This window comes from Dromiciops gliroides, chromosome 4, assembly GCF_019393635.1.
Source record: "Dromiciops gliroides isolate mDroGli1 chromosome 4, mDroGli1.pri, whole genome shotgun sequence".
Lineage (NCBI taxonomy): Eukaryota > Metazoa > Chordata > Mammalia > Microbiotheria > Microbiotheriidae > Dromiciops > Dromiciops gliroides.
Window position 1 is genome coordinate 338130354 of NC_057864.1, and position 72089 is coordinate 338202442.

A 72089-nucleotide genomic window follows, 5' to 3' on the forward strand; every position below is an offset into this window, starting at 1 on the left:
ATATGGGTTCTTTTTCTTCTTTCTTTGATTTCTTTGGAGTATAAGCCTAGTAGAAATATCTCTAAGTCAAATGGCATGCACACTTTGGTGACTTTTGGAACATAATTCCAAATGGGCAATCACTATTTTAATTTTGTCTTTCCATCTCCAGAGCTGAGTATATAGTATAATAAATACTTGTTGATTGACTAATTGAGCACAAACCATCCCTCATACCCAGAATTTTTTTATCCTCAAGCCCCTTGGAATTCCTAGCTCTTTCTTTTTAAAAAGTAAGTTTTTATTGATATTTTCCATTTTTTAATATCACCATAATTATCCCAAGTGTTCTTCCCTTCTTTCTGCCCCCACACCCCGAGGCTATGACAAATAGTATTTTTTGTTGTTGTTGTTTTTGCAGGGCAATGAGGGTCAAGTGACTTGCCCAGGGTCACACAGCTAGTAAGTGTCAAGTGTCTGAGGCCGGATTTGAACTCAGGTTCTTCTGAATCCAAGGTCAGTGCTTTATCCACTGTGCCACCTAGCTGCCCCTGACAAATAGTATTTTTAAGAGGGGGGGGGGCAGAAATCAGCCTGATTGATGCATAGAAAAAGTCCAAAAACATGTGAATGAATAACATCTGTGGATCTCTTTCCTCTATAAAAGGATAGGTTGGGGATGTCTTGTCATATTTCTTCATTAGAGTAATATTTGTTCTTTATAATTTGTTCCATTTACTTTGGTGTGTAGTTTTCTTTCCATTTACATTGTTATGGTTACTGTGTATCTTGTTTTCTTGGCTCTGCTTACTTCATTCTGTACCAGTTCATACAGATCTTTCCATGCTTTTGTTTTTTATCACATACATCATTTCTTACATCACAGTAATATTCTATTACATTCACATATGACAATTTGTTTAGCCATTCCCAACTGATAGGCATCTACTTTGTTTCTAATACTTAGCTATCACAAAAAGTGCTGCTATAAATATTTTGGAATATATGGGGTCTTTCTTCTTATCAGCGGCTTCCTTGGGGTATAAGTCCAATAATGGATTGTCTGGTTCAAAGAATATGGACATTTCATTCACTTTATTTGCATAATTCCAAGTTGTTTTCCAAAATGGCTGTATCATTTTATAGCTCCACTAACAACGTATTGATGTGCCTATGCTTTCACAATTCTAACATTCAGTGTTGTCATTTTGTGGTCATTTTCCCCCCAATTTTCAAGATATGAGGTAAAACTTCAAGGTCATTTTTATTTGCATTTCTCTTATTATTAGTGAGTTGGAGCATTTTTCATGTGGTTATGAATACTTTGCAGTTATTCTTTTGAGAGCTATTTGTTCACATCCTTTGACCATTTATCTATTGGGGAATGGCTATTAGTCACACACACATGTTATACATGTTTATATATCTTGGATACCAAACCCTTATCAGAGAAATTTGATACAAATAATTTTTTTCACATTCAGTCACTTCCCTTTTTATCTACTCTAGGTCATTAAGTTTGTGCAGAAAATTTTCATTTTCAAGTAATCAAAGCTATCAATTTTGTCTTTGCTAATTGCCTCTCTCTTGTTTGCTTAGGAATACATCTCCTACTCATAGCCATGAGAGGCATATGATCTATTTCTCTTCTAATTTTTTGTAGCATGCTCTTTAGTATTAATGTTAAATATCCATTGAGAATGTGGTGTAAGATGTTGATCTAAATCTAATTTCTACAACATTGCTCTTCAGTTTTCACAGCAGTTTTTTTTTATCAAATAAGAAGGCTTTTCCCAAAAATAATTTATGCTTTCTACTTTATAAAACACTGGGGTATTTAGTTCTGTTGTTTTAGAATCTTCTTTGTCCAATCTGTTCCACGGATTTATATATTCTTTAACCAATATCATATGGTTTTGATGACTGCTGCTTTATAACATAGTCTGAGGTCTGAAATGACTTCTTCATTTCTACTTCTTTTCATCATTTCCCTTTATATTCTGGATTTTTTGTTTTCCAAATGAATTTTGTTATATCAAGTTCTATAAAGTATTTCCTTTATAATAACTCCTAGTTCTTTTAAGTCTTAAATACCACCTCCTACAAGAAACTTTTCCTGATCCCCATGGTTTTTGGTGTTCTCCCCCCCCCATATTATAAATAACATCCCATATTATAAATAACAAGATGCTGCTTTAATTGCAGCAATTTGTATTTTATGCATGTATATAGTATTATTTTTCTCTGTGCACAATGCTCCCCTTACTGCTATAATGAGCAGAATGTAAATTCCTTGGGGTCAGGGACTATTTTCATATTTTTGTCTTTGTATCTCCATGATTTTATAGGTGCCAAATAAATACTCATAAATGCAATGGGATGGGATGGGGTGGGAAGACGCCGTGAAGGAGGCAGGACTAGAAAGCTGGATAGGACCAGAAGAGGAAGGTCTTGTGCTCATTTGCCTTTGTCACCTTGATCCTAAACTAACACCAAATACAAGTGCTAACTGGCAACTGTTTCCCAAAATTCCCCTACCCCCCAAGCTCCTGGTCAGCTTTCCCCTAGTGGCCTTCTATAGAGGAAGGGAGATTCACTCTATCACTGAGAGCAGAAAAGTCTTTCTCACAAAACAGAGTAAGTGGTATATTGGTAAGGCCTCTCAAAGTTATTACTCATGCAAACACTGCCTGACTCCAGCCAGCCATGGGGGAATCCACTGGGGAGACCCATTATTCTAATAAGCCCTTTTTTAAGAATGGAAAAGACTGACCACAATATAATTTAACAGATGAGTCTTCAGAAAGAAGCATAAAGCAGCAATAAAGTTCTCCAACTTTAAGGGCACAATTTAAGTAGGCAATCTTATTTCCATTGAATAGCATGTTCATTTTGGCCAATAATTGGTAATGCATGAAATAACTAAAGAAGAAATCGATATTAAACCAGTTCAGGGCATCATGTTTTGGAGGTTTGGGGTTTGGGTTTATTTGGTGTTTTTAATGTCTGACTTAATTTGGCATTTTTCAAAAGTCACTTCTAATATACACACACACACACACACACTTATCTATATACACACATATATACATATGTACACACACATATATCTATACTGCAACAGAAATTAAGTGGGTGGGACTGATGCCCAGAACATTTACTATGAATAACTTAAAAGTATGTTCATTTTAATTACAGCAATTCTCTGCTGAAAGCAACCTGAAAGAGCAGGTTGAAGGCTAGCCTTGGAGTCAGGATGACCTTGGACAAGTCCCTTATGTTTTCAGTTTTCTCCAGGCAACTCTCCAAAAACCATAAATTAGACATTGTTTCCAGATCTGCACGAGTGGAGGAAGTTCACATACAAAAAAACCACAAATGAAATCACAGGTCTGAGCTACCCAGCTACTCCCCAAATCGGTGATACTCAATAGGACTGGCACCAACCTAGAAATTTAAGCACTTAAATTGGAGGTTGACTCAGTGATTAGTTATCTCTTCTGTTTCTAGCAAATATTTGAACAAACTTTTCACAATTTGTGTTTCTTATAACCAGGGAATAATTCTAAGCTCTTAAATTTGATTTTATTTGGACCAGACACAGACTTTTTTCAACTCAATACAGCATATCATAGCATATCTCAGGATTGTTTCATATTATTACAAAACCATGTGCTTTACCAAAACAAATATTAATCTGCCCCAGAAAACATCTGCAGATGGTTCTTAAGCCTGCACTATGCTAGAAGAGCTGCTGAAAAAAATGAAAGATATGGCCTGGCTCCTAGAGAAGTTCAGCTTATTTTTTAATGCTTATTTAGGTCTCATATGTAAAACAATGAGCAAACTCACTATTGGTGCCCCCCCCCCAAATATGTAGCCCATTGTCTAGGACCAAAGCGTTGGATTTCCATAGACTAGGTCAAAGTTAGGAAGCTTTTAATAAATAATTCTCTTTGGTTCATGTCCCCACCAAGGATACCCTCTGGGAACATGAGAATTTATTTCATGTCTGGGTCTCTGCAACAAAAGAAAATGGAACCTCACTTCCTATGTAAGCACTCAGACTAATAAGACCTTGAATATGTGATAGGCTTTATTTCACTTGACAGACAATGAAAAGAATACACACTCAAGCTCTTAAATAGTTAAGACAACTTTCCTTCTGTGATGATCCCATTCTTTTCTGACACTTACTTTTCTTAGGGGTCTCTACTTCCTTCTCTACCAGAGACTGATATAGTTCTCCAGACTATGTATGGGCCGTAGGCTTGAGTGGTTAGCTAGAGAGTCAATCCCTCTCCCTCTAATGAATCTCAACTTTCCAGGGACCTCTATGGTCATACCCAGTCTTGTCCTATTTCCCTAGCTGGGGACTAAGGCTCTCACCAAGAGCATTCAAGCATCCTACTTGCTAGTGAGCCCCACCTTCTCCAGGTGTCTACATAGTAATTACAAATATATAGCACAATGCTGAATCTAGAACCACCCCCAAGGAGGGAGAGAACTTAAGTATCAATGTTCAACCCCCTTCTGGACCTGCATAGTCCACTTGATTCATGGTACTAATGAGAAATAAGGTTTCAATTTAACTGTAAATGGTACTGAGTAGGGCAAAGGAGTTAGAAGGAATAAGGTTATTAAAATACAGGCTGCTATAGTTTAACCAATGGTCATGGGGGAAGGATAACTGGGGAAAACAGTTACTGTTCCCTTTACTGAAACAAAACTGGAACAGAATTTTTTAAACTATTAATTTTTATTCAGTTTAAATGAGATGACTTAAACACAGTGTCCCTAGCTTCCAGGGCCCAGCTCCAGTGAGATATGCATAGTAGAGACTCCAATTTGAAAACATTTCAGCAAGGGAAGAATTGGCTTTCTATTCATTGGTGAATGGTCCAGCAAGGCTGTGTTTTTGTCAAGACATAGAATAGTGTACACACACGAATGTGTAGCTAAGAGTTTCCTCTGAGTTCATAACGTTTCAGAAAACATGGTTGGCAAAATTTTTATTTTGTTCATTTTTCACCATAAATGTACATTGGAACTCCCTCCACACCCCTCCCCCGCAAATTACAGGATCTGGTTTGTTCCTCAACATTGTGGCCCTGTATCTTATTTCTCAATAACTGGCTGCTGTGTTATCATATGTGCCATTAAGATTAAGAATAGGTCAGGCCAGACTAACTTCATTTCCTTTTTGACATGATTATTCAACTGTAAGATAAGGGTGATTACTGAACTAGTAGATCAGAGATATGCTACAGAAACAGTTTACCTATATATTAGCAAAGCATTTTGTTTGTTTTTTGCAGGGGCAATGAGGGTTAAGTGACTTGCCCAGGGTCACATAGCTAGTAAGTGTTAAGTGTCTCAGGCCAGATTTGAACTCAGGTCCTCCAGAATCCAGGGCTGGTGCTCTATCCACTGCACCACCTAGCTGCCCCCTTAGCAAAGCATTTTTAACAAAGCCTTACTATTCCTTATGCAAAAGATGACCATACCCTGCAGGACTAAAACCTTTCAGATATGGAATTCCTGCCCAAACTCCAATGACTTGATTAGTAAGGACCTCATGTGTGGCCTACTATAAATGGCTAGCCATGTTTCCCTTTACTTCACCAACATCTTCTTACAGACCTTGCTTCCAGGTGTCTACCCTGTCCAACTCCCACTACCCAATTTCACCCCCCTTTCCAATTCTGGAACCATAATTAAATCAATACTGCCACTGCTACTGGTAAAAAGCTGTCATTCCATTTCCCTATGGCTTCACTCAACATCCCTGTCAATTTGCAAACCAAAATAAGCCTCCTTAGGTCATACCCTTATATGTGTTATCTGTACCTATTAGATTGGAAGCTCCTTGAAGTCAAGAACTGTCTTTTTTTTTTTTTGCATTTGTATTTTGTTTTGTATTTCCTTAGCTTCCTCCTTAGCACATAGTAAGAACTTAACAAATGTGTGGGTTTTTTTAATTCATCCATTTATCAAAGGCTTTTGGGGAACATCTATTTATATAACAATCATATGGGACATCAAGTTTTTTAGTTTGTATCTTTTATTATTTTGATAGTCTTTCTAATTTTGAGCTAGCCTGGTTTGCCTGGGATAAACCCTGCTTATTCAGATGAACAATTCTTTCTAGTATTTAATATTCTATTGACTATTATCTTTAGTAGTTTTGCATCTATTAGTCAAATTACTATGGGGGGGGTTGTTTTTGTTTTGTTTTTGCAGGGCAATGAGGGTTAAGTGACTTGCCCAGGGTCACACAGCTAGTAAGTGTCAAGTATCTGAGGCTGGATTTGAACTCAGGTCCTCCTGAATCCAGGGCCAGTGCTTTATCCACTGCTCCATCTAGCTGTCCCCTCAAATTACAATTTTAATGTGATCCTCTTTGACTTTAAAAACCAACATCACTATTTGCCTCATAAAAGGTTTAATATTACTTTTTCTATATTTATGAATAATCTAGGCTATAAAGATGGAAAAGTTTAAAATAAAAGAATTCCATAATAAACCATCTAGACAAAGTGTTTTTGTTTTGTTTGTTTCTTTTGCTTTGGAGGAAAGGAGGGTAATTCTACAATGTTTTATTTTGTCCTTCGGTATTAGTCTCTTTAAATTATTCATTTTCTTTTGCATCAGTGTTGGCAATTTCTAATTGTGTAGATAAGCTATTTCATTCCAATTCTCTGATGTTAGAACATAGCTGTCATATCATTTATTAATACTTTTATTTCTTTTGTGTTGTCCTGATCTCTTTTCCATTTGTAATCTTGCTAATTTGTTTTCTCTCTTTTTAAAAAATATTAAATTTGCTAATGGTTTGTCAAATTAATTGGGCTTTTAAAAACCAACTCCCAGTTTTATCCATTCTTTTCATTTTCTATTCTACTTTTGCTTTTGTTTTTATATTCTAAGAAAAACCTTTCTTAGATCTATTCCTTTGTTCCCTTTCTAGTGCTTGTATATGTAGACTTAATTAGTTGATTTCCTCTTTTATTTAAAGTAAGCACTTAGTGATATAAATTTGCCTCAGGACATCTTTGGCTAGAGGTTTTAGAATACAATCTTGTTATTGTTGTCTCTTAAATACTTTGTAATTGTTTTTTTTTCTCATTTCTTCTCTAGCCCAGTCATTGTTGAACAGATTTTTTCATTTCCAAGTAGTTTTGTAACTTTTGAAGATGTTAATACTATTAAATTAGAATTTTATTACAGAGAAGCAGTAGAGTAGATAGAGCTGTTAATGCTAGGAAGACCCAGCTTTAAGTCTTGCCACACACATAATGGCTAGGTAATATAAGCTGCAAAGCAGGTGCCAAGGAGTTACATAGGTAGAGGTAGTTTCCTCACCTGGAAGTTCCCAATGTAATGAAATCATAGGTTTAGTTACTGTTCCCTATCATCTGATAGTACCATATGTATAATTTCTACCTTCTTGAATTTATGTACTGCTTTTCTATAATTATGCTTGGTAAATTGAATTGAACTAAATTGAATGAGTTCTATCCCAACAAGTCTCAAGGATACCTGGAGTTGAATTTGTGTCCACGTATTGGGACAGCTAGGTGGCACAGTGGATAGAGAGGTGGACTTGGAGCCAGGATTTTTTTTTTTGGTATCACTCTCATTTCTCTTTCCAATTTTTCCTCTACCTCTTACTTGATATTTGAGCTTTCCTTTTTGAACATTTCCATGGCCTGGGGTCAATTCATGGTTTACTTTGAGGCTTTGGATGTAGAAATTTTGACTTTGTTTTCTTCTGAGTTTGTGTTTTGATCTTCCCTGTCACCATTCTATACTTTCTATAGTCAAGATCTTTTTCTGCTGTTTACTCATTTTCCAGCCTATTCCTTGACTTTTAATTCTATACTAAAGTAGGGCTCTACTTCCAGAATGGAGGGGGTACTGCCCCAAGCTTCAGGTTTTTTGGGCAGCTGTTTTCAGAGGTAATTCTGGGGACCTGTAAGTTTTCCACTCTTCTGAGGTGATCCGATCTAAAGAGAGCTGTGCTTACTACTCTCCTGTACTATGTACTGGTCTGTGATGAACCACAAGCACTCTTTTCCACCCTGGAACTGTGACCAGGGCCCCCTGCTCCCCTGCACCACAAGCTCTAGTGTCCTCCTTGCCCTGGGACTGAGAACCAGGACTGTGACCCATATTCAAATAAAGACAATGCAACAGAGTTCTACCCCTAGTGCCAGCAAAGGGACTCCTATAAATGTCCTTCTGTCTAGTTGTTTGACACCTTCCCCACCCCCCTTACTATGGTCTGAGAGTTCCAGAAACTGGCACTGATTCAGTCACCCACCCCACCCCCATCCCCCAAGGCCTGCTGTCAGTTTGCTGGGAGAGCAGGTCTGCACTGATGTGGCCTGTATTCCATCCTCACCCTGTTGCTGCAAACCATTCCTGTTGACCTTCTAAGTTGTCTTGGGATGGGAGAATTGTTTCATTCCCATCTTTCTGTAGGTCCTGCCACTCTAGAATTTGTATATAGTTATTATTTAAAGGTATTTGGAGGGGTTTGTGGGAGAGCTCAGGGAAGTCCCTACCTTTGCCATCTTGGCTCCACCCCTTTCATTTTATTGTGTCACAGAAAAATTAAATAATGACTTTATTGGATTGCTCTGAGAAAACACAGAACTTATTACTGGGCTGGTAACTGAAACCTTTCCAGGTTAGCAGTGTGCGAGAAACCTTATATACCACTGACATGGCCACTGAGAGAACATGAGTCACCTCTTTACCATGAGACAGCATTACTGTAGAGTAATGTGGAAGATACAACACGAAGTGAAGAGGAACCAGATGCCAGATAAAGGCTTTAACAATTTAAATTTTATACAATGGTGGTAGTTAAAAATCTGCACACTGTACAGCTGTCACTTTTCTTTTGATACATTTAATGAGGCTTGGTAGGTCATTTTTCTGATATGCTTCCTCCCCTTCCCCTATTTTGTCATAGGCCTTCTTTTAAGAAAGAAAACTATTTAACATGACAATCTATCAAAGTTTGACACCCAAAGACCTTCTCTTTATTGAAAGAGGTGGTACTCATCTGCTCTCCAGAACCAAAAAATGACCAGGGTTTAGCAGCCTTTTAGTGTTACTTTCATTTACATTAATGTAGCCCTTAGTCCTGGCTTCTTCTGTATTACTTCCCATATTTCTAATCAAATGCTCACATTTATCATTCCTTACAACACAGTAATATTTCATTTTTATAAAACAATACTCATATGGCTTCCTTTTTTTGCTATCAAAAATTATATATATATATATATATTTTTTTTTTCAATGAGGCAAATGGGGTTAAGTGACTTACCCAGGGTCACACAGCTAGTAAATGTTAAGTGTCTGAAGCCGGATTTGAACTCAGGTAATCCTGACTCCAGGGCCGGTGTTCTATCCACTGCGCCACCTAGCTGCCCCCCAAAATAATATTTTGATACATGTGGAACATTTCTTTCCATCACTGATCTCCTTGAAGTATATTTCCAGTAGTGGGATTGTTGGGTCCCAGGATAAGAACAGTTTAATGCTTTGTCTTATATAATTCCAAGTTGTATTGGTTTGGTTTTTTTCCAATTAACAAGCATTTGTTTTCTCCCTTCCTCCATGCTCCCCTCCCCCAACCAAAGTGGTGAAAAATAAAAGAAACAAAACTGTTGCAACAAATATGCATAGTCAAGCAAAATAAATTATCACATTGGCCATGTCCAGAAATGTCAGTCTCCTGCATATTTAGTCCATTTCTGTCAGGAGGTAGGAATCATACTTGCTCAATGCATCAATCAGAGTTCTGAAGTCTTTAAAAATTGTTCACTTTTACAATGTTGTGATTGTAGAACTTGTTCTCTGGGTTCTGCTCGCTTTGCTTTGTATCAGTTCATACAAGTCATTCTAGGTTTCTAGGAGCACAGAAGTGTTCAGTGACATTCACATACCATCGTTTGTTCAGTCATTTCTCAATAGATAGCACTCACCCCACCTTGGCTTCATTTTTCCCCCCACCACAATAAGAATTGCTATAAATGGTTTTGAAATGAGTCCTTTTTCTCTTTCTTTGATCTCTGAGGGGTATAGGCTTAGTAATGATATTGTTGGGTCCAAGTTGTTTTTCAGAATGAATGGACTAATTCACAGCTCCACCAGTAGCAGAATACTCATGTGCCTGTCTTAGAGCACCTCCAACAATAACTGGATCTGGTTTTTGTTTGTTTCTTTGACTATCTTTGCAAATTTGATCAGCCTGCTTTTCCAAGCTTTCCATTTCTTTTTGGTTTTTTTTGCAGGGCAATGAGGGTTAAGTGACTTGCCCAAGGTCACACAGCTAGTAAGTGTCATGTGTCTGAGGCCGGATTTGAACTCAGGTCCTCCTGAATCCAGGGCCGGTGCTTTATCCACTGCGTCACCTAGCTGCCCCACCAAGCTTTTCATTTCAAATTAAAATTCAACAACTATCAAGCACAGTACATGGCACTTGACACACAAAGATAAATTCAGTGCAGAGCTATTTTTAAATCAGTTTACGGTCTAAAAGTGAGGATGATCATTAGACAGTATGGTGTAATGGAAAGGAAGACTATCTGTAGTCAAAAGACTTGAATTAGAATCCTGATTATTTACTATATGAAAAAAGACAACCTCACTAGAACTGTTTTCTCATCTATAAAATTAGCCGAAGTTATGATTCTAAGTATACAAATGACTATGATAATAAGAAAGAATGAAATGTATGAAGAGGTGAGGCAAAGTACTATGAGAAATCTAAGGAGGGACAAAACAGTTTTAAATGGAGACTGTAAAGGGGAAGGTGGAAAGAGTTACAGAAGGTTCCATGGAAGAAATGACTCCTGAATCGGCAATTAGGACCTAGAAATGAATACTAAAAGAGACAAAAGAATTCAGATCAAATACAGTTTTGTTTGTTCCAGATGACTGATGTTAAAGCATATTTCTCTCCCCTCTATTAAGAGTAAAAACACATTTCTTCCCTCTCTAGGAAATAAAGCTAAACTAAATGCAGAATGTTACATGTTTTATTTTTCACAATCACTATATGAGTTTTGCTTAACTTTTTCTAGACAAAGTACTATGTGGGAGGAGGTACTAGAAAGGGAATGTTGTGTCAAAACAAAATATATTCATACATTTTTAAAAAATGAGACATAATGGCTGACCCAAGTTATTTGTCCCACTCCACACCCCAACCTTTTAAATTCTAAGACAACAGAAATTAGTTAAACATATTTATTAAAACTATCATACTAGTTTTGGATAAGTCAGATTTATGATACAGTATAATGTCTTTTCCAATATGTTGTACATAAAATGCATAACAATACTGAAGTTCCTAGATTAATCAACATGCATCTGTTTTTAAAAACATACATATGACTGGCAGTGTGGTATTGTGAGCAATGGACTGTGTGCCCTTAGGCAAGTCTTTCTATCCCTCTGGGCCTAATTTTTTCATCTGTAAAATGAGGGGGTTGGATCAACCGATCTCTAAAATTCATTCCAATTCTTAAATTCTATGACTTGGAACATAATTTTACTTTGCTATCATAGACACTTGTGGTTACCGTATCTTTGCTTTTCTGAGATATTGTTCATCCTGTATGATCCTTGGCATGAAACAGAACCACTAGTTTTAACATTATTCTCCAGGGAAAGTGGATTAAAGGATCATAGAATCAGAAGGCATCTCAGAGGTGATCTAGTCAAACTCTCTTATAGTTTATAGCTAAGAAAACTGAAGCCCCAGAGAAATTAAGTGATTTGTCTAAGGTCACACAGGTAGTATTTGGTATTTGGCAGAACCATACAAATCCAACATTTTTTCATGTAGTTTTAAGAAGGAAGTATGGTGGAAAATGTAAACCACCTATATGCAATTACAAAAATATTGGTCCTATTAGAAATAACAGTTACCAAACAGAGGGTACAAATGATCGGATTCAACTACTAGTATTACATATTGTTGCATAATATTTCACAAGTTGACATATAATTTTTATTTTTAAATTAAAATGTTATCCCCAAATTTAAATGTCTTTTATTTTGAATTGAAATACGAATATCTAATATTCAAAAGAAGTCTCTGAAAACTCAATAAAATGTAATGTGAAATTACAATCTGGAAACAGCAGTATTTTTTTTAATCAAAAGCAGTATGAAATTTCTTTCAGGTAAATTATTTTAAAACCTACCATGTTAATGTAACTTAATATACTTTAGGAGCATATATGTATGCTTCCCAGAATGTAGAACTATGTAATGATTATACAATAATTAAATATTTAAACAGGATTACTTCTAAAGTTTGTTGCAACTGCCATTTCTAAAGTCACATGAGTCAGTCAGAAGAAAAATGAAGGCTGCCCATTCATTTTTAAAGTGCTTATTTACCATATCCAAAAGTAATGACTTTCATGACTACTTAGCTGTGAAGCCACTATTTAGAGTATCAAAGCTGTCATTCTCTAGCTTTGGACATGTAAACTGGTTTTATTAGCATTAATAAAAGATTGCTTTCAACAGCATTCAATCATATGATTTTTCAAATCAAGATAATGCTATTAGGAACAGCATGGAAGGTGGCAGCTGAACAAATCCAGAAAGTTTAGGAATGGAGCCCAGGAAAAGAACAAAAACTTGTTTTCTGTTAAAGAGCCAATAATCAGCCTTCTCTCTCTCATATACCATATATACAACTAAGACATGGAAATGAAATCTCCTACTATTTTACTAAAAATGAATTTTTGCAAAAAAACAATTATTTTCATATTCTCTTAAATCAAATAACAGCAAAATGCAAAAAAAGCATTAATAAAGAGCCATAACTCTAAAAACCTGAGAACAGCTGCCAAATACTGACACTAAGCTATTTTTTAAAGTTAAACTGAACATTAGAAAATAGGATTGACCTTTAAAAGAAAGCTTGTTTAAATTTCTAACTTCATTTCAACCACATCATATACATTTCACAAAATTATGAAAATTAAAGCACTACTTGTTTGAGTCATTTATGTTTGTGCCATTAAGTATTATTAGTTTAATAATAGTAGAGTAAATTAAATATTCCCTCTCAGTCACTTATTTTTCTGTTATGTAAAGTGGTTTATATATCCCTTGTTTTACCACCTCCCCACTCCAAAAATCCCCCACATCTATCCACTAGCCTAACATAAAAATTCAATGTAAAGCTACATTTTTAGAATGGAATAATTATGGTTTAATTTGATTTAATGCTGTAATAAAGCAATAAGGTGCCAACAGTAAAATTTGATTAAAAACACAGCTCCTTTGTTTGCAAAGAACATCTTTTTGCCCTGAATTATTAAAACTTAAGTTACAGTAGTTGAGCAGTACCAATTTGTTCTAAAATAAAGACAAAAACATAATATTAAATAATGTTTTTAAAAGGCATGTAAGAACAAGACAATTACTATAATTTTCCCCTAGATTTACATACTAATTTGTCTTCTTTTACAAATTAATGGAAAAGTTTTAAGTTAAGTAGTTTCAAAAATTACTTTAGTAAAAGTAGAAACTTTAGTTAAATATTGTATGCAGATGTCCGAGATTAGATACATCTTAGTAAATACCGAACAGTACTGCAGTGGAGGGTAATTATAGCTTTTGCTGAATTCCATTTATATCAAATGTGAAATGGCTGGCACACTTATTTCTCTCAGTGATAGGCTTAATGTTGTTTAACTGAAGGAATTCTTACGCCTAACATTAAAAAGGAGTTTATTTCCTTCTCTGAATCTTGGATGTAAATCATTAAGATAAAAAAAAAGGATTTGCTAATTATAAATCAAATATCTAAATTTCAAGATTGCTTGTTTCCCAACTTGAGGTATTTGCCCTATAAAGGGTTAAATAGGATCCACATATCTTTAAACAAAGACCATTCTTACATGTTATTTGTGTTACTATACAGAAACATTGCAAGATAGATAACTATTGCTACACATGGCAAGTATAAAAACCTTAACCCAAAAAGCGGCTCCAAAATAAGTATAAAAAAGCTATGGGAAGAGTTTAGTCTCATTTGAAAATGAGCTTAAAATCCCCACATAACCCCACAGTGAAGAATCTGACATATATTAGGACTTCTCAGTTAGCAGTCAGTAATAGAAGTGTTAGTGAAAACATAGAGCAACAGTTATCTTCTCTCTGCGCAGGTTGCTTCCTCTACCACTTATTCATGGGATAGACTTTCAGTTCACCTTTTTTTGGCTTTAATTTGGATTTTCTTGAATGCCTACGAAACTGGCGCTGGATTTAAGACGTTTAGCTAGATGAATTAAAAAATAAAATTTAAATTAAAGCCTACTCAACTTGATTATTAGGTACTTTTATGAAAATATCTATATTTTAAGTTGGAATGAGTATACTACTGCATATTCAAAAATGCATAATGAGCCTAATTTCCTCATCTTCCTCAACTTCTAAAAGCATTTAGCTGCAAATGGCTTGCTAGAAGAAGCAAAAAACAAAAAGACAAATAAAACCAAAAAAAGTTAATTAAGTAGGCATAATTTCTGTCTTCTTGGATTATACAATGAAAGACAGACATATCAACATCACCAACTACTTCAAAACTTAACAGATCTCCTATTTCATTACATGGGTACTTCCTCAATGCAGACTTCCCATCTTTCCAACCCCTGTTTTCCTTCCCAGACTGTATGACTTCATTTCTTCTCATAAACTTTCCCCAAAGATTTACCAAATGTGCAAAGTGCCTTTTTCTAGATCAAGGTTTCTTAAACTTTTTCCACTTGTGACAAATTTTCACCTGAGAAGTTTTACACAACCCCGGGTATATAGGTATATAAAACAGGTATACATAACCTTTTACTGTGAACAAATTTTTCACAACCCCCATATTCAGTTATGCAACCCCTTATGGGGTTGCAACCCACAGTTTAATAAGCTTTGTTCTAGATCTAACATTACGTATATGCTCATCTATTACATAATCGAAGTATAGTCATCCCAACCTGACTAATCATCTTCTTTTTTGATACATCTCTCTAATGGCATATTTTATATACCTTTTCTACACATTTTTAATTGATAATGCTGCAGCTGGGGGCAGCTAGGTGGCGCAGTGGATAAAGCACCAGGCCTGAATTCAGGAGGACCTGAGTTCAAATCCGGCCTCAGACACTTGACACTAGCTGTGTGATCCTGCGCAAGTCACTTAACCCTCATTGCCCCCCGCCAAAACCCCCCAAACAAACAACCCCCCAGATAATGCTGCAGCCCATTTACCCCTACCATATCTCTCCATTGATCTCTGAGTGATTGGCAATTCTGATTTCTTGAACTTCTTGGGTATGTACCCATATATCACCAGAATAATATTGCTATCAAAAACATTTCTGTTTCAGAAAGAACCTTAAGGTAATTGAAATGCACTAAGCAATTCCCCAAATACAAAACAGCCTCTTCTCTTCCTATTTAATTCTGGGCTCAGCTCCCTGTCCATATGTAGTATTTCACCAAGACAGGTGTATTAATGGACTAACTCTGCATAGTTCATCAAACTTCATGTTATACTCTGGACATAGATAGTCTTCATCCACTTGGTTTTTATAATTGGAGAATTAGGCCAAATTCTTTGTAATAATTATAGGTGTCATTTAGGAAGTTCTGCAATGTTAAGTATTTAATGTTATCAATCCAAATGCCATCTGAAAACAGGAGTATCTCGAAGCCTATTTCATTGGAAGGAATGTGGACTGTGTTGATATCCTCTATAACCTCTGTGATCATAACAAACACCTTTAATGAGCATCTATCTCATTTTATGCCTGGCTTGATATTAATAACAAAATTATTCAAAGTTTTCTCTGGTGTCAGTCACTATGTGCCAGGCACTGTGCTAAGTGAGGGGGACACAGATAAAAGCAAAAGACAGTCCTTACTCTCAAGGAGCTCACTGTCTAATGGGGAATACAACATGCAAACAATTATGTACAAACAAGCTATATACTGGATAAATTGGAAATAATCATAAGAAGAAAGACATTGAAATAAAAGTGAATCAGGAAAGGCTTCCTGTAGAAGGTGAGATTTTTGCTGGTACTTGAAGGAAGCCAAAAGGAAGAGACAAGGAAAAAGAGAATTCCAGGAATGGGGGGAAGCCAACAAAAATGCAGAGTTGAAAGGAGTTTCTTCTTAGAACAGCAAGAAGGCCAGTATTACTGGATTGCAGAGTATGTGGGAGTGTGCAAGGCTTAAGAAGACTGGAAAGGTTGGGGGAAGAAAAGGGTCTTGAAAAATCAAATGAATCTTGTAAGATGCAAATACACAGTGTATATGTATAAATGAGAGACACCTTGTCAAAGGAGTCTATAGCTACATTTTACTCTATTGAACTGAAGGCTTTTTTGTGGTCAACAAACAATAAGCAAAAAAGGATCTTATATTCTCTACATCTTTTAATCAATGGAATGACTATAAAAATATGAGCCATTTGTGAAAGCCTGCTTGTTTTCTTATTCCTTTCTTGTATTTTTATCAAGAATGCCCTTGACTCATATACAAATTACTCAAAAAATATTTTGCAGAGATAAGAAAGTATGTTTTAAGAGTTATTCACATCTCGATTTTCTTGGTAGCAATATGTGATTTTATTTTTCCAAATAAGTATATCCTTCAGATATCTGTAGAATCAATCCCCCAATGCCCACAAAATCCTGTCATTTCCAGCATAGTACTAACTTGTTTATATTTAATCTGGTTCAAGGCTTTTCCCATCTTTGAGGAAATATAACACTAATATCCAGGAAAGGAAATATCTAGCATATTATGTACTATTATGATAGGAGTTTAAATGTAGTAGCACCACTGTAATTGATGAAGAAAATTGTTGTAGAAATTGTGGCAGATATTTTCCATTGATCAGCTACTATTCTTTAAATTTTATCCTTAAATGCTCTTGAGAATGTCTAGATTAATTGGAACTTGTATTAAGCTTTCTGTAAACTCACTGTTTCTCCCAATTTTATAGGGGAATATAATCTTTCTCATCCTTCCCTATATAATTTTGTCAGTAAATTTACGTTTTAAAACAGGTGTGGCCCTTAGTGACCATATCTTTAGGAGACAAGGAGATCAAATGTTTACTGGCTGAGATGATTTCTAGGCCTTTTTTTGGAGGGTGGGGAGGGGTGTGCTCCTCATTATGGTGATTACTGTCATAGGATGACAGATGTAGAACTTGAAGGGAACTCAGAGGTCTATCTCAATATCAGTTAAACTCTCATGGGAAGTAGTGACAGTCTGTGTTGGTGCTCTTTTTCTTTAGGTATTTCCCATTTTTTACATCAATAAATTGTTTAAAGAGCTCATGTCTAAGTTGGTGGGCTTTTTTTCATTTCTTACTTTCACCCAATTTGGTGTTGAATTTGACTTTTTATAATAAGGCAGTGGTCTGATGGTACATGAACAGCTGATTCAGAAATGACTGCTACATTGGTAATCAGTCAATTCAATTCTTTCAAGATATAGTCAGTTTTATTTTTGTGATCTTATTTGGTGATCCTCATGTTCAGCACCTCTCAACAAGTCCATTCTTTTGACATTTTGATTTAATGCCTCTTTTCGAATTAAATGTAGAAAGACTACTCAGGAGTCAGAAAGACGTGGCTTTAAATCCATCTCTGACACTTATTATCTATGGGACTTAGCCCTTCTTATCTTCAGTTTCCTCATTTCCAAAACAGATAATAACTGTGGTACCTTTCTCACTGGATTGTTGCACAGATCAAATGAGAAAAATATATAGAGACTGTTTTGCACATTGTAAAGAATTGTATATCAATGAAATACTCCTAAAGCAAGGGTTATTAACCTTTTCTGTGTGTCATGAACCCTTTGGCAGTCTCTTCTCAGAAAGATTTTAAATAAATAAAATAAAATATAAAATACAAAGGATTACCAAGGAAAACAATATTTAAATAGTTATCAAACTAGTAAAAAAAAGTTCATGGACCTGAATTAAGAACCCGTTTCCCAAAACTGCCAAACCATGCTGCCTGAAACCTCTTCATTGCCACATCTGATGGCCTTTTCTCAACCCTCATCCTTCTAGACCTCTATGCAGCCTCTGATACTGTCAATTATCTTCTTCTCTTGGATAGGTTTTCATGACACTGCTTTCTTCTCGTTCTCCTCCTACTTGTCTGATTGGTTTTTCTCTGTCTCCTTGGCTGGGCCTTCATTGACACCATTCCCATTAACAGTGGGGATTCCCCAAGACTCTGTCCTGTGCCCTCTTCTCTTTTCCTTTTATATTGTTGGTCTCACCAGGTCCCATGGATTCAAATATAATCTCTATGCAGGTGACTGTCAGACCTACTTGTCCAGCTCTAACCTCTCTTCCATCTCCAACTGTCTTTTAGAAATCCAGGACAGGCTATCCCAGACAACTCAACATGCCCAAAACTGAACTCAAGATCTTCCCATAAACATCCCCTTCTTCCTAGTTTCCCTATTACAGATGAAGGCACTGTTACTCTCCTAGTCACCCAAGCTAGGTATCATCCTCAACTCCTCATTTTACTTCACCCTCCCATTTCTGATCAGTTGCCAAGTCCTATTGTTTCCACCTTTGTAACATCTCTAATATATGCCCCCTTCTCTTTTCTGACACTACAAGTACCCTGGTATAGACCTTCCTATATAGGGCCTCCCTCCTGAATAACTTAATGGTTGGTATCCTTGCCTCAAGTCTTTGACCACTCCAATCCTCCAATCAGCTGTCAAACTAATATTCCTAAAATGCAGGTCTGAGCATATTTCCCACCTCCCCTTCCCATTTAATAAACTCCAGTGATTCTCTATCACCTTCAGGATCAAACATAAATTCCTTTTTTTGGCATTTAAATCTCTTAACAACTTGGCTCCTTTCTGCTTTTGTAGTCTTCTTCTACTTTACTCCCTTCCATATACTCTATGATCCAACCACGCTGGTTTACCTGCTCAACAAGCCACTCTATTTCCTCCTCTAGGCATTTTCCCTGGCTGTCTCCCACATCCAGAACATGCTCCCTCATGATCTCTGTCTCCTAGTTTTCCTGGCTTCCTTCATGTCTATGCTAAAACCACACTTGCTATTAGAAGCCTTTCCCAGTCCTCCTTAATCTTAATGCCTTACCTCTGAGTTACCCTCAAAGTATCCTGTATATGTCTTGTTTGCATGTTGTCTCCTCCATTAGACTGTGAGCTCCTTGAGAAGAGGGGCCATTTTTAAAAACTTTCTTTGTATCCTTAGAGCTTAGTACAGTGCCTGGCACTTAGTAGGAACTTAATAATTGCTAGATGGATTGACTGGCTGTACATCCTCATGATCCTCTTCCACTGGAACTCGGGAAGTCTATCCCTAAGACCCTTGGCTCTTATATATTAAATTTTACCTTATCTTACCCCAAACCAAGCCACCACACCACTTCTCAGACATTTTATTTATTTATTTATTTTTTGGCAGGGCAATGAGGGTTAAGTGACTTGCCTAGGGTCACACAGCTAGTTAAGTGTCAAGTGTCTGAGGCTGGATTTGAACTCAGATCCTCCTGAATCCAAGGCCAGTGCTTTATTCACTGCGCCACCTAGCTGCCCCTATCAGACATTTTTAAACCATGCCACCTCAGATGTCCTCCCTTTTTCTCAGGCTCCCTTTTATGTACTTTCTACCATTAAAATATAAGTTCCTGGGGCAGCTAGGTGGCACAGTGGATAAAGTACTGGCCCTGGATTCAAGAGGGCCTGAGTTCAAATCCAGTCTCAAACACTTGACATTTAGTAGTTGTGCAACCCTGGGCAAGTCACTTAACCCTCATTGCCCTGCAAAGAGAGAGAGAGAGAGAGAGAGAGAGAGAGAGAGAGAGAGAGAGAGAGAGAGAGAGAGAGAGAGAGAGAGAAAAGTTCCTTGAGAGCAGGGACAATCTTGCTTGCTTGTATTTGTATTCCCATTGCTTAGCACAGTGCCTAGCATATAGTAAGTACTTAAGAAATGCTTATTCATTCTTTCATTCTTAATACTACTTACGCAGAATGAGTTTTCTTTTCTTTTGCTCTGAGTGAAGAAAGCTACTAAGATAGAAAACTACTGGTAAAAAGAGAATAAATACTGAAACAGCAATTACAGGAACTGTATCACTGCAGGGAACTGAACAGTTGAAAGTTCGACTCCAGAGTTTTCGAGTAATGTTCATCTGAAATTTAAAAAAATAATAATATGAAACCATAGCAAACATTAACATGTCATTCATGCTCTCTTGGAAATTGTTTTTTGTTCTGATCTTAAAATTTTTTGGATTCAGAACACATCTACAACCTAAAATAGAGTGACAGTCAAGTAAAATTTAATCAGAGAATTAAAAGTTGGTTTCCCTTTAAGTTATTTTATTCATATTATCATAAATTTTTCAGTTTCAGCTGATATTCACCATAAATTCTGTCTGAAGTCAAAGCTTCATAGAACCAGCTTTCCACTTTTCCCAGGGCCTAGCAGAGTGGTGAGCACATAGTAGGTATGCAGATATTTGCATTAATTAATTCTAATTAATAAAGTAACCCTTTAGTAGTGCACATGCACCACCTAGTGGCAGAATGTAATCAAGTTTTACCTTTGTAGGAAACAATGTTTTTTGTAAACTAAAGGAAAGGCATTGTGGCAAAAAAAACCAAAAGTGTGTGTTGGGGGGAAGGGAATGGACTTGTCTAACAATTATTCATGTGCTAGAGACTAAAACAAAGCTACATAAAAATGTTACTAACAACCAAAAAGTTCCATTTCTAGGTGACATTGTCATATGATTTCAAAAAAGAAAGAGGGGGCAGCTAGGTGGCGCAGTGGATAGAGCACCGGCCTTGGAGTGAGGAGGACCTGAGTTCAAATGCGACCTCAGACACTTGACACTTACTAGCTGTGTGACCCTGGGAAAGTCACTTAACCCCAATTGCCTCACTAAAAAAAAAAAAAAAAAGAAGAAGAAGAAGAAAGAGGATAGGATTCAGTACAGGTGTAAAACTCATTGCCCACAAAATTCCAGAGAGAAAATTGATTAAAATATAATTGGGAGCCAGAAGAACATTGTACACAGTATCATCAACATTATGTGTTGATCAACTGTAATAGATCAGATTCTTCTCACCAATACAACGGTACAAGAAAGTTCCAAAAGACTCATGATGGAAAAGGCTCTCCAAATCAGGAAAAAAACAAAACAAAACTGTGGAATATGGATGCTGATTGAACCATACTATTTCTTTTGTTTTTGGTGCTGTTGTTTTTCTTTTTTTGAGGTTTTTCCTTTTTTGCTCTGATTCTTCTCTTATAACATGACTAATGCAGAAATATGTTTAATGTTATTATATATATAAACTATATCAGATTACCTGCTGTCTGGGCGGGGGGAGAGTGAAAAATTTGAAATTGGAAATCTTATAAAAACAAATGTTGAAAACTATCTCTACATGTAACTGGAAAATAATAAAATACTTGTATTTTAAAAATATATAATTGGGAAAGGTTTAACAAAATAAATAAAAAATACAATAAAACATGGATATATTAATTTGTCGTTTTCTAACTCAATATGCGTCTCTGCAGAGACCCATTTCTATTTGATTTTGACATCGCTGGTGAAGAGGAAAGAATATTTGGTGCAAGTACAAGACCTGCCACTGTGGAACTAACTGTAGAGAAGACATTGAACTTCTCTGGGCACCTTAGTTTTCTCATCTGTAAAATGTGGACAATAACACTTTAACTACACTCAGGATTATTGTGAGGAAAGCACTTTATAAACTATGAGATGAGGCACTATATAAATGAGGTATTATTGTGGCAGTGAGAATTTAATCAAAATGGAACAGCATCATTTAGACCACAAGTAAAAGAGTAAAGGGATGCCTGATTCTTGAGGGAAGCTAGGTGGCACAGTGGATAAAGCACTGGCCCTGGAGTCAGGAGGACCTGAGTTCAAATCCAGCCTCAGACACTTGACACTTACTAGCTGTGTGACTCTGGGCAAGTCACTTAACCCTCATTGCCCCCCCCCCCCAAAAGGGATGCCAGATTCGATGTCAAAGCCATTTCTTTTATATGACAACACAATCAAAACACTTACTGCGTCTTCCACATCAATGCATAGATGCGTTCCAGGTTCAGCCTTATTCTTGAGTTCATTCAATTTTTGCATCTCACTATACAATGAACTTAGATTTTTGTATATTTCCTGGCAGTTTTTGCACACTTCTGTGTAATTTCTTTGTTGGAGAAAACTGATCAAATCTCCCTAAAGAAAGCAAACATAATATAAATATATATAAAAACATATTTTTAAAACTTAAAGCATTTGTGATTTCACTGGTGTTCTCATCCTTTAAACTGACAAAAATTTTGGCTTTTCTATATATGGTACATGGTGGATTGCTGTGGCTGAAAATTCATCACCTGGCAATCAATGTTCAACCTCTCTAAAATTAGCTATACTGGTTCTTGAACAAAGACATACAGTTTGGAAGTCCTCAAAGTTTGGAGTTTCCCAGTGGAGTTTCCCTTTAAGAATCAAGAGAGAATTCTGTGTCACAATGAGGTGTGAAAATACTATTTTAACAAAAGACATTGTGTGTGTGTGTGTGTGTGTGTGTGTGTGTGTTACAGAAAAGAAATATTACTGCTTTGAAAGACTTGCCTTGTTTCAATAAATTCATTTGGGTTCATTTGTTTATAAAGCATATTTAAAGGTTAAGATATATTTTAAGTTAGCAGATTCCTTTTTTTTTTTTTTGTGAGGCAATTGGGGTTAAGTGACTTGCCCAGGGTCACACAGCTAGTAAGTGTTAAGTGTCTGAGGTCGGATTTGAACTCAGGTACTCCTGACTCCAGGGCTGGTGCTTTATCCACTGCGCCACCTAGCTGCTCCTCAGATTCCTTTTCAATTAGAGAAAAAAGAATGTAGGTAATAAAGAATGTAAGAAATGCTTGTTTTAAGGAACAACCTGAAAACTCTTTCCTTCCTACATCCTTTCCCTTCCCTTTCCTTCCCCTTCTCCACCCCCCCCCACCTACTAATTGACATAGCTCCCCTTCAGGTTCCTAACTACTGCTACTATTACATGATTGAAGAAGATGAGAATGGCTTGTGCCCTCTCCCTCTATCACCCTAGCTACAATACTGGAAAGGACCCTAGTTGGTACTTTGCACTCTGAAAAAGATGTGGAATGGCAGAGTCACCACAGTCCCTGGTAGGTAGGTAGGCAGCAAAACTAGAATAGCTTGTATTTTCCTGTTCCACAGGCACAGTAGCAGTCACACTCAGGAAAAACATGACAAGGAACAAAACAACATAAAAGAAGGATGACTTCCAATCAATGACATCAAATAGAAGTTTCTTATACTGCACATGAAACAGTATTAAAAGACAGTGTTCTACAACATAGAATAATAAGATTGAGCACAAAGAAGTACTATTATCTTGTTCTTACTGATGTGAAACTCTTATTTTAGTTAATGATAACATATGCACCAAATTAAGAGGTTTTTGTTCATTTAAATCTTCAGAAAATTAGCAATCACATAACAATCTAGCCCAGGATCTGATGCTCATCTGCTTCATAACCAACTACTGAGCAGAAGAATAAGTTGAACAATATTGTTCTTAAGAAGTAAAAAATGATGACTAAATTATAGGCAATGTATAATAGGACAAATAATCACACCAGGACACTGAACCTTTCTAAATAACTATGAAAATCAAAGAAAAAGAAATGAAAAGGGAGAAAAACAATTATTTACTAATAATTGTGGCTTTAACAAACTTCCCCTTAAACATATGTGAACTACAAATGACTTATGCTTGCCAAGCCATTAAGTAGTATAGCAACCTCAAAACCATAGGTTGTTATGTATATATGTTCCATATATTCTCTATAATTTCATGTTAACTGAGAAGTGTGTGCTCTCCATAGTTATTTCTAACAGTCTCATATTCCAAAATAAATGGCATTTTCTCAGTCCTTATCTCTTTCTTGACATTTCTATAGAATCTATCACTGTTGACCACCTTCTCCTAGATATTTCCATTCAGCATTTTTTGACACTGCTCTCTTTTGGTTCTCACCCATGTGTCTAACCACTCCTCAGTATTGTTTATTGGACTGTCAAACAAATCCTGCCCCATAACTGGATATACCTAAAAAGTCAGTCCTGGATCTTCTCTCTTTACACTCTCCCTAGGTGACCTCATCAACTTCAATGCATTCAATTATTTTTATGCTGATGACTCTTAGGTCTATACATTAATCGACAGATTCATTTTCTCCTGAGCTACTGTCCTGTATCACCAACGTGTGTGTGTGTGTGTGTGTGTGTGTGTGTGTGTGTGACTAATCTCTTTAGGGAAATTTCCAATTAGGAATCTCATATACATCTCAAACTCAACTTGTCCAAAACAGAACTCTGGCTTTCCCCCAAGTCCAGCCGCCTTCCTTCTTTCTCTATTTCTATTACGGGCACCACTATCCTTCCCATCTGCCAGTTTCACAACCAATGGCTTGACTCCTCAGCCTTCCTGTCCCTAGATAACCAATCATAGAAATGGGAGATAGAATGCAATGTGTAAGTAACAGAGAGCAGGTCAGTATGTCTGGATGGTAGAGTGAAAAGGGGAGTAATATAAATCAAATCCTGGGGTAGTTTATCACATGACTGCTAATATCCTGAAGATTTCTATGGTGTCCTCAACAGAAACAGGAAAGTCTAGTAGAGGGATAGGTTTCAGAAAAGGAGATTATGAGTTATGTTAATTTGAGATATCTCTGGGACACCCAGTTTGAAATGTCAAGTAGGCAGTTATTGATTTGGACTAGGGGAGACAATGTCACTGAGAGAAAGAGAATTCAGATATAAGAGTAGGGGGTAGGACCTAGAGCAAAGAAGAATGAGAACAGTGTAAGGAAATACCAAACAGAAGAAAGAATCAAAGAGGAGTGGGTAGTCAGTCAGTAGAAACAAATGCTGAAGAAAGGTAAAAAAGGATAAGGATTTAGAAAAACCCATCAGATTTATCAATTAAGCAATCACTGGGAACTCTGGGGAAAAACAGCTTCAGGTGAGTGATAAGCTTGGAAGGCAGACTAAAAACAAGGTTGAGGAATAAGTGTGATAGAATAAGTGGAAGTAGTGAGTATGGATCATTTTTTTTTAAGTTTGGCTGAGAAAGGAAAAGACAATAGACAACAGCTTGAGAAGGATAATAGCATCTAGGTTTTTTTGTTTGTTTGGTGTTTGGGTTTTTTTTTTTTTTCAGGGCAATGAGGGTTAAGTAACTTGTCCAGGGTCACACAGCTACTAAGTGTCAAATGTCTGAGGCTGGATTTGAACTCAGGTCCTCCCGAATCCAGGGCCAGTGCTTTATCTACTGTGCCCCCTAGCTGCCCCCTAGCATCTAGTTTTTTAAAGGATGGGAGACAGATACCTGGGGATAGCTGAAGGCAGAAGTGAACATACTAATAGAGATATTAAAGATTAGAGAAGATGATTAGGAGGGCAATCTACTGGAAAAGATGGGAAGGTATAAGAGCAAGGGCACATATAAAGCGGTGGCCCTGGGCCAAAAAAAGGGCTACTTCATTGTTAAAGACTGGGGGAATGGAGGAGAGAGTGGAGGGCAATATCAAAGGGTTATGAAGAGAAGGGAAAAAAGAGGGAGTTAATGGCCTCAATTTTCCTCGTTAAGTAAGAGGTAAGGTTCTCAACTGAAAGGGTATGAGAGTCTCAATGAGTGAAGAAAGGCTTGGAATAGTTTCTGTGGAGAGTGACATAGCAAATCAATTAGGGAGGAATAAAAGTAAAGCCTTATTATGGAAAGGGCCCAGATGATGTTAGGCTATGTAAGTTTGTAGTGTACCCACTGAGAGCTCAGTTATATTTATATTGCATATTTCTCATATGTATCTGCTGTCTTCCCCCATTAGAATGTAAGCCATTGGGGCAGCTAGGTGGCGCAGTGGATAGAGCACCGGCCCTGGAGTCAGGAGTACCTGAGTTCAAATCCAGCCTCAGACACTTAACACTTACTAGCTGTGTGACCCTGGGCAAGTCACTTAACCCCAATTGCCTCACTAAAAAAAAAAATTAAAAAAAAAAAAAGAATGTAAGCCATTTTGTCAGCAAGGATTGTTTCTTCATACTTGTATCCCCAATACCTAGTACAGTACCTGGCACACAGTAGCTACTTAGTTCTTATTGATTATCATGAGAATGAAATATTACAGTACCATGTCAGTTACTGGTGGAATCTCCTCTGTAGGCATATCTTATCCTATTTTGTAAAACAAGCTGTCAATTCCACAAATTAATCATCCCACATCTAAAACTTATTGTAGCCTGTGCTGACTTAACCCAAAATACTCTTGGTCAGAGACAAAGACGACTCAAATGTATCGGTGCTATATCACACATAACCCTTTTCCTCCAAAGTAAGAGATGATATACATCCCAGCATCTCCAACTATTGATACACATATAAAATGGATGCTAAATAATAGAGGTTTAAAAATCCAAAAGGTGAATATTGAATATGAGAATATAAAATGTTATTCCATTAATCCTCTGTCTTTTCTGTTCCCTAGATTGATGGTTTTTCTTCATAAGTTCAATGTTGATGAATCTGGTCTGTTCAACCATCTGATTTCTACTCCTTTAATTCCTTTATTTGACTATAGGATCAGATAGGTTCATAAATTTAGAGACTGAAGGTACCTTAGAGGTCATCTAGTTTAGCCCCTTCACTTTATAGAAGAGAAAACAGAGGACCAAAAAGGTTCGAAGTCACTTAACGTAAGTTAACATAAGCCTAGAAAACTGACATTCACTAAATGAAAGAACATAAAGTTTAGCTCAAATGCCATCTCCATGGAACCTTCCCTGAAGTCCCTGAATTGAATGTGATTCTCTGAATCCCCAAAGGTACATGAGACACCTTAATAACACTCAAAATAGTGACTGTTTCCAAAATCATATCAGGGCAAATTATTAAAGAAGATAATAGATATTAACTAAACAATTTCATTTAACAGATCATTCTACTTCCTTTAATGAATTAACACAAAATTACCTAACACATATAGAATAGAGTTAAATATATGCAATAGGAAATAATACTATGTAGTGGGCTGATTCTTATCCTCAGTAAAAAGTTTTAAATACCTGAATGTTATTCTCAAAGCATGTCAAAGTATTATTGAACAGATCAAGGAACTTAATTGTGCTGTTTGATAGTTCTTCACTGTTATTCGTTAAACAATCTGTTAAAAAAACATAAGGTATATTATTTTCATATTTTATTTTACAAAAATTATTTGGCAAGTTTTCACATGGTTGGTATACTCAATATATTCTGAATTGTTTTATGTTAAAATAACAACTAATTTATCTGATGTCATCAAGGAATAATATATTCTACACAATGAGTTTTCTTGGTAACCTTTCCCTTTGAACATCTAACCATTTTTGATGGAAATCTTTCTAATATATATTACTTCTCTGCCTTCTGAAGCAGAATATTCTAAAGTTTAAACAGTTCTTAAAAACTCAGGATTATTATAAACACCACTTATTCTACTCTACTGCAGTGCTATTCAGGATTATAAAGCTATTTTGCCCTTTTGCAAATGTAAAGTTCTGATTACTACTCGAAACTTTTTTCCTTATAATGTTTCTATTTCTTCCCTATTAACTATCAGTTTTTTGCTACAGTCAGTGTACCTGCTTCTAGTAACAACTCCACTTCCAATTAGCTGGGAAACCAGATTACTTTGCACATGACTTGAATTGAAAAAGCTAGTTAGAAAAATGTCTAAAATAAGAGAAAAAGGGTCTTGATAAGCACCTAAGGGCTCTGCTACTAGTGAAATGTATGACTTTCAGATATGCCAGCCATTTTAGCTACTAAAACACCTTTTTTTTAAACTTATTCTATGGCTTTCATTCGTGTTCTAGGTTAACCAGATAAATGATCTCCAAATAAGTAATGGGTTACTCTGTCTTATATAGAGAGGTATTACATGGAAATCCATACAGTTTTATACAGTTCCCTTCTTTCCTCTCTAACACAAAGAATTTAATTTTGGATCTTTTGAGTTATCAAGCATTTTAAAGCAAATTTAACTCCACTGATTGTTTCTTCTCTTGAAAATTCCTAGAACGAAGCTTTCCTAATCCCTCACTCTCCCATCACCCCACTCTATTTAAAACCCAAATATATTTAAAAGTCTATTTATATAACATTTTAATAATTATATATTTATTTTCTAGTTACATGTAATGCCTTATATTTTACACTGTTTTGAAGCACTTTTACATTTAGTTGTATGCTTGCCTTTGCGCAAATCACTTACACCCTCTTTATGACAATACTCTCATCAACAATCAAGTGACATCAATAAATTAGATGATGGCTAAGGTGCTGTCCAGCTCCAACATGCTGAGATACGATAATTACCCTTACAACTTACCTGCTAAGTAGGTAGAATATGATGACTTACTTCTGACAGATGAGGAAATGGAGGCATAAAGATTTACCTAAGATTATTTAACTAGTTTGTGGCATAGCTAGGACTTGAGCCCAGGTCTCCTGACCCTCCTAACCTGTGATCTTTGCATTGAGCTATGTTGACAATTGTTTAGTACTTATAAGGAGAACAGGTCAATTAAGTAGTTTCAAATAGTTAACTAAAACCTGTTATCTGTAATTCAGAATCATGATAACGATATTAAATGAAATAATTACTTACTTGCACAATTTGCTTCCTGCCATGTGGTATTAAAAAACTGAGATAGAATCACTACAATTTGCATCCTGTCTGACATCAAGAGACTTTTGGCACAATTATGGCTCTCTGACATATTCTAGAACAAAGAAGAGAAGAGGAAATGGGACAATATATTCCTTTAAAAAACCATACACACACAATTTTTTTTAGCTTATCCAAATAGGCAATTGTGCAGCATGTCTTATATAAATGCTAAACAATTATCATCATTTAATAAAACAGCCAACATTTGCATGGTATTTTTCAGTTTAAAAAGTGCTTTCCTCAAAACCATCCTGTAAGATAGAGTAGCAGAATGAGAGTATTTCAAACAGCATTATAGAGATGAAAAAATTGGCTCAGAGAAGTTAGATGATTTATTCAGGTACAATTCAAGTTTTTACCCACTGTCAGACTTATATAACCAACAATACATAAGTAGCTATTCAGTGGGAGAAAGGGCAATAGATGTAATAACCAATAGTTTAAGTAAACAGAGAAGGAAAGGGAAAAAAGCATTAAACAATGCATAGGTAACCAAGTAATCTGATTTCATTCAAAGAATGGAAATAAAATACATTAATTCTTTAATCACAGAATTTCAACAAACATATTACAAAAGGATATTAAATTTTATCATAAGAGACTATAAAATTTGAAAGATGAGCCCAAGCACCACAAAATTAAACAAATCTCAGACAGCAGAGAAATATAAGCCTATCCTGTGGTAACTCAAAATAATGCTCTATGGCAATGTTTTCTTAAAATGTTTGAAAAACCATAATGACAACCCCACTCACCTACCTTTTACATTTTTATAAGTTTCTCTCCTTTTTAGTATGGAATGGCCTATACAAAAAAAGGCATTAATTAAATTTACAGGGCATTAAAAGAAAGCTATTTTTTTTCTTAAATTTTTGCAGGGCCATCTGGCCCTGGAGTCAGGAGAACCTGAGTTCAAATCCGACCTCAGACACTTAACACCTACCCTGTGGGACCCTGGGCAAGTCACTTAATTCCAACTGCCTCACCCCCCCCCCCAAAAATATGGTGGCTGAGTTATCACAAAAATGGATCCCCAGAAAAGGCATTTGTTTTCATCTTCAGCACCAAGATCCGCTTTTTGTTCTGTCACATGAATCAGAAGAAAACATGATGCACAATTTTACCTAAATAGAACAATTTTCAAAGTTTTCCACAGATCATTTTAATAATAATGGAAACAGGGGCAGCTAGGTGGCTCAGTGGATAGAGCACTGGCCCTGGAGTCAGGAGGACCTGGGTTCAAATCCGGCCTCAGACACTTGACACACTTACTAGCTGTGTGACCCTGGGCAAGTCACTTAACCCCAATTGCCTCACAAAAACAAAACAAAACAAAAAAATAATAATGGAAACAAATTATATGGACTGTTATTATGTAATTCCCTAAATTAATTCATACTTGAGTCTATCGTCATCTTAACTCCTGTGTCACTAATTCCTTAACATTGCTCCTTGGTAAAACCTCTTATAGGTATGCCTTCCTTTCTACTCCACCACTATGATCCAAAGGCCTTTGCTACTCCGGACTTGGAATTATGTCATTAGTCTCTAACTGGTCTCCCAGCCCTAATCCATTCTACTCAGTTTAGTCTTCCTAAAATATTATTTTACATAAGACCCCCTGCTCAAAAATTTTTGGTATACATATTAGGGAGCCAAGTAAAGTCTATACTCCTTAGTCTTGTACTCAAAGTGCCCCAACCCAGTGTAATGGAAATACAGAATTTGGAATCAAAGAACCTGGGTCCAATCCTGAATACTACCTGTATGACCTTGCCATCATACCTCTATAACCTTTCCGAGTTTCAGTTTCTAAATCTTTAAAATACAGCAGTAGTATAGGAATAGATTATTGCTAAGGTCTCTTTCTGGTTCAAAATTTTATATTCTACTACACTTTCCCACATGTTGACAGATGACATGGTACAGTAAGTAGTAAGAGCACTGGACTGGTAATCATAAGATACCTGTGTTCAAATCTTTCCCTCCCAAATTAGCTAGAGGATCCTGGGTAAGTCAGTTAGTAACCTTTTATAAGAATAGGTTTCTTCATACGTAAAAGGAGATAATAATACTTGAAATACCACTTCATAGGGGTCTTGTAAAGATCAAATGATATCAGGTATGTAAAGTATGACTACTAAAACTCTAGATGTTAGCTAATATTATGAATCATCTTCAACCCTAGTCAAATGAGTCAAATCATGTGCCCCAAACATAGCATTTTTATTTCCCTAACTTCACACTTACCATTTTCCCCTGCCTGCAATGCCATTCCTTTAACCCCTTTACCCCTTATCTAAATCCATATTTCCTTTAAGGTAAGTTCTGTTTTCTGTGAGAAGCCTCCCTTAACTGTCTCAGTCCACAGTTCTTTCTCTTATGTTATTCGCCCTTGTATGAAATTATTTTTATGGGGAAATCAGATTTGACTCATATGACCTTTATAAGACTGAATAATAATAGCAATCAACATTTATGCAATGCTTTAAGGTTGGTAATTCACTTTATACATATTTTCTAATTTGATCTTCAAATTCACTCTGAGGTAGGTATTACAGGTATTATTATTCCCATTTCTTGCTGCTCCTCTCACATGACATTCCATCTGTTATCTCCAATCCTTGAACAGATTATTCCCTATCAATGGAATGCACTCTGTCCTCACCTCTGCCTCTTAAAATCCCTAGGTTCTTTCAAAGCTCAGTTCAAGTGCCATTTCCTAAATAAGAATTTTCTTGATACCCTCAGTTATCAAAATACTTCTCTAAAATTTAAACTTACATTTATTTCTATATACTTCAATGGGAACAAGTTGTACACATTCTATCCCTGGTAGAATATAAACTTCCCAAAGGCAGGAACTGTTTCATTTTTCTCTATATATTCCCACTGCCCAGTACAGTATGTGGTATGCAGTAGGAGTTTAATAAATGTTTGTCTATTGATTTGATAGATGAAGGAATTAAGGCCCAGAAAGGTAAAATTAGTCATGATCATATGGCTAGTAAGGGTGGCTAGTAAGGCTAGACCCAAGTCTCTACAGACTCCAAGACTAGCACTCCTTCCATTAGACAACACTTGGATCATAATAAAAATCCACTGTAAGAGCCAGAAGCACCTGTAGAGACACAGGTGATATGACTTCATGGTTTAGGTAAAGGGCTGAAGCAAATTAGACACTAGGGCTAGAATGGTGTGAGATGAAAGAAAGTAGTAGAATGGGAAAGGTGAGTACATGTGTAGAATGGAATTAATTCACTGGGGAAATAGGAACGGGCAGAATTTGTTCCCCCTCCTTCACCTTCTAAGGTATGGGAAGCTTTCTCTGGGATTGAGGGTGGTAAAGAATATAGATGAAACAAGAGGATACAGGGAAGGAGAGAAGGGGGGAAAAAAGGTTTTTACTCTAAAACCCACTAACCCAGAAATCAGAAATGGGGTAAGGCAAGAATCTGGGGACTCCAACTGAGGGAGGGTAGACCAAAGCTAACTATTGGAAAGAGAACAGAAAGGAAAAGTATACACAAACTGCCTAGAAACTGACATTTTTTGTGTCAATTGAATCACTTTCCCTGCATTGGTTTTGCTTGCACATATTTTTAAAAATTTACATAGTGGGAATTTTTTACTTTCTTTTTCATAATCTCCACTATTCTTTGTTTAAGAATTCTCCCAGGGGGGCGGTGCAGTGGATAAAGCACCAGCCCTGGATTCAGGAGTACCTGAGTTCAAATCCGGCCTCAGTCACTTGACATGTACTAGCTGTGTGACCCTGGGCAAGTCACTTAACCCCCATTGGCCCGCCAAAAAAAAAAAAAAAAAAGAATTCTCCCAGCAGGGGCAGCTAGGTGACACAGTGGATAAAATACCAGCCCTGGATTCAGGAGGACCTGAATTCAAATCCAGCCTCAGACACTTGACACTTACTAGCTGTGTGACCCAGGGCAAATCACTTAACCTTTATTGCCCTGCCCAAAAGAAAAGAAAAAGAATTCTCCCAGCTGTAGTTGTGAATTACTTCCATCTATTCTCCTCTAATTTATTTATGATGTAGCCTTTTAGAATGTATTTGGAACTTAGCATTATGTTATGCCATAAGGTGTTGGTCTAAACTTATTTTGTGACAAACTACTTTATAGTTTTACCAGTTCTATTCAAATAGAGTGTTCTTCCTAAAGTAGATTATACTCTTGGGTTTATGAGTTCAGTTGTTTCTGATTCTTGCTGTTCCTTACACATGACATTCCATCTGTCATCTCTGTGCCTTTGCACAGACTGTCCCCTGTAAATGGAATTCACTCTGTTCTTTACCGCTGCCTCTTAGAATTTCTAGATTCCTTCGAAGATCAGTTCAAATGACATTTCCTACATAAAAGCAGTACCATATAATTGTTGTAATCACTGCTTCATAAAATTTCGAAGTATAGAAGTGATTTCTTCCTCGAAAAAATTATTTCTCTTGTGATCACAGACATTTTGTTTCTCCAAATGAATTTTTTTTTCCAGTTTTATTAAGTCACCCTTGCATAGACTGGTAAGTCTATCTACCAGTAGAACCACTTTAATAAACTAAAAGAGTTTGCTCTTAAAAATAATTTTACAGTGACTCTTTTGGTAAAGCCAATAACCTTCAAGCAAATAATTTGTCTTTACTATAGTCACATGTGCCCTTTTTACTTAAATCACTATACACAAATTTATTACCAAGCAATTCAATGATTCAGGTTTGTCCCTTGGTGTGACCTTAGAGGCAACTAAATGTCATAGTGGATAGGAAGCTGGGATTGGAAAGGGGAAGACTTGAGTTCAAACTCTGCCTCAGACACTTACTATGTGACCCTTTGCAGGTCACTTCTGCCTGTCTCCTATTTCTCATCTGCAAAATGGGGATAGTAGGTTATTGCATATTTAATATGAGATAATAATACATAAAGTATTTTGTAAAATGCTTTGTAAAAAATGTTTTGCCAAAAAAAAGCAGTATATAAATGTCAACTATTATTAAGCAAGTCACTTACCCTCTTTAAGTCTAAATTCCTCATCTGTAAAATGAGAAGTTTGAACTAGATAGGTTCTAAGGTCCCTTCGATTTCTAAATCAATGATCCTATGATCTAAGGGGAAGGAACTGTAATGACTCTTTTGTACCAAGTACAGGCAACAAATTTACTGGTCCACATTGGGATTCAGGGCCTGCTTTCCTAGACACTGGGGGTTAGGAGGATGGTAGCCCAGAAAACTTAATCGTTAATTGCTCTCATCCTTGAACTCCACCCATAAAGGCCAACTTCCTGTTCTGTACACAAAATGTTGTAACTCTCCTCTCTATGCCTTAGCACTAGCTGCCCCCTCAAGTCTGGGACACACTCCCCCCTTCACTTCTGCCTCTTAGAATCCCTCCAAGAGGCCTTTCTAGGTTCTTATTTCCCATCCCTTCCTTCTGAAATTACTTTCCACCTACTCACTCTCATTCTGTGTGCCTATGCTTGTGTATATACACGCAAAAGATATTTGTGTGTGTGTGTGTGTGTGTTTCTCTGGGTATGTTGTGTCTGTATGTATATATACACATATACAGAGACAGAAGTGGAAGGAGAGAGTCTATATATGTGTGTATACGTCTACACACACACACACACACACCTTGCATAAGAACAATTGTTTGCATGTTGTCTCCCCCATCAGAATGTGAGCTCCTGGAAGACTGGGACCGTACTTTTTGCCTTTCTTTGTATCTCTAGCCGCTTTGGACGGCTTGAACACAGTAAGGGCTTAATGTTTGTTGCCTAAGTCAAGCACCACTTTCTAAATGAAGCCTTTACTAATATCGCCCCCTCCCCCCCCCAGGTGATAGTGCCCTCCTACCTAAAGTTACCTCATATTAACCTTATGTATATTACGTGGTTATACATGTCCTATTCCCCCATTAGAATGTTAAGTTCTTTAAAGGCAGGGGGGTTTTCATTTCGGTCTCTGTATCGCACAGTGTCTGGGACGCGGCAAGTTCTTAGTAAATGCTTGTGGACTGACGGACGGACTGAGCGGGGAGCGGGCGAAGAGCGGGGCCCCTGAGTTTGGCCGGTGAGGCTGTGTCCTTTCTGAGAGCCCTAGACCCCGGCCCACCCCAGCACACCCCGCCCCCGGACCGCTCCTCTACCCACCCCGACCGCTCGGCTGATGTTGTCCATCTTGCCGGTGACCTGCTGGAAGAGCTGGAAGCAGTTCTGGCAGAGGCGGACGGGCCGGGCGCTGCGCACCAGGCATCCCGTCAGTTCCGCGCTGCTGTTGGCGAAGTCCAGCAGCAGCTCCCGGCACTCGGGCTCCAGCTCGGGCAGGTCAGGGGGCAGCGGCAGCGTCAGCGGGCCCAGCCCCTGGCCCCGCAGCAGCGACAGGGACAAGTCCTGCGCCTCCAGCACCTGCTGCTCGGACAGCACGACCGGGCGGCGGACGACTTCCAGGGCCGGCGCCGGTGAGCCCGGGCCGCCCCCGCCGGCAGCGGCGAAGAAGAAGTGGTCCTGGCCCAGGCAAAGCCCCGGCAGGAGCGCGAGCAGCAGCTGCCTCCACAGCAGGGCTCCTCTCGAGCCCATCGCCGGGGAGCCAGAACACGCGTAGGAGTGGCTGCGGCGGGCCCTCAAGTCAGTCTTAGGTCCTCACGGCTAGAGACCACTGACAAGGACTGCCACTTCCGGTCCCAGCGAGAGTCACGAGGGCGTAGCGTCAGAGCCAAGCCCCGCCCCCTGCGCCTCTGCTCCGGCCGCCGAACCTAGCGAGGGGCTTCTGGAGTCCTGTGCTTGGGTGTGCGCATGCGCGAGCAAAGGGGCGGGCTCCAGGCCACAAACGAAGAGGAGAGGAGGCTTGTGGAGGGCGGGGCTGTGTTGACCCGGGGCTAGAACCTACATCTAGTCTAGGGGTGAAACCTAACAATTTCAGTAAATGATTTCAGTTTCAGGAGGTAATTCTCCTTGACACTTCCAACGGGCCTCTAAACACCCAGGAACCCGAGAAAGCTCTCCTTGACAGTCCTTATTTTTGGAGCATGGGAATGTAGGAGGAAATTACTTCATAGGCAGCAGCGAGAAGGCAAAACAGTAACAGTAACAGGAATAATAATAACAATATCTGTCATTTATATAGCATTTTACATATCCATTTTCACATTGTTGTGAGGTAGGTGCGACTATTCTGATTTTTGCAAATGAGGAAACTGAGGGTCATAAAGATAAATCTAATTGCCCAGACACATGCTCCAGACTTGCCTGTGGGCAAGAGTCTGAATTAGAATTGGAACCTAGGCCAGTGCCCTAACTATGCAGACTCCCCAAAGTAGCTCTCCCACGGGGAGCACAAATAAAGGTTGCTCCCCCAATAACAAAGTCAACTCTCCACCTTTGCAGGCATACCTTAGAGATATTGCAGGTTTCGGTACCAGACAGATGACCTAAATACACTAACCTAGATATCGAAATTGAGTGAGTTGCACATCTTTTTTGTTGTTGTTTTCCAGTGCATATAAAAATTATGTTTATATTATGTTATGGCCTATTAAGTGTACAATAGTACAATAACAATGTAGATATCTTAATTTTAAACTATTGCTAAGAAAAATGCTAATCATCATGTGAGCCTTCATCGAATTCATCTTTTTGCTGGTGGAAAGTCTTGCCTTAAAGTAGATAGATGGTGGTGGTTGCTGAAGGTTGGGGTGGCTGTGGCAGTTTCTTCTGAGTCTTTTTTTGGCAGGGCAATGAAGGTTAAGTGACTTGCCCAGGGTCACACAGCTAGTAAGTGTCAAGTGTCTGAGGCTGGATTTTTTTTCATGAGGCTGGATTTGAACTCAGGTCCTCCTGAAATCAAAGGCCAGTGCTTTATCCATTGTGACACCTAGCTGCCCAGGCAATTTCTTAAAATAAGACAACAGTGAAATTTGTCACATTGAGTCTTCCTTTCCCTTGAAACTTAGAGGCCACTGTTGGGTTACTAATTGACCTAATTCCAACATTGTTGTGGCTCAGGGAATAGGGAGGCCTGAGGAGAGGGAGAGAGAAGGTGAGGGCAGGTTGGTAGAGCACTGAAAATAAACACAACATTTATAAATTAAATTTGCCATCTTATATGGACTCAGTCCATAGTGTCCCAAAACAATTACAGTAGTAACATCAAAGATCACTGATCATAGATCACCATAGCAGATATAATAATAATGAACAAGGTTGAAAAATTGTGAGAATTACCAAAAAGGTGACACAAAGACATGCTGTTGGAAAAATGGCTCTGATAGACTTGCTCCAGGCAGGGTTGTCTCAAATCTTTCAATTTGTAAAAACACATTATCTTTAAAGGGCAATAAAGTGAAATGATGTCTTTATCTCCTGTATGCTTGGTTTCCTCATTCATCTCAATTCAACAAGCATTAAATGTTTACTATGTGCCTTGCATCACAATAAGTGCTGGACTTAGAAGTACTATTACATTTTTTCCCTCCTGGGCAATGAGGGTTAAGTGACTTGCCCAGGGTCACACAGCTAGTAAGTGTCTAATAAGTGTCAAGTGTCAAGTGTCAAGTGTCTGAGGCTGGATTTGAAGTCAGGTTCTCCTGAATCCAGGGCCTGTGCTTTATCCTGGATTTAGAAGTACAAAAATAAAAAGTCTCTGCCTTCAAGAATCTTATATTCTACATTCATCTATAAAATGAAAGGTTTGTACAAAATAATCCCTGAAATTCTTTCCAGATAAAGAATTGTATGATTTCTTACAAATTTGGGTGTGTGTGTTTTAGAGACAAGGGAATTAATTCAAGGATTAAGCAACTACTACATTTCAGGAAATGTGCTAAACCCTTGGAGATATATATATATATATATATATATATATATATATGTATATATATTTAAGTTCCTTGAATAGTCTACCTAGAGGAGATATATGCATAGATAAGGATTGGAAACTCCTTGGTAAAATTTCCTGTACCAATTCAGGTCTGCACCTTTTCTGCAACTTGATCAAAGAGAATTGCCTAAAGCACAGAGGTTAAGTGATTTGCCCCCCTGGGTCACTGGACAGTACTTAGTCAGAGGTGGGAATTAAACACAGGTCTTCCTGGCTCCAAGGCCAGCTCTCCACTACACCACAGCACTTCTCATACATATACAAATACATATATAGGCAAATACAAACTAGATATAAGGTGATTTTAATGAGAAGTTACTAATGTTTGGGAGGGAAATGTCAAGAAAGACCTACTGAGGGAGACTTGAGCTTAGCCTTGAAGGGACCCAGGGATTCTGAGATACTGAAATGAGGAAGGAATCAACTCTAGTCAGGACACAGAATTTCATGTTGGAAGAACAGCAAGAAGGCCAGTTTCAGACCATAGTGTGTGTCAAGGGGAATAATGCATAGTAAGAGAAGGAAAAGTAGGTTGGGGCCAGATTATGAAGGAATTTACATGTCAAAATTTTTTTTCTGTTTAGAATTTTATTTTCCAAATTACATGTAAAAGCAAATTTTTACATCAATTTTTTTAAAACTTTGTGTTCCAACTTCTCTTCCTCCCTCCCTTCCCCACCCCCACCCCAAGAACTCAAGCAATTCAATATAAGTTATACATGAGTAGTTATGGAAAACATCCCTATATTAGCTAGGTTGTGAGAGAGAAAACAGATAAAAACAAAACTTCAGATTAAGGAATTGTCTTTTTTTTTTTTTTTTGCGGCAATGGGGATTAAATGACTTGCCTAGGGTCACACAGCTAGTAAGTGTTAAGTGTCTGAGGCTAGATTTGAACTCAGGTCCTCCTGACTCCAGGGGCTGGTGCTTTATCCACTGCTCCACCTAGCTGCCCCCAGATTAAGGAACTGTCAAAAAAAAATGTGTTTCAATCTGTTTTCAGAACCATCAGTTCTTTCTCTGTAGATGGATTGCAATTTTCATAAGTCCTTCAGAGTTATATCGGACCATTGCCTTGCTGAAAATAACCATGTGCTTCCCAGCAGATCATCTTACACTATTGCTGTTATTTTGTATACAGTACATTTCTCTCTGCTTCAGTTCATGTGGGTCTTTCCAGGTTTTTCTGATAGCATCCTGTTCATCATAACTTTTATATAGTATCTTAAACTTGACAAAGAATTTTCTTCACAATAGCCCAGCAGAGTAGGTACCATACGTTTTGCCATTGTAGTCAATCATCATAACTATTTCCCTCCATCCTATTCCCTTCCAATGATATTTACTCTATTTTCTACCTTATTTTGCCCTATTCCTCTTCAAAAGTGTTTTGCTACTGACTGCCCCCTCCCCCGCTCTACCCTCCCTTCATTCACCCTGCCCTCCTTATCCTCTTCCCCTCCTACTTTCCTGTAGGGTTAAATAGATTACTCCTCCAGATTGGCTATGTATGTTGTCCCTGAGCCCACTCTGTTGAGGTTAAGGTCTTTGAGCTAATTCTGTGTTCTAAATTTTTCTTCCTCCCTCTCTCCTCAACTCTCCCTATGAAATCAAGCAATTCAATATATGTCATACATGTGCTGTTATGCAGAACATCTTCACCTTCCTCGAAAGTGTTTTGCTTTTTTACAGCTCCTTCCTCCAAACTTCCCTTCCCTCCTTCTTCTCTTCTCCCCCCCTCCCCATCTCCTTCCCCTCCCATTTTTCCTCAGGGCAAAAATATATTACTATACCCACTTGAGTATGTATGTTATTCCCTCTTTGAGCCACTTCTGATGATAGTAAGGTTCACCCACTCCTTCCCCCTCTTCCCCTCCCCTCCATAAGCTTTTTTCTTGTTTCCTTCATGTGAGCTATCTCTCCCCATTCCACCTCTCTCCTTCCCCCTTCCCCAGTCTATTCCTCCTACCCCTCAACCCTATTTTAAAGATGTCATCATGGGTTAGCTAGGCAGCACAATGGACAAAGCACCAGCCCTGGACCCAGGAGGCCCAGAGCCCAAATCTGGCCCCAGACATAAGATACCCCACCCTGCCTGATCCACAAAGAACAAGGATAAACAAAAAATAAATGCTTTACAGATACCATCCCTTCATATTCAGTTCAGACCTGTGTCTTCTGTATATTCCTTACTGAGAAAGTTCTTATGAGTTGGAAGTATTATTTTCTCATGTATGAGTATAAACAGTTTAACCTTTTAATGTCCCTCATGAGTTCTTTTTCCTGTTTACCTTTTTATGATTCTCTAGGGTCTTGTATTTGAAAACCAAATTTTCTACTCAGTTCAGGTCTTTTCATCACAAATGCCTGAAAGTCCTCTTTTTTATCGAAGTCCCATTTTTTCCTCTGAAAGATTTTACAAAGTTTTTCTGGGTACATGATTCTTAGCTGTAGTCCCAGTTCCTTTGCCCTCTGGAATATCATATTCCATGCCCTCCAGTCCTTTAATGTAGATGCTGCTAGATCTTGTTTTATCCTTATTGGAGCTCCACAGTATTTGAATTCCTTTTTTTCTAGCTGTTTGCAATATTTTCTCCTTGACCTGGGAGTTCTGAAATTTGGCTATAAAATTCCTGGAGATTTTCCTTTTGGGATCTCTTTTAGGAGGTGATTGGTGGATTCTTTAAATTTCTATTTTAGCTTCTGCTTCTAGAATGTCAGGGCAATTTTCTCTGACAATCTCTTGAAAGATGTTATCTAAATTCTTATTTTGGTTCAGGTAGTCCATTGTTTTTCAAATTATCTCCCCTGGATTTATTTTCCAGGTCAGTTATTTTTCCAAGGAGATATTTCACATTGCCCTCTATTTTTTCATTCAGTTGGATTTTCTTTACTGTGTCTTGGCTTCTCATAAAGTCACTGGCTTCCATTTGTTCAATCCTAATTCTTAGGCAATTATTTTCATCAGACAGCTTTTTAAATCTCCTTTCCATTTGGCTTTTCAAGCTGTTGACTTTTTTCTCATGACTCTCCTGCAGCACTCTCATTTCTCTTTCCATTCTTTCCTCCACCTCTCTAAATCTTCCTTCTATCTCTCCTAATTTCTCTTCAAAGTCCCTTTTGAGAGCTTCCATGGCCTAAGATCAATTCATATTTTTCTTGGAAGCTTTGGATGGAGGCGCTGAGGTTGTTATCCTCTTCTGAAGGTGCACCTTGATCTTCCTTGTTGCTGAAGAAACTTTCTATAATTCTCAATTTTTTTTGCTTGCTCATCTTGCCATCTTTTACTTGACTTTTAACTCCCCACTGAGGGGCCCTACTTCTAGGCTACACTACTCTCCCAAGCTTCAGAGGGTCCCAGGTGTTTTGGTTTGAGGAAGGGCAGAATTTTCTCTCACCTGGCCTGTTCTCTAGTCCGAAGATAACCTCAAGCCAACTTACTAATTAACCAAACAGCAAAGCTTTCTGTGGTGTGATTCTTAGCATTGACGAGCCTGTGCCCCTCCCCCACTTGGGTCTCCAGCCACTCAGGATTTCTTCCTGGTTCCCTTCTGGGGTGGGACAGCTGAATTCCTCCCTAGGTCCCACTGACACCCCTGCACTTTCCCCCTGGTCAGCCATTCAGCCCTCTCACCCGACCACAAGCTCAGTTCCAGAAGACACTGGTGCTGCAGCTGATTGAGAGGCTTGGGGGTAATTTTCTCTGGTATGACATGCCTGGGGTCTCTGTCAGTGCTATCGAGGGGTTAGATTTTTCTTGCAGCCCAGAACAGCCCCCTTTAATCTGTCTATGGCTGGAAAACAATCTCAGCCCATATTTTTGTGGGTTTTTCTGCTCCAGGAATTCTTTTATTGCTGTTTTTGGGGTAATTGTATCAGGAGCTCTGTGCATTTAATGTCTTTCCTCTGCCATCTTGGCTCTACCAGTGTCAAATCTTGAAATGTTTAATAGGGAGCCACTGGAACTGCCTGAATAGGGGAGTAATATAGTCAGAGACAGCAGGTGATATGGTAGATAGAGTGCCAGGCCTGAAGTCAGGAAGACCCATCTTCCTGAGTTCAAATCTGGCCTCAGACACTTCCTAGCTGTGTGACCCTGGACAAGTCATTTAACCCTGTTTACCTCAGTTTCCTGATCTGTAAAATGATCTGGAAAAGGAAATAGCAAACCACTCTAGTATCTTTGCAAGAAAACCCCAAATGGGGGGTCACAAAAAGTTGAACATGACTGAAACAACTGATCAACAACAAATGGCCAGAGATGTACTTTAGGAAATTCAGTTTGGCATCTGTGTAAAAAATGGTCTGGAGAGGAGAAGGATTAGGCAGGCAGACCAATGAGAAGGCTATGGATAAGGTATGAGGTGATAAGCATGAATTAGGGTGATGGCTGTGTGAGCAGATAAAAGGGAATAGATGCAAGAGATGTTGTAAAGGCAGAAATTACAAGATTGATCAGGCAACTGTTTGAATGTGTGGATAAAAGGAGACAGAAGAGTTGAAGATGACACTGAGATTTCAAACCTAAGTGAATATTAGGATGGTGGTAGCCTTGACAGAAATAAGGAAGTTTGGTAGAGGGGTGAGTTTAGGAGGGATAATGAGTTCTTTTCTTTTATTTTGATGAGTTCTGTTTTGAACGTGTTGAGTCATGATATATCTATGGGAAACACAGTTTGAAGGAATAAAGATCTGTGAGTCATCGGTATACAGATGATCATTATTTATATGAGTTGATGATGTCATCAAGAGTGGAGAGACCATGACCCAGGACAGATTCTTTTTTTTAGTGAGGCAAGTGGGGTTAAGTGACTTGGCCAGGGTCGCACAGCTAGTAAGTGTTAAGTGTCTGAGGCTGGATTTGAACTCAGGTACTCCTGACTCCAGGGACAGTGCTCTATCCACTGTGTCACCTAGCTGCCCCCCAGGACAGATTCTCATTGGTCTGCCTGCCTAATCCTTCTCCTCTCCAGACCATTTTTTACACAGATGCCAAACTGAATTTCCTAAAGCACATCTCTGGCCATTTGTTGTTGATCAGTTGTTTCAGTCATGTTCAGGAAGAGTGGTGATGGTCCAGGGTCCAGTGGATGATTGTCTTCTCCAAGCTTAATGTTCCCAATTCCTTAGCATGGTCTCAAGGTACTTTATTATCCTGGGGGTTATAAAGATCAAAAATACAACTAGGACATTGCCTAGCAATGTCCTCTTCCTGACTTTTGTCTTGCCACTGGACTTCAATGACTGGAAGAGAGAGTGAGGCTGACAACTTTGTGAAACTCTGCCTCATTTAAATCCAATTCACAAGCAAGTCAAAACATCAACTCATGATGTTATTGGTCTTCTGGTCCTCTTTGAAACCAACGACGAACAACAGTTGGGAGATAGATTAGATAGATAGAAGGATGGATAGATAGGGAGATAGGCAGGTAGGTAGGTAGATAGAACATTTATTAAGAGCTTACTATGTACCAGATACTGTCCTAAGTACTGAGAATACAAATACAAGCATGTAATAATTCCTGCTCTCAAGGAGTTTGTATTTTAATGGAGGAGAAAGATCAAAGAAAGAGGAAAAGATCTCATATATACCAAAATATAACGGCTCTTTTTTATGTGTTGGCAAAAGGCCAGAAACTTAAAGGGGTGCTCACCAACTAGGGAAAGACTGAACAAATTATAGTAATGAATGTAATGGAAAACTATTGTGCTATAAGAAATAACAAAGGGAATGGTTTCCAAGAAACCTAGGAAGACTGAGCAAAACCAGAAGGACAAATTATACTATAACAGCATGGTAAAAAATAACTTTCAAAGACTTAAGAATTCTGATCAATACAATGATCAGCCATGATTCGAGAAGACCAGTGTTGATGCATGTTACCAACTCCTGATAGAGAAGTGATGGAATAAATATATAGAATTAGATACAGATCATTGGATATTATTAAATGTGAGAATTTATTTTACTTGACTATATTTGTTACAAGGTTTGGGTTTTTTTTTTCTTTTCTTTTCCCTTTGGGCAGGGGGGAGATGGAAGGGAGAGAAAACAAATGCTTGTTAATTGCCAAAATAAGTAAGAAAATAAAGAAAGAAAATTTTAAAAGAAATTAATGGGGCAGCTAGGTGGCTCAGTGGATAAAGCACCGGCCCTGGATTCAAGGAGGACCTGAGTTCAAATTCAGCCTCAGACACTTGACACTTACTAGCTGTGTGACCCTGGGCAAGTCACTTAATCCCCATTGCCCTGCCCCCCCAAAAAAGGAAGGAAAAAAGAAATTAATAAGGGAAGACAAGATCTAAAGGTGAAGCTAGAAAGCAAGAGATTGTAGCCTTGAGGTAACCTGGATCTTGTCAAGATAAATGGAAAGTTTACTTAACACAGAAAGGATGGTTCCCAGAGCAGAACCCAGTGTTTTATTTGGGTAGGAAGTAAAGGTGATTACCTGAGTGAAAAATATATGACATGATAGCTTTCTTCAGATAACTGAATGACTACCTATGGAAGAGGGATTACATTTTTCTGCTTGTCCACAGAAGATAGAACTAGGAATAATGTAAAAGAAGTAGAATAGAGTTCTGATCTATATAGTCAGAGAACCTAAATTCAAATCCGATCTCCACCACTTCTTAGACCTGGGACAAGTCATTTAACCTCTCAGGGTCTTAATTTCTTCATCTCTAAAATGAATGAGTTGAACTAGATGATTACAGAGAGGTCTGCCAGCTCTGAACTTATGATCTAAAGTTAGAAGCAGATTTAGGCTTGCTATAAGGAAAAAATTCCTAGAAAATTAATAGTTATTCAACAATGTGATACTTCATTAATGATCCAATTTAACTAAACTACTGTATATGTGAAGTGTCATAATTTGTAATAAAGTTGGAAAGGTATGTCAGGGCCAAGTTGCAAAGGGTTTTAAATGCCAAATGGAAGAGTTCATATTTGATTATAGAGTATTTAATAGCCACTAAAGTTTATTGTTTAGGGGATCGACATGTTCAGATCTGTGTTCTAGAAAAATCAGTTTGGCAATTGTGTGAAGGATGGATTGGAGAAGGAAGAGATTTTTCAGAGAGACCAATGAGATTATTGCAATACTCCAGGAAAAACGTGTTAGGCCTTGAATTATCATGGTGGCTAAGAGAGGTCTGTAAGCAAAAAACTGGATGACCACTTGGGGATGTTGCTGAAAATATTCCCTGTGAGGTTTAAGATTGGAGCTCAAGGGTCCCTTTTACCTTTGGGATTTTGTGAACAGTGAACTGAGGTAGGAAATCTGAATTCTGATCTGAATCCTGCCAATTACTTAGGGTAGGTCATTCCATCTCTTTGGATCTCAATTTTCTCATCTGTAAATTAATGGAATTGAATTTCATAGTTCTTTCTTAGCTCTAGCAGTCTATGCATACAACTAAATTCATGGGTCATAAATCAGTTATTTTTATGTAACCTTGGGCTGTTCTGTTAACTCCAGCCTAATGATTTTATGGATCTGTGAACTCAGTAGTGTGGGTATTCTCTGGATCAATACTGAGTTCATTATCTTCATACCTCATCCTGTATGATTCTTTCTCATTCTTTTAATATCATGGGTAGCAGGATAGCACCATACTTAGACATATCTAATTATTGATATATTACTGTTATATTCACATTTCTGATCATATACATCCTGAATAATAACTTATCCAATGTTTGTAAAATGTATACTGTTGTCTCCAGGAATACCCAATTATTGTGATAAAAATCTGAGATGAAGAGAAACTGAGGCACAAAAGTCCAAGCAGAATCTCTTTATTGGCAAGGCTAGCAATTACCAATAATAGAGGTCAGTGATCCCTCAGTAATTAAAGACACATTACAATCAGAGCAGCTTTTTATACAGTTTGGTTACTTAAATTCATTATATCAGGTCCACTGGTACCAACTAAACAAAGACTGTGATTGATCTATAATTTACTGCAAAGTGTTTTTTTTGGGGGGTGGTGCGGTCAGGGGCGGGGGGAGAATCCTCCAGAACCCATAGTAACAAGGAAAGCACAGAGTTGAATATCATCTGTAAAGTCCCCAATCCAATACCGCCCCTCTCCCATACCAGAGAAACCCAGTGCTAGGAAAAATATCTGACCAGCAGGGTAAATCATCCTCTGTCGATCTTCATTATCTCCCTCAAAAGGCAGGTCCAATCTCAGTTGTATGCATAGTCTCCTACAAAGTCTCTTACAAACTTTTTTGCTAAGGGCTATACAAAATAAATAAAAATCTAAACCTCAGAAATTGGTTATAGTGATTACTAATACTCTTAATAATTAATCAATAATCAATTTCATATAGCAGAGTAAAACAATCACTACCATTGAAAAAGCAATTAATGCTCAAAATGTCCTACTGTCAAATAGCAGTTGGCACTGATCCCTACAGGCAGCCTCTTGATTTAGTTTTGAATGTAATGTTATCTCTGTTTTGTTGGATTTTTTTTTTATTTTTGAAAATATTTCCCAGTTACTTTTTTTTTTTTTTTGCGGGGCAATGGGGGTTAAGTGACTTGCCCAGGGTCACACAGCTAGTAAGTGTCAAGTGTCTGAGGCTGGATTTGAACTCAGGTCCTCCTGAATCCAGGGCCGGTGCTTTATCCACTGCGCCACCTAGCTGCCCCCACCTATAGTTCTTGACTGAGATAGCACCAACCACTTTCATGGCCTCCTGCACTTTCTATGGTATAGCACCTCACCTTCCTCTCACCCCTACCTATATCCCTTCTGCTTTCTGCCCTCTATCACCTTCCCTGGGGCAGGCAAAGTATTATTACTTCCTGACAGGATATGATACCTCTTCCTGCCCCTGCCTGCTGTGAGATGCCCCCCAACAAAGTCTCATAGGATATAACATCACCATTTTCCACTAGGTTGGTACTTGAGGGAGGACATTGAACAGTTATGCCTTCCTTAAAAAACCTCTCTTCAACAACTGATGCTCTTCTAGGAGGGCAGCTAGGTGGCTCAGTGGATAGAGCAATGTTCCTGAAGTTGGGAGGACCTAAGTTAAAATCTCATCTCAGACACTTACTAGATGTGTGACCCTGGACAAGTCACTTAACCCCAATTGCCTTAAAAACATCTGGGGCCCTCTCCAGTCATCCTGATCTATATCTTGCCACTGGACTCAGATGGCTCTGGAAAAGAGAGGGAAGTTGGTGACTTTGCACAGCCCTCTCTCACTTAAATCAAGTTCACTGCAAGTGATAGCATGGTCTTCTTCGAGAATGAAGAACAAACAAAAACAATTCTGCCAGAAATAAGTCTTCAATGGTTAACAGATTCCCACACCTTTATAATAACTTTACCCCAGTGATTTACCCCAGTGCAGTAGATGCACGAACCTTGTTCCCCATCCTTAATTGCCCACTACCTTACTCCCATCCATCTCAGCACTACCCTAAAAGTGCCTTCCTGCAGATCTGTTCATCTCTTTCACTTCTGAAATGCCCAGAACAAACTTTCTTTCATCTTCTTACTTTCCTGCTTCTTCTGTCTTCTAGCACTTACTGAGACCTGGCTTCTTTTTTTTTTTTTTTTTGGATTTTTTTTCTTTTTTTGCAGGGCAATGGGGGTTAAGTGACTTGCTCAGGGTCACACAGCTAGTATCAAGTGTCTGAGGTCGGATTTGAACTCAGGTACTCCTGAATCCAGGGCCGGTGCTTTATCCACTGCACCACCTAGCTGCCCCCTGGCTTCTTTTTAATGGTGCAGCTTCCCTTGAAACCTTTTCTAGTACTGGTTCTACTTTTTCTAATATCTTCCAATTGAGGTGTCACCATGGAGGAATCAGAATACTCCTTGCTCCCCATTGCCATTTCCAGACACCCCTCTACCACTCTTGTCCTGAACCATCCTTTTTTGAAGTTCACACTATCCAAATTTATCACCTAATCCATATTCTAGTGGCCATTATCTGTCAGTCTTTAAGACATTTTCTTTCCTTTCTCAATGAGTTCAGTGCCTGGCTCAGACTTTCCTTCATAATTCTTGGCCTGATACTAGCAGATTTCAACATAGATCGATAGATAGAAAGGAAGGAAGAAAGAAAGACAGAGATACTCTCTCCAATACTCTAATTTCCTAGTTCCTCAAACTACACAGTTTCCAAGACCTGCTCCTCCATTTCACCTCAACTACATACAGAAATGGTTATACCTTTGATCTTGCCATCATAATTCTCTGTTCATGATCTCTGAAATTCCTTTATCTACTAATAATAATTTATCATTCCATCTTTTCCTCTGCCTTACAATCTATAACTGTGTTGTTTGTGTTAACCATAAACTTCAGTCTGTTTACTCATGCACTAGTTACACTCTTCTTTCCCTTTCTCTACTCCCTGGTGAGCCAATTCAGCTCTGTACATCTTCTACACTTGAGTTCCTTACTGATCATGGCTTGCCAACTCCCAGACCTGGATTACTTCCACCATCTGTCTTTACTCCTATTCACGTGTTATTGAATAGAGTTGAAAAAAATCATGAAATCAATTGTTCTGAGAGGGACAATTCTTTTATACTTCCCTAATCTATCTAACCACAGCAGCTGTTTCAAATCTTTTCAATCTTCCTCAATCTCAATCCTCCCACGGCACCTCTCCCCCTACCATCTCAGGTCAGGATCTTGTCTCATACTACACACACACACACACACACACACACACAAATTAAGGCCATTCTCTGAGCTCTCCCTTTTAGCCCTCCTCCTCAGTCAGATGTCTTCTCATACTGTCTTCTCCCTTACCCTTTAAAAAATTTTTTTCTTCTTTGGGGGACAATTAGGGTTAAGTGACTTGCCCAGGGTCACACAGCTAGTAAGTGTTAAGTGTCTGAGGCCAGATTTGAACTCAGGTACTCCTGACTCCAGGGCCGATGCTTTATCCACTGCACCACCTAGCTGCCCCCCTCCCTTACCCTTTTCTTCCATGAAGAATTGGCCCTTCTCTCCTTCCTAAGGTGAACACATTTACCCTATGTCCCCATCCCATCTTATCTTCTGCAGAAGACTGGTCTTTTCTATTATCTCCATACTCTCAATCTTCTATTTCTCTTTATCTACTCACTGGTTTCCTGTTGCCTACAAACATGCTTATGTCTCTCCCATTAAAAAAAACTTCTGGGGCGGCTAGGTGGTGCAGTGGATAGAGCACTGGCCCTGGAGTCAGGAGTACCTGAGTTCAAATCTGGCCTCAGACACTTAACACTTACTAGCTGTGTGACCCTGGGCAAGTCACTTAACCCCAGTTGCCTCACTAAAAAAAAAAAAAACACGAAAAAACCTTCCACTTGATCTAACCAGCCCTTCTACCTATTATCCTATATCCTTTTTCCTTTCATGAGAAAGTTATCTATATTAGATGCCTCTGCTTTCTTTCCTCTCACTGAATTCTAAACTGTAGTCTGACCTCATCATTCAACTAAAACTTTCTCCAAAGTTATCAATGATCTCTTAATTTCCCAAATCTAATGGTCTTTTCTCAATCTTCATCTTTCTTGACCTCTCTGCAAGTTTTTCCTGTCCCACAGCTAAGTCTCCCTCCTACTAGTCATTTCCTTTAGAGGCAGCGAACTCTATTACTAGCTAGTTTCATATACTTGCTGTTCCCCATATGGGACATTCCATCTCCATCTCCATTCCCTTGTATAAACCATCCCCCCCCCCCATGCCTATAATGGCTTAGTTCCCTTCAAGCCTTAGTTAAGTGTCCCTTCCTAAATGAGGCCCAGTTGTTAGTGCTCCCCTGCCCAATTTTGTATATCAACTGTATTTATTTACTTAGGTATATAAGGTGACCACATGAAATATAAGTTCCTTTAGAGAAAGGGTTGTTTCTGTTTTTGTCCTTTTATTCCCAGTACCTTGCACATTGCACAGCACATAGTAGGTTCTTTATAAATGCTTGATAAACTGAAATGTACTTCTTGACTGAAGAGGAGAATGGGCTCTAGCCAAGGAGATCTTTTTTTTTTTTTAGTGGGGCAATTGGAGTTAAGTGACTTGCCCAGGGTCACACAGTTAGTAAGTGTTAAGTGTCTGAGGCCGGATTTGAACTCAGGTACTCCTGACTCCAGAGCCCGTGCTCTATCCACTGCACCACCTAGCTGCCCCGGAGATCATCTTTTACACAATATCTTCTTGATATGAAAGTTTATAAAAGTTGACATTAAAAACTAGAGATCTCACTAGTAATCTTTGGGCAGAGGCTGAATGATTCCTGTTTATAGCTGGGTTGGATCAGCGGGCTTTTGAGGTTCCTTCCAGTTCTGGGGTGTGATTCCCAGGGTAAGCCAGGATTGGAGTACACACCCTGAGGAATGCAACATGAAAAAGACAAGTCACAAGGCCAATAACAGATCATCAGGACTGGATATGGGTAGAATACTAAAGGGCCTTGGGTTCAGGGTAGATTGAAAATAACAGGGGGACAGCTAGGTGGTGCAGTGGATAGAGCACCGGCCCTGGATTCAGGAGGACCTGAGTTAAAATATGACCCCAGACACTTGACACTTACTAGCTGTGCTACCCTGGGCAAGTCACTTAACCCTCATTGCCCTGCCCCCCCCCCCCAGATGCTGAACCATCAATCAATATAAAAGACAAGAAAGTAACATAAGGATGCCAATTAAGGAGGGCAAGCTCTGGGTAAGGAGTAAAATAGCAAGTGAGTTCTGACATAGTTCTCACCTCCCACCTTGTTGAGATTTGCAAAATAGAGAAAAGGGACATGTAGTTATTCTAATTTAATTTATTAATAAAAATAATAAAAGATATATAGGTATTCTAGATTAATTTATGGGATGGAAGTAATTATATATGTATATGTATACACACATATATATATATGCATATATATATGTATAAACACACATAAAATAAAATCAAACAAAATTAACTTTCTGGTCCACCTCAGTAATGAAAATTTTCATTTAAAACAGGAGTTTTTTTCAAAGATAAACATAAAATCTCAAATATTGCTCTGCTTCCTATCTTGAAAGACAGAGAAGGAAGGGGTTGGGTTGGGTAAGGAGTAGATCAGAATGAAATAAGAGTTGAAAGGAAAGAGCAGGAGGATAATGAAAATGAAAGGACCAGTAAGAGGAAAAAGAAAGGAAAGGAGATAAAACAGAGGGATGAAAGAGATAGAAAGATGGAAAAGGAGAAGAAAGGAAAAGAATAGAGAAGAATAGGAAAGGTGAAAAAGGAATCATACTATAAGATTTCTTCTAGCATATTGAAATAGGAAAATACAACTGTAAATCTTTTTTTTAAAGGTTCTTTTTCTTTGTAACTCTTGTTTCCACCCAAGCCTAGGTGGTTTTAAGGAGGGACAGACCTATCTTCTATTCCCCTGTTTATGGATGAAAAAGATAACTCTTGAATGGCTGAGAGAATGCTGATCATACAGTTGTTTACCTGCCATAAGTGATTTACTTGAGTTGTAAGATACACATGAACAGAGGACTTCCTGGGAGAGGGGGAGATGTTAAATTGCAGATTGGAGCCCTCAGAGCCATAGACATGTATAGGAACCCATCCCCATAATGCTCCTTGACTTCTAGAACTTTGCAATTCTAGAGACTAGCGAGAGATAATCTCTAAGTGAGATCAATCTCTCCTGGTTAATGTCGAGATCTCTCTGTCACAGATTAAAAGCTCATTTACTCTTGGGTATTTTTTACATATTCTAATATATAGCACTGATTTCTGTTTGCTCCTTTGCTTGAATAAATGGGCTCATTCATTATTTATTATTTGTGATGATCTTTTGTGTAACTTCCTTTTGTTGTGGAGTTGCTAAGTTGGCAAGTATAAGCTAAGGGCTCCCTTAAAAGATCAAGGAAGCAGTTCTTGTTCTGAACTTATCATATTTCTTTTCCCGAGGTAATTAAGGGGTTCCACATAGATATAATTCTTGCCTGGTACTCCTCTTGGAGACTGAAGGAGAAATTGGCTGGCTTTGATGGTCTAGGACATTGCCTGCCCCTCATCCCAGTTTAACATCCTGGAGGTACAGGTATGGTCCTTTTCCTACACTGTGCAAAGGTGGGCCAGTCCTCAGATTATATCTAGCCATGTAACTCATGAGCCACATCAGTATATTTAGATCATCTACACATGCCCATAAAATCCTATATCATAAAATAGAGATGGCTGAGTATGGTAAGGAGCCATTGAGGAAAAGCAAAGAGTTGGGCAAAGATGTCCAAAAACAAACTGCCATTTTGTGGAAGACCAGCTGTGATTGCAAAGGGTACTAAAAACTGTCCAATTCCATCCCATAAATGGCACCCACATACACACATGCACACATACATAACTTTTATTTTTTTAAAAACAGCCTTTTATTTACAAGAACTAAGAGTCTGCTTAGGAAAATTAGATTTACTCAACCTTGACTCTTTTTCTGTTCTCATCAATTTGCTTCTCAGAGGAACGCCCTTCTCTTTTCTTGTTACATTGAGGTCTGGAAACTTGTGGATAATTATTGTATTTATATGCCTGATGAGTAGAAGCAGGCATCTGACCAGAGCCACTTCACCTGTAACAAGATTGTAGAGCATAAGTCCTCGTCTCATTGAAATGGGCTCACTCACTTTTATTTGTTCTTCTGGTTGATTTCAGACTTGCTTCTAGGTCCTACATATATTTTAGCTTAAGTTAGTTGGAATGAAACAGATCAAATGATAATGTCTGTGTATTTTGGTGTGCAGTGTACTGTATTTGAAACAAAACCCCAAACCTATAAATATGTAATTGTTTAACAAAAAAACTACCTTCTGCATCCACAAATAACTATCACTGTGTTCCAGAAGTACCTGTAATTACTTTTGATATCAGTTCCCTATGTGTATTGAGGGGGGGGGGAATCAATGGACCACATTTTCTGAGGAAGAACTGTGGGCTCCCAAAGAGTCACAAATATAGTATCTCATAGTATTACAAGAGAAAGAAGGTAACAAAGGTGTACAAGTGGGCAGGTATAAAGCTACGCATCTATTTTGTATCTGTAAATCTGAGCTTTTGATGGCATACTAATTGTACCTTCCCCTGTAATTTGTACCCTGTATAAAAATAATGAAAGACTCCAGTGTTTCTCAACATACAACAAAATAAAATGGCACTTATCTACTCTCTTTCATTGAAAATTATCCATTTAATTCTTAAAACAATGATAAACTAGCATAATATTGTAATCCATATAACTAGATCCAGAATGGTATGCCTATAAGAAAAACCAGACATTTAACATATCCTGTTACCTACCCACCAGTTCCCATGATTTTGCAACTTAGAAGGAAGGCTATTAGATTATACTGACTTTAGTTGTGGCACCTCCTAATGTAGAAACAGTTCATATTCTAAAATCTTATTCAGTGGTATATAGGTTCTGTAAAGGCAGGGACTTTTCCCCCACATTTGTTCCTTTATATCCCCAGTGAGTTCTTAATAAAAGTTAATTTAATTGTCAAGTCAGTTGCTTAGAACTCCAATGAAAACACATGAAATAGCTGAATGGGATGATATAGGTTTGAGTTAGAACCTTAAAATACTATACTAATGTTAAGTTATTATTAAACAATGTTATAAATGGTAGTTAGGTTCCTATGCTTGCTCTTCTACTTAACCCATATTACAGCTGAATATACTAGTCCAAATTCTGTATCCTAGGAACAGGAAGCCAATTGATGAAGGAAGAGTTTCCTCTTCCTTTCCAAGTCTCAGAGCCAACCCAAGATAAAATTTTGAAATTGGTCAAGTTCACTCCTCCTCCTTGCTCCCTTTTTTAAACCCCTATTCCACCTCCAAGTGCCCCCTTTTCCACAGCACATTGGTACTCAGTGCCTTAAATGCTGCCCTAAGCACCCAGCACAGCAACCAGACTTGACCTGCCCCATGGTTATCTACTTTGAGGCAAAGTTCCCATTCCTTCAGTGTATAGATCTCAGATACTTATTCTAACACCACCTCCTAGGATAACAGTCTGGCTGAATATTTATATTAATATGTGAATGATTGATAGCTTCTTACCCTCTCAGGACCATCTGAATTTTCAAATGCCAGTTAATTCAAATCATGCTAGTTAACTCAAATTAATCTATAACCGGTTTAAATGTAAGACAGAGATAGATCGAGGTCATGTCCATTAACAGTGGGTAGAGCTCACAAGGCTTTCTCTTCTATACTTTTTCTATTGGTAATCTCATCAGCTTCCATGATTTCTGTTATCATCTCTATAAGATGATTCTCAGATCTATTTGTTCAACCCTAACTCTCTCCTAACTCCTAGTATGGTATCTCTAACTGCCTATTGGACATCTAGAACTGAACGTCCCATAAATTTCTTAAACTCAGCATGTCCAAAACTGAACTCATCTTTTCCCCCCAAAATTTCTTCTTTTCCTAACTTCCCCATTAGTATTGAGGGCACTAGGCTAATTGGAATGTATCAAGATTTTTTTTTAACGGGGCAATGAGGGTTAAGTGACTTGCCCAAGGTTACACAAGCTAGTAAGTGTCAAGTGTTTGAGGCTGGATTGACTCAGGTCCTCCTGATCCAGGGCCAGTGCTTTATCTACTAAGCCACCTAGCTGCCCCAAGGTTTGTTTGTTTTTTAATTGGAAAACAAAGTAGCTATATTGATGAGATCTACATGGAGCAGTATTCATTATAATGATTTTCTTTTGGAGGCAATCTGGGTTAAGTGACTTGCCCAGGATCACACAGCAGCAAGATTTGAACTCAGGTCCTCCTGACTCCAGGGCCAGTACTCTATCCATTGTGACACCTAGCTGCCACTCATAATTATTTTACAGTTTTAGGCAACACCTTGGAAAACAGGACAGCTTTCGTTTTACAACAAAAGAAAGAAAATACATCTAAACACAAATGTTGACAGAGCTTAATAGTAAAAGTAGACTATTCATTATTTTTGTTTGTTTATTTAGCATTTTATTTCCCCCAATTACATGTGTCACAAGTCTTTTCCTGTACCAGTCCATCCTCCACTTGGCTGTCAAATTGATCTTCCCCTCTATTCAGTAAATTGCAGTGGCTCCCTATTACTTTCAAGATCAAATATAAAATCATCTGTTGATTTTAAAGTACTTCATAACCTAGCCCCTTCCTGACTTTCCTGTCTTCTTATACCTTTCTCCCCTCTGTGATAGGGGAGACCTTGAAAAGGACCAACAAAACAAGATTAAACCACAAATCCATTTCTTGAGGCCATAAAGCCTACAGGGAAGGCCTTTAGGACCTTCACGTTATGATGCCACTCAGTGAATAAATGAGTTCTTCAACCCTGGATAAAAGAGGAAACTACTATCCTAGGCTGGTAGTTTTAAAGATACAATAAATGGAAAGAGGCTAGTCCCAACCAAATCCCATGCAGAATATCCACACTTGTGCTGGTCCTCCCAAAAGTTAATCCCTGGCATTTCCCACATGGGTGCTTCCATCTTAGGTGATCTGAGTGCCTGCCAAAGTTCCAGTACACAAGCAAAACATCAAAGTAATCACTTCACGATTCTCCATATTATTTGACTCTCTTATTCCTGCTGATATCATAGTTCTTATGGGATGCTTACATTAGCCCCTTGACCTGTTCCCAATAGAATGAAAATACTTCATCCTTATAAAATGTTTTCTAATAGCTTACTTGTATATTTTACCTTTTTATGTTTCTTTGAACTCCTGTGTTTGTATTTCAAAATTTCTACCAAGTTCTGGTCTTTTCATCACTAATGCTTGAAAGACTTTGATTTCATTAAATATTCATTTTCCCCCTGTAGGATTATCCTCATTTTTGCATGGTAAGTTATTCTTGGTTGTAAACATATATCTTTGTCTTTTGTGATATCCTATTCAATACTCTCTACTCCTTTCAGCTAAATCTTTTGTGTTACTAACTATGGTTCCGTAGTAAGTAAACTTATTCTAGTTGCCTCCAGTTTGTTTTGTTTTGTTTCTTCTCTCACCTGAAGCTCTGACTTTAGCTATGATGATGCTAGCAGTTTTCATTCTGGGATTTCTTTCAGGAAGTAACCAGTGAATCTTTCTATTTTATTTTGCCTTCTGTTCTTTTTTTTTTTTTTTTAGTGAGGCAATTGGGGTTAAGTGACTTGCCCAGGGTCACACAGCTAGTAAGTGTTAAGTGTCTGAGGCCAGATTTGAACTCAAGTACTCCTAACTCCAGGGCTGGTGCTCTATGCACTGTGCTACCTAGCTGCCCCAATTGCCTTTTGGTTCTAAAAGATCTGAATCAAAAATCCTTTCATGATTTCTTGAATTATTATATCCAAGATCTTTTTATTTTTTATCATGGCCTTCTTCATGGTCCAGTGTTAAATTAGCTCTCCTTAATCTGTTTTCCAGAAATTAAAAAAATATATATGGAATACCTTAAATATTTCTTCTATTTTTCAGTCTTTGGACTTTGTTTTAATGTTTCTTGTCTCATGGAGTCATTAACTTCTGTTTGCTCTATTCTAGTTTTCAGGGAGTTTGTTACTTGGATAAGGTTTTGTACCTCTTGTGTAAATTAGTGTCAGGACCCAGGTCTCATGATTCCCAATCCAGAAGTCCAGCACTATACTATTTTTCTTCTTTAAAATATTTTCCCCAGTAAAAGATCAGAGGACTCTTTTCATCATTTTTAAAGAAATAAGACATACAGCAAGTAGAATCCTAGTTGAGAGTATATGAATTAAAGCATTTATAATTAAAGCATTATAAACCTGAATGTTCTATTGTAGCTCTTATCAAAGGGCCATATACTCTCCCCCTGGTGGGAACACTAATTCTTTTTGTGTTCATTTTAAATGTCCCCTTGCCAGCACTAGGCACTCCCTTATTCTCCTGCCGCTCCTCCCCACCATGACCATCTATTTAACAGCCCTTTCTAAATCCAGGTCTTTCTGACTCCAAGGCCTATTTCCACTATACCACACGCCCTCTTGTTCTTCCCCCCCCCCCACAATCAGCAAGCTGCTTTTTCAATAAAATATACTTAAATTTTTTTTTTTGAATGTTCTTTGTAAGTAAAGCATGTTTCTCTGTATACTTGACAATAGAGGACAGAGGGCAGGAAAATGTTATTGGCAAAAAAATATGTTGTATGCAAGTGATTGTATAGCTCAGGAAAGGTGAATGTCCTCCAATTTGCTTAAGGCAACAAAACCTTAGAGCTAACATTCTGAGCAAGTGCCTCTTGTCATCCTTCCCTCTGCACTTACTTGAAGACATAGCCAATCTTAAGACATTTGCTTCTTTTATAGCTCCACATTTCATTTTCGTTCCAATTCTAATTCAGTCCAATTGCTCTATTCAAACAAAGTCATTTAATCTCTCTGTTCTGATTGATATTTTAATTATCTAGTCCTTTCCAGCTGAGTCCACCTCAGTTTTTATGCTATCTGAAGAGAACCATGCTTTTTGTATGTGAATGATGAACTCATGACAGGGACATTTTTCTCTCCAAGACTGAGAAATAAATTATCCACTCCTGAACTATCCTGAAACATGATTTACCGTCAGTTACTTTTATTGGTCTGTTCACATCTTAAAGGAATACAAATGCTAGCCTGAATATAACAAGTGAACCTAACTATTCATTTCTGTAGCTAGGAAAATGTTCTAAAAGCTCGCACTAATATAGAAGCCAATCCTAAATGGTGAGGATCAGAAATATAATTCTAACAGCATCATAATAGGTGACATTTAAAAAGTACCTTTTAGACATCTTATTTGATCTTTAAAATTACAAGTATTATTATGTTTTCAAGTATACTGATGAGGCAAAGGTGCTCAGAGAAGTTGAGGCTTGCCCATAGGTCACATATTAGAGGTGGGATTCAACCCCAAAGTTCTCCTGATTCTAAATACAATGTTCTTTCAGCACAGATGCTGCTTCTCCAGTCCGTTTCGTGCCTGAGGTCATCTTTTTTGCTGTCTAAAGGAATATTTCATTTAAGATTTAACATTGAACATCAATGCAAAAAGCTAAATTTTTCTAGTAATGAATTACATTTAAATTAATTAATTTCTTTTTGGGGGGGTAGGGCAGTGAGGGTTAAGTGACATGCCCAGGGTCACCCATCTAGTACGCTGGTCAAGTATCTGAGGCTGGCTTTGAACTCAGGTCCTCCTGAATCCAGGGCCAGTGCTTTATCCACTGTGCCACCTAGCTGCCACCTTATAAAGCATCTTTTCAGAATTTTGGGGGGGCAGAGCAATGAGGGTTAAGTGACTTGCCCAGGGTCACTAGTGTCAAATATCTGAGGTAAGATTTTAACTCAGGTCCTCCTGAATTCAGGGCTGGTGCTTTATCCACTGTACCACCTAGATGCCCTATATTAAATAATTTAACATAAAATCACTTCCTCTTCAAAAAGAAGGAAGATTTCTTGTCCATTCATCTTCATTGATTTTTCCAATTATATGGTTGTAGTTATGGTATACTCTATTCATCTGCTTCTGATTTTTCTCCCCCTTTGAACAATTTCATAAAAGTCTTTCCAGATTTTTCATACTTTTAAGTTATAATTAAATTACAGCATCATATAACATTAATGTACTAACATTTATTTAACCATTACTTATTATTGACTATTCAGGCTGCTTTATCTCAACTAGCTAAACAGATAGCACTTTTTTTTTTAAGTGAGGCAATTGGGGTTAAGTGACTTGCCCAGGGTCATACAGCTAGTAAGTGTCTGAGGCCGGATTTGAACTCAGGTCCTCCTGAATCCAGGGTCAGTGCTTTATCCACTGCGCCACCTAGCTGCCCCATTAATAAGTGATTTTTGATAAATATTTTCTCATATAAAGTGCCCTGAAGGTAGGAAATAAATGTTGGATGTGGTGCTTCCTTGGGTTGTAGTGTTTTTTTAAATAAAAATTTATTTTTACATGCCTTTATAATCTGTCCTCTCACATGAGCCATGACTGAAAATAGATTTCCCTCTCTGCATTTTGAGTTCCTCACCACTCTGTATAAATTGTTCCCCATTTCTGCTTACTTCTCTCTCCATTAGTCAATAAAGGTCTTCCCAGTTTCCTATTGTCTATTCCCAGTTGTCTATTTTGTCTTCTTATGATACAATAATATTCTTTCACATTCATATGCCATTTGCTAAGCCATTCCTCAAAAGGAAGTCTTCCTCTTAGTTTCTAATTTATGGCTACTAAGAAAAAAATTGTTGTAAATATTTTTATACATTATGGGTCCTCTTCCTAGCTTTGATCTCTTGGACCCCTCCTGAACTCTTTCCAGCATACCTCTCCCCCCACCTTTAAAATTGTTTTTTCCAGATTAAACATTTTTATTAGATTTTTCTGTTCCAATCTCTATCCCTCCTTTCCCTCCATTCCCTCCCCCCCTCCCCAGGGCAGGAAACAATCCAATATGGGTATACATATATGATCATGCAAAATATCATCATATTTGTCACTTAATGAAAGAATGTGAAAAATAGCATGCTCAATCTGTTCCATCAATATCAGTTCTTTCTTTGGAGGTGGATAGTATAGTCCTGCCATTTTGGAAAGTAATTTGGAACTACGCTCCAAAAGTTGCTTCTCTGTGTAAACCAGTTGATCCAGTTATACCACTACTAATTAGAACTATACCTCCAAGAGATCACTTCTCCATGAAGTGTTATACATGTTATAACTGAACTTATGTAGGTTCAAAGACATTCACTATATAACACACTCTTCTCATAGCCTATGGAATTAGTTAAGTTGTCCTTGCGAGCCCAAACTCCCTTTTCCTGTCTAAAACAGATAGCCATGCAATTTTAAAATTCAATTTCTCTTTCTTCCCATCATCCAACTTAATCCTGGCTCAAATAAAATGAATGTTATTCTAGCATCTCCTTTAAACTTACACTTCTCTATCAAAATGGGATCCAAGGAACCTAAAAAACCAAAGGGAAAAAGTTATAAGCTATAATACTTTCCACAGGATACAAGTTCACACATCAACTACTCTATACACAAGTTTTGTTTTCCATTTAAAGTTATCTATTTGTCCAACATTTATCAATATATTATAAAGCCCTTCTAATAGGCCATTTTGCGAAGCTATTTTTAAAAGGCTGTTGCAGGTAGTACACACATTAATGTACCATATGGGCTTTTTCTCACTCATAAATGCTTGTACTTATGTATGTTCTTTGTGAATTAGACCATAGTGAAAATGCTCTCTTTTCTTCCTGATGCATCTGTGTGTGCCTTTCTCCTTCAGATAAAATGGGCCTTTTTAGGTAGAAGCATGGCTAGGAAGAAGTTCATATAATAAGCAATCATCTTATTTTTTAAAAGACTCCTCTCAAATTAAGTTTATATGAGGGGTGTGTTGGAGTATCTTTTAAGTTGAGTTGCATCATGTGAGCAATTTAATAGTATAACATTTTGTTTATAGGTTCAGAGTAGCTTTCAGTTTCTTTACCAGTGTGCTTCTAATTAAATCATAAATTGTACCATTCATTATAGAATGAAAGAAAAGCTGTTATACTGGATATTTTTCATGACAGCAAAACAAGATGACCCTCAAAAAGTAACTAATTCACAAAAGAAGAATACAAGCATATGAAAAGGATACTTAAAAATAAAACATCTAAATTACACTACAACATTTTAAATTACTTAACTATAAAACTGTAATAGTAATAATTTCCTGATGGGCTCAAATTATTAAAATATATTTTCTTATGCTAAATTAATTCAAAAAGCAACAAAGATTGATAAGCAATGTGTAGGTGCAATCTATGTTCAAAATGATATATCTAAGAATTCATATTTTGTCACCTTTAAGGTTATATTTTACATCATATTCCTAGGTTTGTCCTTATGGTGAAATTAACAAATTTTTTCATTATATATATCTTAAAATTAAGAGGGAAAATAAGTAAAATATTTAGTCCTCTCTTTTTTCAAATACCATCTTCTCATTAGCAGAGGAGTTTTGATTGAATGGTTGGAATTATCTCATACTTCCTGTAATGATTGGAATGACGCCACCTACTGGAGACATACTATAGAAAAGCTTCACCATGAAGTGAAGGTCTTTGAGGGCAAGACCAGGAGTCTTTTCTTTGGCATCAGGAAGTGACGTTTGCTTGTGGGAGGAAGAAAGGGGGAGCCGGGCACTCTGCCTCTCTCTCTTTCCTTTGGACTCTGGTGGAGAGCAGAGCTAGAAATGTGCTCTCTCTTTAATAGATAGATGAATGTAGGCCTTTCTCTTGTGGTAAAAAGTTTTAATAGTCGGTTAGATAATGGAGAGACTCCAGTTTTTTTTAGGACCACCCTTTTGGGGAGGAGACCAACAGCATGAGCTACGCACACCAGTCCGCCTGCAACGCAGGCCAGATTGCCTGTTGAGCACTCGACTTCCGGGGTGCGAGCTTAAAAGGCAAGGAGAGAACGGAAGTGGGGCCCTTTTTCCTGCTCCGCTGGTCTCCTGGCTGCGCTGCACAGACAGACGCGGACTGGAGTTTGACTCGGCCCGGCTCTCGGTTAACAGCACGCACTTGACTCGGTCTCTCGCCCCAAAGGTGGCCTTCCGCTTTTGGTGAGTTTTATACGGAATATAGACTAAGCCTAGACTTAAGACGATTTGTATTGTATTTCTACTTTCCTATCCTTCTAATCAACATCACCTTGTGACTACCATACAATAAAAGCTCTATCTAGAAAACCAGAAGCTTCTTCCATTTACTAGTCTGGGAGATAAATTAAGGGAAAGGTTAAGTAGGGTAGATTTATGATCTAATATCCAATTTTAATCTCACACTCTCTCTCTTTACCAAATTCTTATTCTCCTTAATAAATGCTTAAAAGCCTAACTCTTGCTAAATCTTATAATTTATTGGCGACCACTCATTAGATATTTTAGACAGACTAGCTAGAATTTTAGCCTTAACATTCCCCAGAATAAGACTTTTTTTGTTGTTGTTGTTTTTTGGTTTTTTGCAGGGCAATGAGGGTTAAGTGACTTGCCCAGGGTCACACAGCTAGTAAGTGTCAAGTGTCTGAGGCTGGATTTGAATTCAGGTACTCCTGAATCCAGGGCTGGTGCTTTACCACTGCGCCATCTAGCTGCCCCGAGACTTTTTAAAAATAAGTCAATTATCCTCCCTATCACCACCATTTTTAAAATTCCTGCTGATTGTTGATTCAATTTTCCAGAGGTACACAATAGTTTTATTGCTTAAGACATTGAAATGAACTCTTTTACATTATTCCATTCTGCTAGCCCTATATCAATGACTTTTAAGTGACCATTTAAGTAGAACTCCTATCATTTTGTGGAACTAATGTTAGAGAATATGGTGTATTTTATTTACAGCAAGTAAGAAACACACTCAATTCCTTCGAGTTTTTCCATTAGACTTGGTTTAGGAAGATGATGAGGGACGTTGGAAAGAAGACTTGTACATTATTTTTATTATTCTCAGGTCCCAATCCTACAGATTTTATACAAGCTTTCATTCTTTACAAAATAAGATCATAGAACTAGAGTTGAAAGGTCCTCAAAGTCCAACACTTTAATTTTTACACATGAGGAAACTGAGGTCCAGTGAAGTGGCTTGTCTAACTCTTTGCTGTAGGTACTTTTCGTGCCACTTGCCTCAGGGTGCAAAAATTACTAATTACTTTTTTTTTTTTTTGGTGAGGCAATTGGGGTTAAGTGACTTGCCCAGGGTCACACAGCTAGTAAGTGTCTGAGGCCGGATTTGAACTCAGGTACTCCTGAATCCAGGGCTGGTGCTTATCCACTGCGCCATCTAGCTGCCCCTTACTAATTACATTTTAACCATTCTGCCCTGAATGAGTGTTCAAGGAGCTAGATGAGGAAGAAATATATTCTACAAGTGTAGAATAGGTTCTGACCATTGAGCACTGCAAAGGCAGAGTTCCTTAGGTAACAGATCTTGAATGAACTTTCTTGTTCTATTTATGCAGGGACACCACTTAAGCAATAATTCCTCAGAAAAGCTTCAAAGAGTCACAATCACCAGTCCTAAGGAATCCCTAGTATTGGTATGTCAGTCTTGCTGCTCCTGGTGAGGGGGTGGGGAATAACTAATCTTCAGGTCTGGCTAAATCTGTGAAGCTTGGAAGAATGGTGACATGTTTGCTACTGTATCCTGGAGTCTCCTGTCTCCTCTACTACTAATTGGTGGGCATGTTACTATTAGCTGCTGCTGCTCTAGTTATGAGATCCTTAATTTATCTCCTGGTCCCCTCAGCCTCTGAAAACATGGCATCTCTTCATTATTTTCCCCTCTACTCTTAAGCCACCAAGTATGTACCTTGCAATATTTCCTTGTCTGAAGCTGTGAGAGATACTATGACTGCCTAAATCTACTTCCCTTCCTGGAAGATGTAGTGGGCAGGTCAAAGGGGAGTTCCCAATCCTGCTTCCAATGATGACTTCTGGAAGAGATGTCCTCCTGAATCCTGAAATGGAACTTTAAACACATTTTCTTTCTTTCTTTCTTTCTTTTTTTTTTTGGTGAGGCAATAGGGGTTAAGTGACTTGCCCAGGGTCACACAGCTAGTAAGTGTCAAGTCTCTGAGGCTGGATTTGAACTCAGGTTCTCCTGAATCCAGAGCCAGTGCTCTATCCACTGTGCCACCTAGCTGCCCCACAAGTAACTCTTGATGTGATATCAAACATCATGTCACACTGAGCTTGGATGTAATAACTATCTCTCAGGCCACCAAGGTACAGAATAAAGCAGCCAATGTGTGGGTTTGTTTTGCTTGCCAAATTTATTTGTAACAAATGAAGGCTTATCTTTTGGGGGGCAAGAATTATGGCGGTTTAGAGGAGTGGTAGTGATAACAACAAAAGGAAAAAAGATTCAATGAAATATTTTTTAATACCCAGAATCAGAGGAAAGTTTCCTAGAGGAAAATTCAGAAAAGGACACAAGTAGAATTGATGAAATTTAATATATTCTATAACTTTATTAAAATATTTTAAAGGCAAAAATCATTTAATACATACTTTATAAAAGTTGTTTGTTATAGACATTCATGGTTTCTGTTCCCTTTATATTTGCTCATGTTTCTTGATGTTACCAAATTGATAATAAAAAGATTTTTTATAAAGATAGGATCGGGGACAGCTAGGTGGCACAGTGGATAAAGCACCGGCCCTGGATTCAGGAGTACCTGAGTTCAAATCCAGCCTCAGACACCTCACACTTACCAGCTGTGTGACCCTGGGCAAGTCACTTAACCCCCATTGCCCCGCAAAAAAATAAAATAAAATAAAAATAAAAATAGGATCAATTTAATAACTGAGAAGAAGATACTAGAGTTCCTTACTAGTAATTCATGTACCATTCTGAAAGAAACATTTGAGCCAATAATTATGAATTTTATCTATTCCCTCTATTTTCCAGTTTTACAGAGAGTTTTTTCTCATTATTTACCTTGATGTAACTGTTCTGTTGTTCATTGTGTTAGTGGTGCACACAGATTTTTGGCTCCAAGAAACTATAGCATGAGCAGTAGCCACACCCCAGTATGCCATCTTAGCAGATGGGTTAAATCAGTTTGAGGGTAACTAACAGACTCTAAGCCTGTAGGTAAGTTATCACAGGAAGACTTCCCCCGGCAGAATGGGCAGACGATTATCAGTTTATTCCCACAGCCACAAAGGCGTTGTGGAGTACTTAGAGCTTGGTCTGGCATTGAAAATTCCAGAGTCATCCACTGTATCCTGGGCCATCACCAGTGGTCTTGACTTTTGTTTTGCCACTGGATTCCAATGAACATGGCAGAAAAAGCGAGGCTGACAACTTTGTGCAACTCTTCTCATTTAAATCCAATTCACACAAGTCAAAGTATCACCTATGATGTTACTGGTCATCTCCAAAAATGAAGGACAAACAACTCTGGTCCAATTTAAATTTTCATTGTATTTAACTTCTTCCATATTAAAGACTGGAAATTTTTCATGTTCTTATTTAGAGCTCCTTTTATGTGAATGATTTCTTTACTTCTCAAGCATCTATAGTAAAGTCTTTGGTTGATGTTGACTTGTTTATTTGGCCTTTGCATTGATTTTATTTCTTATATGCCTAATCTTTTAACCTTCACCGTCAATTGATGATTACAGGAATCTAGAATTTCTGATATGCTTTTGTTTTAGGGATTCTTTTCCATCATTTCTTTTGCATTGCCTTTAATTGGGCTATATTGCCATAAAATTTCTTCTTGCCTATGCTACCTAGATATTGATAAAAATCTCCAAATATCTTTGATAGCTATTTATTATCTCTTCCAGATTGCCTCTGTCACAGTAGTATTTGATGCCTGTCTTTAGGGATGTTCCTTGATAGTTTGACTTTTCCTTCATTGGTTCTTTCTATGGCAACAACTTCTATGTATGATACTATCTACAGGTCCTTTAAATGTTTTATACTTTCTATCAAATAATGTGGTAGAAAAAATATGTTCATAATGATTATGGCAGATAGCATCTTTTAAAATTTACTCTGTTTTGGTCTCATCAACCTGCCAGTTTATTATATCATTAGACTCAAAAAGGGCTTTTCAGAATTCCAGTCTAAGTATGACAATCTCTTTTCCCAAATAATTTGAGACCAGTACTTTTTTGTCATGTTTTATTATTAGGTATAATTTCCATTTTTTATATTAAATGAAGACTTTTAATTACCTCCATCAGTCATTAATTAATCATTTATTAAGTACCTATTGTTTGCCAAGCACTATACTAAATATTGAAGATATAAAGAATGCCAAAAGGTCTTCAACTTCTTCCTCTTCAAAATTTAGAAACTGTTAGATTTTATCTCATTTCTTTTTTTTTTTTTTTTAGTGAGGCAATTAGGGTTAAGTGACTTGCCCAGGGTCACACAGCTAGTAAGTATTAAGTGTCTGAGGCCGGATTTGAACTCAGGTACTCCCGACTCCAGGGCCAGTGCTCTATCCACTGCCCCACCTAGCTGCCCCTGATTTTATCTCATTTCTAAACTGGTTTATATATTAAATTATTTTATGATTGCCTTACATTAATGAGTAGTATGATGTATGACTTAAAGCTAATGATATCATTTACAAAACACAAAATTTTTTTCACTTATAACAGGTGAGATCTGTTTCCAATTTTATGATGTAGTATTGAAATATAATTGGGAGGGCAGCTAGGTGGCGCAGTGGATAAAGCACTGGTCTTGGATTCTGGAGGACCTGAGTTCAAATCCAACCTCAGACACTTGACACTTACTAGCTGTGTGACCCTGGGCAAGTCACTTAACCCTCATTGCCCCACAAAATAAAAAATAAATAAATATAATTAGGGGCAGCTAGGTGGCACAGTGGATAAAGCACTGGCCCTGGATTCAGGAGGACCTGAGTTCAAATCCAACCTCAGACACTGGACACTAGCTGTTTGATCCTGGGCAAATCACTTAACCCTTGTTGCCCTGCCTCCCCCCAAAGAAATATAATTAAAGTATTCATGTCCAGTCCATTTCAAGGTATACCTTCTTAACTGGCCTGTGCCATCTGCACTGAAGCATTTCAAGCAAATCACGTATTCATATATTGATTTGTTCCAATGTATTTTGCCTTCTTATGGTACCAGAACATTAAAAAGTGCCCCTTTCTCTGTTGCCCTCTGTGTCAAATTGATTACCATTATGGTTTTGAGTAGAGTCAACATAAAGTCTTATGCCTCTTCATATATTTCTTAGATTCATAGAAGTGATATCACACTGGCTGGGGTGCTGGCCCAATCAGATGTATTACCAGAACCCAATTGGCAGTATTTCAGGGTGGTTATTTATCAATTTTCAGGTCTATGGTGGTGATCTCAGGGTCCACAAAGTCTCCATTGTACATCATCTTGGCTGGAATTTTCTTACCTTACTATTGTGCTCTCTCCCCCATAAAAAATTATGAATATGAAGAATTCAAAGAATCATAGGAAGACATATCAACTGATATAAAGTGAAGTAAATAGAACCATGAAAAATATTCATGACTACAACATCAATGGAAAGACCAATACAGTTCACCTCAATGTTGTGCAATTATGATGACTAAGTTTGGACACGAGGAAGAGGTGAGAAATGTACCTGCCTTCACTACAGATTTTAGAAACAATGGTTGTGAAACATTGCCTATGCCATCAGATAGAGTTGGTGCATTGATTGATTTTTCTGAACTTTTAAAAATCTTTTAAAATCTGTCACAAAGGATGGGTTTTTATAGGAGAGAAGGGGATTTATTGACACAAGAATTTGATGTGAGAATGAAAGACATCAATTTTAAAAAGAAAAAAATTAAGTGGGCAAAAAAGTGACAGATTTTTTCCATCACAGAAATATAGAAAAAAAATATTTTTTACACCTCTATACAAATGAGTACAATCTCCTATGCCTCCAAATTCCTCTTTAATCTTTCTGACTCTATAGTAGCAAGAAAAGTATATATTTGCCTCAACATTTACTACTCTAATAGCAAACATTTAGGTTTCAGTGCTATCTGCTTCCTGGAATTTAGAAAAAAAAATCAGGAGTACTTCAGAGCAGGCTCAAGAATAGTTAAAGCTTTGGGGCCAATGGCTAAAGCCTCTTGTATTTGTTCTGGTGTAATCAGGATTCAGTTCCAACAATTGGGGTTTGAGAACACCATGGCCATACCACTCTATATATATTATTTTCATTGTAATCCTCTGACCCTAGTCTTGCTACTTACTTCTCCTATGTCCATTCTCATAACTCCATTAGCCTTACCTTTTAAATCTATTACCTTGTAGATCTTTCCTCACCAATCAGAATCATAACCTAATGATATCATAATACTGAGGAAATTTTCTGAGAAACATAGTCCATAGCACTTTTCCTAAGTATTGTAGGAAATTAAATACTAGGAACTATCTTTTCTGCTATGTACTCTCTATCAACAAGCATCTGCTCAACATTTACTATGTGATCCAAACTTCACTAGGTCCCATAATAACCCAAATGAAATCATTTCTAGTCCTGAATACTACTCTGATTGGATATTAACAAGTATCACAGGATCAAGGAAGTTAGAGTTAGGAGACAGGACCTTCTTCAAGATTTGTTGAAGGAGATAACTTTATTCAGTGACTCTCTGGTGATAAATATGAAGCAAGGTATAAAATAAGGTGACATATGCTCAGCAAAGGTGTCTCCCACTGCCATAGAGAAGATCTAGGGAACAACCTGAATTGAAGAAGGATTCCCTATGGACAGTCCCTCTGTATTGTGCTGTTGTCAGACATCATCTGGAATACTATGTTCAGCTTTGGTCACCATGGTTAAAGAAATACTTTGATATGGTAAATAAGCTTTGATAAGTGGACAGAGGAGGACAACCAAGATGGTGAAGGGCCTTGAGTCCATTATATTGAGGATCAGTGGAAGGAACTGAACATGTTTACCCTGGAGAAATGAAGATTCTTCACCAATAGATAAATGCTCAAAGGATATGAACAAGTAGGTCTCAAAAGAAGAAATTCAAATATTATCAACAGCCATATGAAAAAATGCTTCAAATCACTAAGTAACCAGAGAAATATAGATCAGAACAACTCTAAAGTTCTACCTCAAATCCATTAGACTAAGATAACAAAAAAGAAAAATCTAAATGTTAGAAGGGCTACAGGAAATTGTGAACATTAATTTGTTGGTGGAACTATGAATTGGTCCCACCATTCTAGAAAGCAAGTCAGAATTATGCCACAAAAATCACTAAACTGTGTGTATACTTTGACCCAGAAATACCAACTACTAGGCCTCTATCCCTAAAGATTTTTTTTTAAAGAAAAGCACTCTGTACAAAAATATTTATAGCAAATCTTTCTGTTGGCAAAGAACTAGAAACTAAATGAGTGTCCATTAGTTGGGGAATAGTGGCACAAATTCTACCTATTGAGAAATTATGATATATAAGAAACATATAAATAAATAGTACATATTGCATCATAAAAGATGATAATATGAAGTTTTAAAGAATCCTGGGAACACTTATATAAGTTAATACAGAGTGAGCAGAACTAAGAGAATAATTTATATAATAACATTGTAAAGACAAACAACTTTGAAAGTCTTAAGAAGTCTGATCAATGCTTCCAGAAGACTAATAAAGCATGCTACCTACCTTCTGACAGAGAGAAGATGGAATCAAGATCAGGAACTAAATATACATTTTTAGAAATTTACTGTTGGGATATTTTTTTTTTTTGGTGAGGCAATTGGGGTTAAGTGACTTGCCCAGGGTCACACAGCTAGTAAGTGTCAAGTGTCTGAGGGCAGATTTGAACTCAGGTCTTCCTGAATTCAGGGCTGGTGCTTTATCCACTGTGCCACCTAGCTGCCCCGGGATTTATTTTTATTGAATATGCATATTAGTTTCAGGGGGGTTATGGTGGGTTTTTTTTTTCAATTTGAAAGGAAAAAGATAGGTGAGAGAATGGAAGTTAAGTTCCTCTCCTCCCCTCAAAAAAGAGAACTGAAGGAAGGCCAAAAGGAATCACCACAAACAAAACAGCTTTGAAAGTTACATTTTGAATTTAACACATATATAACAAAAGAAAAGCAAGCTCTAAAAAAAGAAATTATTAATTTGTATACAATCTTCAATTTACATTCCACGAGTATATATAAATGTTTTTATTTAAGTTCAGGTTTTTAACAAAAAAAGAAAGAAAAACCTCAGGTTGACATGACCATGGTTTTTAAGCATTTGAAAGGATATGATGTTAAAGAGATATCAGACTTATACTCTTTGGCCCCAGAGGGCAAAACCAGGACAATTGGATGAAAGTTAAAGAGAAGCAAATTTAACCTTGATGTCATGAAAAACTTCCTAAAGATTTGAGCTGTCCTAAAGTAGAATGGGCTTCCTAGAGAAGTGGTGGGTTCTTCCTCCTTGGAGATCTTCAGGATGTATGATATATCAGAGATTCTTTCAGTGTTTGGGATGGACTTGAAGGCTGCTGGAGTCTCTTGCAGCTCTCAGATTATGGGACTCAGAATGCATTCAGTCATGGGGAATAACCTGTGCAAAGGAGTAGAGATAGGAAATGAACTATACAAAGCTATGAAGAATATCAAATAGGCCGTGTCATAAGGTGCATTAAGAGGAATAATGAGTAATTGGCCTAGTTGGAGCAAGACTGTGAAGGGCCTTAAGTACCAAACAGAGGAGTTTGCCTGTTATCTTAAAGGGAATAGGGAAACTTTTTGAACAGAAAATAGCATGGTTAGACTTGTGCTTTAAGAAAGTCTTCCCAAACACTTTTTTTTCGAGGGGGGGGCAGGGCAATGAGGGTTAAGTGACTTGCCCAGGGTCACACAGCTAGTGTCAAGTGTCTGAGGCCAGATTTGAACTCAGGTCCTCCTGAATCCAAGGCTGGTGCTCTATCTACTGTGCCACCTAGTCCCACCAAACACTTTGAAACATCCATCAGGCATCCTGTGGATATGTGTTTAGAATAGTCTCATAAAGGTTTTGTAGAAATGGGAAGATAAGGACATGGGTCAGAAGTTACTGGCATTTCCTATTTCAACTTTTTTGTCAAAAAAGTTGAATACTTGTTATTTGAAAAAGGTCCAAGATTTTTTCCAGGTATAAAATACATTTGTCTCTTTCATGTATCTTTTTTTTGGAGGGGGGGTGATGCAATTGGGGTTAAGTGACTTGCCCAGGGTCACAGCTGGTAAGTGTTAAGTGTCTGAGGTCAAATTTGAACTCAGGTCTTCCTGACTCCAAGGCTGGTGCTCTATCCACTGTGCCACCTAACTGCCCCCACACTGTGCCACCTAGTTTCCCCCTCTTTCACATATCTTGAAAGTTTAGCCCTCATTCTCCTCCAAATTGTATCACCTCCACTGGGTACTTCCTCTATGTATACCTGGTTTAGTGCAACTGTTCTTGTCTTTGTTTAATTGCTGCTTCTACGTAACACACAGGACTGTGATGTCAGAATACACTTGTGGTGACTACATTGTTATAAGGCACAATTATCTTCATGGTGACCTTTTTGCAAATGCTTACTATCACAGGGAAAATTGGTGGGTATGGGAGTCCTTATGTATTCCTCCTTAAGGAATTATACCCTCTCGCACACAAATCCAATTAGAATAAAATAATCTTTTATTTGGACGCTAGAGAAAACGACTAGGGGAGATGGTTCAGAGACATGATTCTCTGAGATACCTATCTCCTCAAACAGAAGAAAGGCAAAAGCTTTTATAGATGGTAGATGGGGTGACCACTTGACAATGGAAAGTTCCCTTTGGGAGTGGGGTAGTAGTCCTGACTTCTGGAGTTATCTCTGTCCCCTGGTACTGATGAGGCAGCAGCCATGCCTAACAGGCTTATCTCCCTTACTTGTTAGGTGTATCTGTCCTGATAGTTTAGCTTCTCAAGGAGAGTTACTTGAGACCCATGTCCTTTAGTTTAGCTGGCCAGCTTAAACTTTAATAGTCCCAAATTCCTTAATATGTCGCAACCCCATCACACTTACCATAAGCACAAAGTTAAGTGCCTGAACATACTATGAAATGATGTTTTTTATTTCATTTAGATGCATGATTAATACTAACTGAGGGGAGAGGAGGTAGAGTCAAGGTGTCAGAGTAGCAATAAGAAATATAGCCTAATTCTGCCCATCATCCTCCACCATCACCCAAAACACCTCCAGATGGATTTTTTTTTAAATGCACCAGACCTGCATTGTCCACTGTGCCACCTAACTAACCCATAATGACATCCTTAAAATAGGGTTGAGGTGTAGGAGAAATAGACTGGGGGAGGGGGAAGGGGAGAGATGGTCTGGGGAGAGGTTGTTCACATGAAGGAAACAAGAAAAAAGCTTATGGAGGGGAGGGGAAGAGGGGGAAGGAATTGGGGAGTGAGTGAACCTTAATATCATCAGAATTGACTCAAAGAAGGACTAACATACATACTCAAGTAGGTATAGTAATATATTTTTGCCCTGAGGGAGGGGAGGGAGAGGGGGCAGGGGAAGGAGGGAAGGGCAGATTTAGGGAGAGAGTAGTAAAAAGCAAAATACTTTCGAGGAAGGTAAAGATGTTCTGCATAACAGCACAAGTATGAAATATTGAATTGCTTGATTTCATAGGGAGGGTTGAGGAGAGAGGGAGGAAGAAAATTTGGAACATAGAATTAGCTCAAAGACCTTAAACTCATCAGAGTTGGCTCATGGAGGGAATAACATT

General features: G+C 37.9%; 1 protein-coding gene across 2 annotated transcripts; it reads right to left on the bottom strand.

The window, feature by feature from the left end:
- Window positions 1-11025: 11025 nt before the first annotated feature.
- Window positions 11026-35641, bottom strand: OSTM1 (osteoclastogenesis associated transmembrane protein 1). Of its 2 annotated transcripts, none has more exons than XM_044004069.1 (6): window positions 35058-35641; window positions 28832-28946; window positions 27246-27343; window positions 22161-22328; window positions 20172-20240; window positions 11026-14308 (listed from the first exon to the last, which is right to left on the bottom strand). In XM_044004069.1, the coding sequence occupies exons 1-6, from the start codon at window positions 35481-35483 to the stop codon at window positions 14276-14278; spliced, it is 909 nt and encodes a 302-aa protein (XP_043860004.1). In that variant the 5' UTR covers window positions 35484-35641; the 3' UTR covers window positions 11026-14275. The 2 variants fall into 2 exon arrangements, with proteins under 2 accessions (XP_043860004.1, XP_043860003.1); XM_044004068.1 differs by having other exon boundaries at window positions 20075-20240; window positions 35058-35637.
- Between the last annotated feature and the right edge of the window lie 36448 nt (window positions 35642-72089).

Coding starts and splice junctions, on each gene's coding strand:
- OSTM1 (XM_044004068.1), bottom strand. CDS start 35,483: ATGGGCTCGAGAGGAGCCCTGCTGTGGAGGCAGCTGCTGCTCGCGCTC. Junction 28,947..35,057: donor ACATCAGCCGAGCGGTCGGG/GTGGGTAGAGGA, acceptor TCTTTGTTCTAG/AATATGTCAGAGAGCCATAA. Junction 20,241..22,160: donor GCATTGATGTGGAAGACGCA/GTAAGTGTTTTG, acceptor TTTAAATTTCAG/ATGAACATTACTCGAAAACT.